This window comes from Panicum virgatum, chromosome 9K (assembly GCF_016808335.1).
Source record: "Panicum virgatum strain AP13 chromosome 9K, P.virgatum_v5, whole genome shotgun sequence".
Taxonomy (NCBI): domain Eukaryota; kingdom Viridiplantae; phylum Streptophyta; class Magnoliopsida; order Poales; family Poaceae; genus Panicum; species Panicum virgatum.
Genome location: NC_053144.1, coordinates 28,341,583 through 28,413,671, shown reverse-complemented (window position 1 = coordinate 28,413,671; position 72,089 = coordinate 28,341,583). Strand labels below are relative to the sequence as shown.

General features: G+C 47.8%; 2 protein-coding genes and 1 pseudogene across 2 annotated transcripts; all 3 read left to right on the top strand.

The window, feature by feature from the left end:
• The first annotated feature begins 40,209 nt into the window (after positions 1-40,209).
• On the top strand, positions 40,210-41,260 carry LOC120647918 (annotated as a pseudogene).
• Positions 41,261-43,251: 1,991 nt separating this feature from the next.
• On the top strand, positions 43,252-45,909 carry LOC120651117. The gene is made up of 3 exons (XM_039928491.1): positions 43,252-43,401; positions 44,757-45,653; positions 45,761-45,909. The coding sequence occupies exons 1-3, from the start codon at positions 43,356-43,358 to the stop codon at positions 45,805-45,807; spliced, it is 990 nt and encodes a 329-aa protein (XP_039784425.1). The 5' UTR covers positions 43,252-43,355; the 3' UTR covers positions 45,808-45,909.
• An 11,505-nt stretch (positions 45,910-57,414) lies between these two features.
• Positions 57,415-58,862, top strand: LOC120648658. The gene is made up of 2 exons (XM_039925368.1): positions 57,415-57,556; positions 58,151-58,862. Exons 1-2 carry the CDS (start codon positions 57,458-57,460, stop codon positions 58,526-58,528), a joined length of 477 nt encoding a protein of 158 aa, XP_039781302.1. The 5' UTR covers positions 57,415-57,457; the 3' UTR covers positions 58,529-58,862.
• Positions 58,863-72,089: the final 13,227 nt, after the last annotated feature.

Sequence of the window (72,089 nt, the reverse complement as noted above, 5' to 3'; positions counted from 1 at the left end):
ATTGAGCCCTATGATAGAAAGCGATTAGCGACCCTATTCACCCCCTCCCCCTCTAGGGTCGGACACCCCGGTGATCCTTACACTCGCTTTAATGTTATCCATCACCTATATGAAATTTATAGGAGACATACCATAAATATGGCATGTCACCTATAACAAAGGTGACGTGCTTTGATGTTGCACGTCACCTATGTCATATGAAAGGTGATGGGCAATGTTTTAGGGAGGTCTCGAAGGTTTCAAAAGTGGCGGGCATCATCTTTGCATGTCACCCATATTGCAAAGGTGACGCGCAACAATAACGCATCACTCTGTCCGCGTCACCTTAGGGCGTTTATTTCAGAGTGCTAGTTGCAGCTCATGCCCTTTAGGGCGTAGGTGAGGGTGAGGGCATGATCCGTCTTTAGAAATGAATTGTCATGGGCGAGTCAGGTCACCCACATAAAAAAACAAAAAAGGCCAGCGGCTGCTGCTCCCAGATGCCGTGCTCACACTATGCCGTGCCGCCGCAGGGCTCACGATGCGCGCGGCGCTACCGGCCTCGCTTCATGCTGCCACCCTGCTCGCGCCGCTGTTGCTCCCCTGTGGTACCGTCATGCTCGCACGGCATGGCCGTGGTCATCGGTCCAAGGCCCCGCGCCACGCTGCTGAGGCCCCGCGCTGGCCGCCGATCCTTCCCTACTGCTACCGTGCTCGTGTCGTGACCCCAAGTCCTCCTCTTGAAGCTGCTAATGGAAGAGATAAGGAGAGAAAGGGGGGGGGGGCTGCTGGCCACCCATGCGACCCGAGGGAAAAGATAATGAGAAAGAGGGAAGAGATAAGGAGAGAGAGGGCCTGCCCATGTGAAGGGCTTTGAGGGAAAAGCCTGCCGCTGGTTTTTAATTTTTTTAGGACCACCCTTAAAAATGAGTACCATTTTCATGGTCAGGTGATTGCATCACACACCCTTGAAAATGGTGGTTATTTTTAGGGATGGGTGACGCCACTTTCCTCCCCCTAAAAGTGCATTTTTAGGGGCGGGTCGTTTGCTACAGTAACCCTCTCCCTTTTTTGTAGCAACAGGTTACATTTTCTCCAGTGAAGTAAAAGGACGCTGCTATAAATCATTTTTGTAGTAGTAATTGTTGGATGACCGGGGGCAAAATTGTAGCTTTGGATGCGTGGAAGGGTTCGCTGTGAGGACGAGAGAAGCCCCTGTAGTTTTATTTAATTTTGTCTGTAGTTCAGTTTCTAATAGTTTATCTTTTCCTTTTAGCTGGTCTTTGAACTTGTTTACACTACGTGGTTTTTCCCCTATAGCCACGAAACGTTTAGGCATCACCACTAATTTGGGTGCAATAGGGGGGTTCTATGGCACTGAAACAGTGATTCGGTTGTAATATGCATGCCTATTACTACACATAAATTGTGTTGCGATATTTATTTTTTGTGTTGCAATAGGGTGACGCTAATGCAGCCATTTTTAGGTTTTGTGTTGCAATTGGTTGGAAATTCTGCTACACCATTTCTGAGTTGCATTAGCATGTCGTGTGTTGCAATAGAAATGTGCTATGGCGACCATACTAGCGTTGGTTGCTTCTGAACGGCAATATAGCAACGTCTGATTTGGGTTGCAAATTTCTTGGTGCGTTGTTGCAATACATAGGGAGCTATTGCTTCCTTTCTTGCCTCAAGATGCAATAGCATGTACGTATTGCTACGATATTTTGTGGTTGCACTAGTTGTCATAGTCGTTGCAACTGTATCAGACATATTGCAACGAGGTCTTCCTTGCTTGCAATTAATTTTGTCTATTGCCACGCTTTTTGTTCCTACCGGAGAGAAACGATCAGATCAAGACTCATCCTTGATCGGGACCCGATCTAATTTCAAGTCTTCGATCTCCATTGGGGGCGCAGCGCAGGTCCTCCACGGCGTCGGATCTCCATCTGGATCGGAAGGTATACTCACGACATCTAGATCTCCACCTGCGGTGCCACCGGTACGGTTGTCTTGATCTCGTATATATCTCTGAACCCTGCATATATATGCATATTGCTAGATCATGATCTCTAGCCCATTTCAAACATGCATTCAGATTAATGGCATCACATGAAGATAGGAGTTGGATGCGCTTGCCTCGACATTCAGAGGTCTGGAAGAGGAATTTCCGATCTTTTATTCAAACCTTTGGGACATCATCGCGAGGTCTTGCATCTGTTGCGTGCCCATGTACTTCATGTCAATGCATGATCAGACATCATAATGTGTTTGAGATTCAACTTCATTTAGTTAATAGAGGGTTTGCTGATTGTTTCATCAATAATGAAATCGAAGGCCAAACTAGTTCATCAGCTGAGGGTCATGTGAATCATGATGTTAGTCCTGATCTCAATAATACTGGTATAAGAGAACCTGAAGATGCTCAACCTACAGCTGACACAACACCTTATTTTGAAGAAGACGATGAAGAAGACGCATGTGATGACCGTGCTGCCACCAATACTCTGATTAGAAACATTATCAGTAGCTCTATACATGGACAAATCATAGATGCTGAGGAGCCAAATAAGAATGCAGAGATATTTTTGAAACTATTAGTGCAGGTAAAGAAGGAATTGTATTCAGAATGCAAAAATGCAACTAAGGTCTCTTTTATCGAGAAACTTTTTCAGATGAAGTGCTTGTATGGAATTAGTAACGCAGCGTTGGAGGCCATACTTAATCTGTTTTGAAAGGTTCTCCCGGAAGGCCATTGTCTTCCTGACTCCTTGGATAAAGTGCAAAGGGTGGTTTGAGACCTAGGCTTGGACTATGTCAAGATACACGCATGTAAGAATGATTGTGTGTTATTTTTTAAGGAATACGCAAGTCTGGAGACATGTCCCATTTGTAAGGAGTCAATGTGGAGAGTTGTAGAGAAAACCTATGATAATGACAGTGCAAATGGTGCTACTACTGTTAAGAAGCGGTTACCAGTTAAGATACTACGCTACTTTCCTCTTATTCCTCGGCTGCAAAGAATGTATATGCCGAAGCGCACATCAGGGAAATGCAGTGGCACAAGAAAGAATTGGTCAATGATAGAAAAATGCGTCACCCTGCTGACTCATTGGCATGGAAGCACGTGGATAAAGAATATAGCTAGTTTGCAGAGGAAGGTCGTAATATTAGGCTGGGTCTTGCTTTTGATGGCTTCAATCCCTTTGGGATGCAAAATGTTACATACTCCATGTGGCCTGTTATCCTAATACCTTACAATTTGCCTCCATGGTTGTGTCAGAAACAATCTAACTGGTAGTTGTCAATGTTGATACCTGGTCCAAAATCTCCTGAAATGGATATTGATGTATATTTGAGGCCCCTTATATTGGAGCTCAAGGAGCTTTGGGAAAAGGGTGTTACAACATGGGATGCAGGGACTAGGAAGAATTTTAAATTGCATGCTCTTCTTCTTTGGACAATTAATGACTTCCTAGCTTATGCTATGCTTTCTGGTTGGAGCACGAAAGGAAAGTTTGCATGTCCATACTGCCACAAAGATACTGAGTATTTATGGTTGAAACATGGGAGGAAGCACTGATACATGGGACATCGATGTTTCTTGCCCCCGGACGATCCATGGTGCAACAACAAAGTCAGCTTCAACAACAAGGTCGAAACCAGGGAGGCACCAATACCACTGATTGGTGCACATGTACTTGAGCAGTTTGAAAGTTTTGAACAAGTGAAATTTGGAAAGACGACAACATAAAAAAAGGAAGCACGACGAAGACAAAAGATGGCACAACTGGAGGAAGAAGATATTTTTTTTGAGCTCCCTTACTGGTCTTCTTTGCTCATCAGGCACAATTTGGACGTCATGCACATTGAGAAAAATATATGCGAGATCATATTAGGCACTCTGCTTGAATTGGAAGGTGAATGTAAGGACGGGGAAAAGGCCCGGCTTGACATGGAGCATCTACGGATACGACCAGATCAGCATTCTGTGATTAATAATGATGAGTATACCTTGCCACCATCCTTGTACAAGTTAGATAAGGAGGACAAGGAAAGTTTGTGTGCATTTCTATATGGAGTGAAGATGCCTAATGGGGTTTCCTCCAATATAAGAAGATGTGTTGACGTAAAGTCATGTAAGGTGTCTGACTTGAAAACTCATGATTATCATCTAATCCTACATAAACTGTTACCCTTAGTGGTGCATAGGATTTTGCCAAAAGCTATTGTCATCGCATTGATTCAGTTTAGTAATTTCTTCGATGCACTATGTTTCAAGGAGCTGGTGGAAGCAGACTTGAACAGACTTAGCAGTTCAATTAGGGAGGCTGTTTGTCGACTTGAGATGCTATTCCCACCTTCATTTTTTGATATCATGATGCATTTGCCTGTTCATCTAGCTGAAGAAGCTAAACTTGGCAGGGCCGTGTGTTACAGATGGATGTATCCAGTGGAGCCGTACCTATGTACTGCGAAAGGATATGTGAGGAACAAGGCATACCCTGAAGGTTCAATTGCCGAGGGATACATACTCGAGGAGTTCCTTACATTCTGCTCACAATTCTTGGACATGGACACCAAACTGAATCGTGTTGATCGACATGAAAGAATTGCTGTGATTGAGCCACCATCTGGTCTGAGCATATTTGCTAAAATGGATTACAAGAGGAGAGGACAGACTATCGAGATCATTGAAGCAAATGAGATGCTGAAGATGAGGCACTACATAATTTCAAATTGTGATGAAGCTAGACAATGGATCAAGTAAGATACGTTACTCAACATCATAACTTTTAAATTTTATATTTTAAACTAACAGTAATATTTATTTCTATGTAGTGCGTATTTGGAAGAACTGAAGAAATATGGATCACGAAATCTTAATAAGCGACACGAGGATCAATTTGTAAGATGGTTCGAAGGCAAGATCAGAGATCTATATGCGAAAGGGGAAGTAAGTTCAGAGATGTTTGCACTTGCTCAAGGACTGGATATTCGAGCTCGTACATTGCATAGATGTCATATCAATAATTGGCTGTTTCAAACCGTTGACATTGAGAAAAGCCTCGTAACACAAAACAGTGGTGTGCTTGTCAAGGGCGACGGTACTACTGGCAACATGAACTGGTATGGGGTGATTTAAAGAATGATCTCACTAGAATTTCCTGGACAACAAGAAGTTATTTTGTTCCAGTGTGGCTGGTTTGATGTGCCTGCTGCCACTACCAACAGAGGCAGAGGATACAATAAGGATCAATTTGGGGTTATTGATATCGATACTACTCGATATAGGTATAAGAATGAACTCTATATTCTGGCGGCATAGGCAGAATTGGTGTTTTATGTGAATCTGGTAAACAAACCTGGTTGGAGCAGTGTTATTGCGTTGAAACCAAGGGACTTGTTTGCCATGCCTGAATTTGAACTTGAGGACTCAATTGATGTGAGTATCGAAGGCATTAATTTACTCGGTGGACAGCAGGATTTGACAAATTGGACAAGATCGGACAAGGAAGGCACAACCGGGGATGTCTCAGTTATTACTCAGGTGCAGGTCCAAGCAGTTGATGAACCAGACGATGCGGTATTTGATGTTGATGATGAAGATGACACGTACATTAATGATGGAGTTGTTGCACCAGTTTCTTCTGTGGTATAAGGCCAAGATGATGACTTTTTATTTGATACTTGCACGATTTTGTTTGGCGTCTCAAGAGACAATGAGCCATTTAATTTGTTTGGCGTCCTCAAATTCGGATTAAGTATGACAAAGAAATACCATTTACAAATTTTAATTCTAGATTAAAAGGATAAATACCAACTCTATCTGCATCCCATAGAATTGGGCCAATCGCGTGCTGACACCCATAGATTAAAAGGATAAATACCAAATCTATCAGCTTCCATGATCAAACGCTGAAGTTGTGCAGTCGTAGTGCTTGCACTAGAGGAGCAGCAGGTTTCAGGTTCAAATCCCATTTTGCACTCTTTTTTTTTTGGCACAAATCTGTTTGCCAAAAAAGGGTAACGCCCCAAGCCAAAGCAGGACTCGAACCGCGGTCGCGGCGTTCGAAAGAATATAGCCATACCATTGCACTACTGATGTACGTCCAGTCAGTATCAATATATCTATTTACTCATCCAAATAGATTACAGCTCAATGAAAACAAACTTAGTAGCGTCGCGGCGTCTGATCCCCTGGATTCGTACAACAATTGCGTCCGTTGATGAGTCCCTATTTCCCCTATTTTTTTGTTAGGCTTTATTTTTTTAATGAAAAAACAGCTACTACCTCAATGGTTGTGTGGAGTTCTAAACTCATATAAGTTGGTTTCACATTGTTCATTTTGACATCCAATGTTTACAAATTTTTTAAATTTTGTTCATGAATGTGGTTGTAGGGTGACCACACATGGAAGTTGTCTTATGGTACTTGAAGTGAAGTTTTAGGCGAGTGTGACATGTCAAATTGTTTGTGCATCTAAACCTTATACAAGACCCACATGTTAATGACCCATGAAATTTGTATTGATTTGTCAAACTTGAAATCATTTGACAGGCACAAGCGTATGATTTTGAAGAGAGTTTCCATGATTTGTTTCTGAATTTGCAAACCTTTCAGGATATAAGATTGGCTTGTGGGGTCACTCAGAGTCATTGACATGTGGGTCCGGCTGTCAAATTTCTGCTAAGGCTTGACCATTGCCCGACGTATGTATACTGATTTGTGGGCCATGTGTGATCCAATATGTGGCTGGGTCCACGCGTCAGGGACATAAGGGGATTCAATTCTCAGGAGGACTGTCCCAACCCAATCCAAACATAAAGAACAGCCACCACTCCTTCGTCTCACACTCCCTCATTCGCCTTTCTACAGTGCAGACTCCGATCACTTTGCAAACCACCCCACCGCCGGTCCCCCACGCGATCCCATCTAGCGGAGGCCAGCAGAGCGAAGATGGCCGACTCATCCTCGACGGCGGAGTCCAGGGTTTCGGCGCGCCGTCATGCAAGGAGTCAGGCGCCAAAGCCCGCATTGGCGGAAGCATTGAGGCGCCCGGAGATGGTGGCGGTGGCGGTTGCGAGGGGTCCGGTGGCGGTGGAGTGGGAGCGCTTCCCCGATGTTCCGCCGGGATTTAAGAAAGCGGACGCTGACCCTGCCCGGATGGCTCTGAAGCGCAAGGCCGACGAGGGTTTTCTGCACCCCAACAACAAGAAGGCCAAGAACGAGGATGCTTCGTCAGACGAGGAGGAGGAGTAGCCACCAAAATTTCCGGATTTCGACTGGGTACGTTCGGTAAGTTTTGTTCCTCCTACCAAATTGCCCCCTTTACAAATTGAGAACTCAATTTTTAATTCTCCTGATTATTCAGTGTATTTAAGTGATTTTTTCGATGAGTGCGAAATGGTTTCCGAGTTGTAATTAATTTCTGCAATTATTCAATGTAGAACTATGTAGCATAGATAAATTTCTGCATTTATTCAGTGTAGAACTATGTAGCATCAATTGAGATCACATGTTAACTTCATTAGACACCTAATGATGAGGTAATGCAAGTCAAGCTGCTAATGGTCTGGTGTCGATGTCTTGACCCGGGGGCCCGGATCCCAACTAGTAAATGCCGTGTGTTTCCTCATCCCAGATGATGATGCAAGAGACAACACAGTAACGCACGGTTTATCCTGGTTCCGACCGCGGGGTCATACGTACAGCAAAGGGGTGTGCTAGGGCACTGTATTGTCTTGCACCCGGAGTGCTTGTAGTAGGGGGCACAAGCGAGGCGAGAGAGTGAGGGAAGCTCCCAGGTCTCTGCTAGAAAAGGAGTCGGGTGTGGCGATGATCGTGAATGTAGGTGACCGCAGTAGCTGATGTCCAGCAGCATTCAGAGAGTCTAAAGGAAGCCCGCCTCCTCCTTTTATAGTCACAAGGAGGGGCGGCGCACATGAGTGGGGCGTGGAAGTCGTCATTTTCCCCTGAATCGCCGGGTACTATGGCCGAATACTGTAGGAAGTACACTGTGGGGCATGGCGTCAGGCGTGGCAGTCGTCCTAGATATCGTCCTTGGTCTTGCGAAGATCACGCCAGCGTTCTTCCAGCCCCTGCAAGTGGCGTGATGGCGTTTCGTGGGCCCTGTAGGTCAGGGTCCGGCGTACTCCAGCGGTGGCATTCTGCGGGCCCCGCAGGTCAAAGTCTTGCGTGCACCAGCGGTGGCGGGGCACGCGGCGGTCCCGGACCCCCTGGTCGGAGTACTGGCGTGCACAATAAGAGGTCCGGGAGGCACGTGGAGGTCCCGGACCACTCGAGGGGGATCCGGGCCTCCGGCTGCGAACGATGGGCATCCCTCTTCGAGGGGCCCATGGCGACACCGGACCCCCTCCCAAGCAGGAGGTGGGCCCGGGGCCATACGTATGATGAGGTAGAGTCCGGACGGCCGGAGTTGGCAGAATAGTGACGGGAATAGTGCCGAGCCTATCTTGTCTCGCGTCGCAGGTTCCACAGTGCCGCCACAGCGTCCGGGATGGCGGAGCAGTGACCAGAGGTGATGGATGGGACTCCTGTCACAACTACTGAATGGCGGCCTGACGCCGCATGTCCTGAGCACTGTGGAAGAGCGATGGGCATTCAATGCCTCCGTACGGCGAGCGGTTGGGCGGCGGATCGTTCGTCCCTTGTGCCGAGGGGTGGCCTCGAGCGAGGCGGAGATGAGTTACCCGCTCGAGGGAAGTTCGCTGCCCTCGAGCGAGGCGGAGATGACTTACCCGCTCGAGGGTAGATTCGCTACCCTCGAGCGAGGCGGAGATGTGTTGCGCGGTCGAGGGTCCCAAGGGGAGCCCTCGAGCGAGGCGGAGATGAGTTACCTGCTCGAGGGTAGATTCGCTACCCTCGAGCGAGGCGGAGATTGTCCGGCGGGCCTGAGAGGGGTGCGAGTGGGCCACATGCGGGGCTTCTTTAAGTCCTTTCCTTTCTTCCAGATTGGAAGGAGGCCGTGGGTCTTCGTGGGCCCGGTTACCTTAACATGTGTTTGCGTTTTTTTAGAGCGATCTTAGTTCACCGATTAGGGTGTCCCTAATCGTGGTACCCGACAGTAGCCCCCGAGGCTTTGGTCGAGTCATGGGATTCGGCCAAAGGGTAATTCGGCGATTTCTCGTTTGACGTGATTGGTCAATGTCGTGCACCCGCCAGGCGCGCCTGAGCGCGGGCCCGGCGGATGTGACAACTCGTCGGTCGGAGTAGTGTGCCTGCGGGGAGGGTACTTCGAGGCGCGTGCCTTTTTGTTTGTTTGTTCTAGGGACAAGGCATGCCCGCGTGCTGAGGGGCCAGGGCGACGATGGCGCCTGCTGCTCGGCAGCTGGTGCTTTCATCGCGCTGTCCCGTGCTCAGGGCCTTGGCCCCACCTTCCCTGGTTGCCTTGCGGCGCGCCGTTCGAGGGCGGTCGGCCTGAGCCGATGCTGTGCCGCCTAGCGTCCAGGGGCTCAGCTTCGCTTTATTTTGTTCAGTCACGTCTCGGCGCGGTGACCGAGGGTATCCTTTGCTCGTGGAGTGCCGTGCCATCACGGGCGATCCAAACCTCCGCTCTTCGACAGGCTTGAAGCTTGGTGCCCGGCGCAGCTATAAATAGGGGTCGTGGGGTTCCCTTTCCTCTCCAACCTCCCAGCTCTTTCTTCTAGCATCGCCTAAATCTTGTAATGTTTTCCTTTGCCTTTCGTGACCGGCCCCCAGATGGGGTGGCCTGGCTTTTTTAGGCTTTGGCGCTAGAAGAATGCTTGCGAGTGGCGGGGGAAGACCGGAGAGGGCGTGCGCACCATCCCTCAGCTTAAGTGGGTTCACCAGAAGAGCATTGGGCCCGTGGGGTCCTGCTCCTGCGATGTCCCCTAGATTGAAGGGGGATGGAGACACCTGACCATGGCACTGGTGCCAGGTCTGGTGGCTGTTCTTCGCATCATCTCCCTTGGCAACAAGGTTGCTCTCGGGGAGACGGTGCGGAGGGTGCTGTCTGCCAGCTCGACCCCCCGCGTAGTCTTCGGTGGAGGAGATGTGGTGCGGAGGGTGCTGTCTGCCAGCTCGACCCCCCGCGTAGTCTTCGGTGGAGGAGATGCTAGAAGAAAACTTGCGAGGAAAGCATCCCGCTAGACCCGTGCGGCCTGGGGGCTGTTCCTAGCATCCCTTGCAGTCTGGCCATTGCGTCAGCCAGGGGCTCGGTGCCTTTCTTCGTCACTCGCTCCTCCCCAAGACAGGGAAAATTGCCATGTAGGTGGCAATGTGTTTGTATCTTTTGACGGCTTTGCGCTGGTAACCCTTTGTAATCTTTATTTGCATTGAGCAATAAAGTCCCCTTTCTCCTTCGCGGGGAGGATGACCGAGGGTATAGGGATGTACAGAGAGTTACGATCCTCGAATATGTGTGAAGTTTCCTTCATGGGGGCGCGTCAGCGCACCCGCGGGTGTAGCCCCCGAGGCCTTGGAGGAGTGTTTGTACTCGTCCATGGGCTATAAACGTCGCCTTGCTGGGTTGCCTCACGGGGGTGTCCGCCCAGCGTCTTTTTCAGCCGGCAACGGCATTCTTTCAGCCACCCTCGGCATTCTTGGTGTTGGAACAGCGACCCGGTGTTCAGCTTAACCATCAGGGGAGCGTATGTTGACAGCGGGGGATTTGGTTATACACGTGGAGCTTCACAATTGACGGTCGTCGACTTATTCAAGGGTGCGGTTTGAACCGTGGTGTGCGAGGAGCCCCCGAGCCTAGGCCCGTGTGAAGGCGTTCAGGGGAACCCTCGACTTTGATTACGACCCTCGTCGCCCTTCCGCAGGGAGGAGGGGTGAAGCGCACCATGCTACCCATGCCCGGGCCGCGAGCTATGGCTGCTTCGGTGAGCTGTTAGCGAGTTGTTCAAGCGGACGTCCGTGCCCCGTTCGATAAGGGTCGGCTCGTGGTCCATGGACACGTCACATAAAGCGCTTGCGAAGGTTCGCTAGGCGGGGCTCGGACCCGTTCGATAGGGTCCGAGGGCTCGATGCTCTCCCTCGATGGGATCCCCCTTCTAGGCACCCTCGACTGGCCTTGAACACTGCGTAGGATGTCTCGAACTCCGCGTTCGAGGGTGGCTAGTACGGCACATCCCTGCAGTCCCTGACTCTGGTGATCTGGGGCGCCTGTCGAACCCCCGAAGGGCCAGGCTTCGAACCCCTGATCGGTAAGGCCTCGGAATGCGATTCCTTCGAGGGTAAAGGGACTCCCGAAGGAATATTCCGTCTTGATTCGAAAACGACGCAGAGTCGCGAGTCACGCGCGTGGGTCTCCCGCTGGTGGTGGGCGACGTGGCCCGATTCGTGTAGTGCAGTGGGGGCGCGCCTTTTCAGGCGGCAGCCTCGGGCAGACGAAGCGGTGTGGGCGGCGGCTGACGGTTGGGATAGTGCAACAGTCGCGCTGTGCCCGCCGGTTACCGTGCCGTAGTTATTGCTGCGTGCACGCGTGGGAGACTCCACGGTCGTGGGGCCCAGCCATTAGCGACAGCAAAATCTATCGCATTCAATGTGGCAGATTCGGGCTGTGGCTGCGGATCCGCCCGTCGCGGTGAATAAAAACAAAGAGAAGGGGGTTGTTTGGGCTCACCTGGCTATTTGCCTTCATCTCGCTTTGCCTTCTCTGCCTCCCCTGCATCCTGAGCCCGCAGCCAAGAGCGCACCTTAGCCATCCCGAAACCTTCACTCCCGCGCCCCCCTTGACTTGAAGAGATGTCTGACATCCAGGATCCTTTGCCGTGGGGCAAGTCCTCCGCCACCGTGGCGGTCCTGGAGCAGTTGGTCGCCGACCGGCTGCTGCCGCGGAACCCCGACTCGGGAGCGCCGGCGTGGATTTCCCCGCATCCGGACGAGACCGAGCCGAAGCCCCCGCAGGGCTACGTCGTGAGCTTCGTGCGCCTTCACGAGTGAGGCTTCAGCGTCCCCGCCTGCAGGTTTATGCGGGCGTTGTGCGATTATTATGGAGCGGAGCTGCACAACTTCAGCCCCAACTCCATCTCGCAGGCGGCGGTCTTCGTCGCCGTCTGCGAGGGGTACCTTGGGATAGAAGTGCACTGGGATCTCTGGATCCACCTGTTCTGCGGCGAAATCTTCATCGAGAGCGTGCGGGGCCAACCGAGGTGGTTCGCGCGTGCTGGTGGCCTGACGTTCCACGTGCGTCACTCCCGGAAGAACTTCTACATCCTGAGCAAGATGACAACGAACAACGCCGGGTGGAGTCGATGGTGGTTCTACCTTCGGAACTACAACGGCGCGCTCCCGGCATTCACTAACAGGGTGTTCCGGGAGCGACCACCGAAGTGGGACTGGGGGGTGTCGCCCCAAGCGCAACAAGCGAAGCTCGAAGTCCTCACCGACGCGCTGGTGCATCTGGCGAGGAAGGGGTTGACGGCAGCGGCCGTCATCGCAAACTTCCACCGGCGGAGGGTGATCCCTCTTGTGGAAAGGGCCCTGCCGATCTTCCAGCTCACCCCCGGGAGCCAGGCTGAGGGCTTGAGGACGTCGTTCAAGCTACTTTCCCACACCACCGCCGCCCGGAGGGCAAAGTATGCGATGGCGTAGTTCCCCCACGATCCCGAGGATCTTTGGAGAATCAAGATGCGCCCCGAGACGGGGTACATTTCTTTGGTAAGTTTTGATTCCGAATCCGCCGTGTCTTGGGTAGCCCCTTTTCCTGACTCCAACTCGGGCATGCTTTGCAGGGGTTGAGGTGCGGCACCTCGAAGCCCCCGGTCCCGAAAGTACGCCAAATCAACCGCCTCCACGCGGAGAAGATGAAAAGGCGGAAGGACGCAGCGGAGGCAAAGGTCGAGAGGAAGAGGAAGAGGAAGGCGAAGCACGACAAGGCATGCAAGCTTGCTCGCACGGAGGGGAAGCCGCGGCCCGCCACGCCCGAGTCCATGAAGGAGGAAGAGGAGGAGGCCTCAGATGCCGAGGACCATGCTCTGGGGGGCAACGGGGCGGCAGCGGGTGCGAGCTCCCCGCCGACCTACCAGTGGGATGATGACGAGGGGGCACCGGTGGCGCCAGAAGAGACAAGGGCCGTGGCGGAGTCATCGGCGGATCTGTCCCTCGAGGGTGCGGAGCGGGAGTCGTCCCCTCCGGCAGCCGGTGAGGAGACGCCCGCGCCCCAGGTCCTGATCCGTGGCGACGAGTCTGCAGCGGGCACAGAGTCGTCCATGCTGGCAGCCTCGAGTCACCAGGCCGACAAGAGGGGGGCGCCCTCGGGGCAGTCTTCGAGGGGCGGCGCGGTGCTGCGGGCCCAAAGAAGCGCCACGAGTAAGCGGAGCATGAGTGCTCGGTCCGGGTAAGTAAACTTGGGTTTCGTTTCTGTTGCGTGTTTGGTCAATTTGTCGATCCCGTTGTCCTAACTTTTGTTTCTCGATTTCCAGCCCCTCGGCCGTTGACAAGGACGCGGTCTAGCTTGCCCCGGCTAAGGCCCTCAAGACCGGGGTACGCAGCACGCCGCACACGGCGCCGCAGCCCCTGCCTGCCGTGGACCTCGTGGCGGAGGCCGCGAAGCTGCGGGAGGCAATGGCTCGAGGGGCTCAGGCGGCCCAGCAAGCTCGAGCCCAGGAGGATGGAGGCAGCGTCGACCAGAGCAGTGCTGAAGCGGCCGCTCCGGCTAACGTCATCGAGGAGACCAGCCGGGGCGGTGCGGACGGCGCCGCCCGGGCTGTCATTGAAGTTGGGGCCGGTCAGGGCGACGCAGCTAGCACCGCCCGATCGGACATAGGAGGACAAACTGGTGGGGGCGAGTAGGAGCGCCCTGCCGACCAAGCGGAGGAGGAGACCCTCGTCCTCGAGCCCCCGAGAGCCGAGGCCGAGGGCGTCACAGAGGAGGAGACGGTGCTGAGGACGCCGGGGGTGAAGGGAGCCCCCATCTCGGAGCCCACTGAGGCCTGGGACGAGGGTATCCTCGCGGTGGTACCGGTGCCAACAGCGCAAGGGAGCATGACGGCGGTGGTGGAGCTGCCGGATAGCAGCGAGGAATACGGGGACTCGATGGACATCGACCCTGCTGCTGCGGCAAGCGCCGCCGCGCACATTGCCGAGTTCGCATCGGCCAGCGCGGACGCGCTCGAGGCGGGGACATCCGAGGGGCGTCATCACGGGGCAATCGTCCCGTCCGGGCTCCCCTCAGAGTTTCTTCGCAAAGAGCAAGAGGAGGAGGAGGCCTGGAACGCGCAGCTCAACGTCGGCCGTGAGATCCTAGAAGCCCTCGACCGCGCCTTCCAGCTCCATCAGAGGACGGATTACCAGGTCAGCCAGGTAAATACTTTCCCCTGAAAATTGCTCGGATTCGATTTCGGTTTTTACATGCTTTTACCCACACCTTTTCTGCTTACAGCGGCTGAGGGAAATCTCGTGCGAAAAGAGCGCCGAGATGTCCCGGATGTACTCCCAGATGAGCCAGCTTGGGCAGCACAATGCCGAGCTAGTGCTCAAGAACATCGAAGCCAATACTAAAATGGCGGATCTGGGAGCGCGTCAGCAGGCGCTTGAGGAGGACTTGGCGTGGGTAACCGGTGAGCGGGACATCTAGAGGGCTGCAGCAAAGCAGAAGGCTCGAGAGGCCGACGCTCAGGCTGCCGAGTTGCAACACCTCCGGACGGCGCTCGAGGAGAGGGCTCGGGAAGCCGAGGCGCAGAGCGCCGAGCTGCAGCGCCTCGGAGCAGCACTCGAGCAGCAGAAGGCCGAGCTCCTCCACAGGGAGGTGACCGTTGTCACGCTCACCGGGACCCTCCGGGAAAAGGGTGAGGCCCTCGAGGAGAAGGAGGTGGCCCTCCAAAACGTGGGGACCGCCCTTAAGGAGAAGGAAGACTCCTTGTCCTCGCTTGCAGAGGCCGCCCGAGTCCAGAGGGAAGATGCGCAGAAGAGTATCACGGGTAAGTACCTTCGAGTTTTCGTTGTTTTGTTTCTTTTCGTAGCTCACGTTGATTTCCTTTGCTCAGAGCTGAGGCAGAAGGTGGCAGATGAGTCCGCGGCGAAGGAAGCAGTTCACACCGCGGTCACGGCGGCACAGGCGAAATTTGCTGAGCTGGAGCAAACCGTCGTGAGTGTGTGCCAAGGGCTCGAGGGAGAGTCTGCCATCTCGGGCAGTTCGGTGATCAGCCGCCTGCACGCGCTAGGCGGTCGGATTGCCGAACACGCCAAGAGCACCTTCCGCCTCGGTGTCCTGCGGGCTCTCGCTGTGGCCTCGACGCATTACCTCATGGATATCCAGAGGGTGTCGTCGGGGTACGTCGTTTCCGATGATGCTGATGCGGATGCCGCGTCGACCATCATGGACAAAGCCGACGCAGCCGCGGAGGAGTTCGCCACAATCCTTGCCGAGAAGCTCGAAGCCGACATCCCTCCCATTGCCGAATTCGACACCACTGAAGACCCGCAAGGGGGGATGGTAGCCTGTAGGAAATCTGGGCCTCGAAGCCCATGTAATAGATTAGCATTTGTTGTAATTGTACTTTATATTTATGAATAAAGCATTTTGTTATCGTTGACATTGACTGTGTGGCCCATCGAGGCCTTGTGCGTTCGAGCCTATGTTTTCTTTACTTTATTTTTGTGTTCTCGTATGCGACTTAGATGAACGTCTGCGAGGAATTTCACGTTCATAAGCAACGTAGGAGTGGGGTGGTGAGGGGGGTGCCGTATCCCGTAGGCGTAGGCGGCCCCGCGACTCGGCCGACCCCGTACCGTAGTTTCTTACGCCTCACGTCCGTTTTTTCCAAGGATATGAGAAGCTTAGGGTCGAGACGGAAGTATTTCGAAAAACATTGGCGATTTTTGGGGACGTTCGGGGGTTCCCCCCATAGTAGCCCCCGAGGGAGGCATGGCTTTGCCGGGGGTAAAGCCAGGCATACCTCAGTGTTCGTGCGCATTCGAGCCGTCGAGGGTCCGGAAGGTTCCCAAAAATAAACAAGTAAAGCATACTTCTTTATTGTTTCGAGAAATTGAAAATGCGAGTACAAGCGATGTACAAATAGCTCGAAATTCTAAGGATAGAAGTGACGTAGCTGTTGTATGTTCCAAGCGTTGGTGAGGACTTCGCCTTTGTCGTTCGCCAGCTTGTACGTGCCGGGTTTGAGCACCTCGGCGATTATGTACGATCCTTCCCATGGCGGTGAGAGCTTGTGGCGGCCCCTGTTGTCCTGTCGAAGCCTCAGCACCAAGTCCCCTTTTTCGAGGTCTCGGCGCCGGACTCTCTGCGCCTGATACCTTCGTAGAGATTGCTGGTAGCGCGCAGAGTGGAGGAGCGCCACGTCTTGAGCCTCGTCCACTTGGTCCAGCGAGTCTTCGCGAGCTTGCTGGTTTTGCTAATCTTGGTATGCCTTGAGCCTTGGCGACCCATACTCCAAGTGCGTGGGGAGTATGGCCTCGGCGCCATAGATAAGGAAGAACGGGGTAAAGCCCATGGCTCTACTTGGGGTCGTCCTCAGGCTCCAAATGACCGAGGGTAGCTCCGTGAGCCACCTCCGGCCAAATTTGTTCAACTTGTTGAAGATTCTTGGCTTCAGTCCCTGGAGGATCATGCCATTGGCACGCTCTACCTGCCCGTTCGTCTGTGGGTGTGCCACAGCCGACCAGTCCATACGTATGTGGAAACTGTCGCAAAATGCAAAGAACTTCTTGCTTGTGAACTGGGTGCCGTTGTCGGTGATGATCGAGTTCGGGACCCCGAACCTGAAGACGATGTCGGTGAAGAATAGAACTGCTTGCTCGGATTTGATTTTGCCGATAGGTTGAGCCTCGATCCACTTGGAGAATTTGTCGACCGCCACCAGCAAGTGGGTGAAGCCCCCGGGCGCCTTCTGCAGCGGACCGACGAGGTCCAGTGATGGGGATGGTTTGTAGAGCATGGGCCGGGAGGTGTATCTTTCGAGCGTAGAACTGGCAACCCTCGCAGGTCCGCACGACGTCAGTGCCGTCGGCGACCGCGGTGGGCCAGTAAAAACCTTGCCGAAACGCGTTACCCACGAGGGTGCGCGGCGCAGCGTGGTGGCCACAGATGCCAGCATGGATGTCGCGATCAGCTCCTTGCCCTCGGGGATGGGGATGCATCGTTGCAGGACACCCGAGGGACTGCGCTTGTGTAGCTCATTGTTGATTAGGACGAAGGACTTAGCCCGCCTAGTGAGGCACCGCGCCTGGGCGTGGTTCGAGGGCAGGATCCCTCGAATCATCCAGTCGAGGTACTGGATGCGCCAATCTAGCGAAGTGGGGGCCTTGTCAACTTCCATTGCCTCGGCCTCGTCCACGGAGGTGGTGCCGAAGTCAATGTCCATGGGCTCGACCTCGTCCGCCGGGGGGTTTCTGCCAGAGGGCCCAGCGGACGAGGGGCCTGGCTCCGTCGGATCCTTGAATTCGACGGAGGGCTTGGTGATGTCGCGAGCGAAGATGTTCGGGGGTACGGTGGTCCGCCCCGACGCGATCTTGGCTAGCTCGTCGGCGTCCTCGTTGTACTTGCGCAGGACATGATTGAGTTCTAGGCCGTCGAATTTATCCTCGAGGCGGCGCACTGCTTTGCAGTATGCCTCCATCTTCGGGTCGTGGCAGCTAGAATCCTTCATCACTTGGTCGATGAATAGTTGAGAATCACCGCGTAAGTCGAGGCGTTTGACGCCGATCTCGATGGCGATGCGGAGGCCGCCGAGGAGGGCCTCATACTCCGCCATATTGTTTGACGCAGGGAAGTGCAAGCGTACCACGTACCACATGTGTTCTCCAAGTGGTGAGATGAAGAGGAGGCCGGCACTGGCGCCGGTTTTCATCACCGACCCGTCGAAGAACATGGCCCAGCATTCGGCCGGGATTTGCGGCGGGGGTAGCTAAATGTCTGTCCATTCAGCCACGAAGTTAGCCAAGATTTGGGACTTGATCGCTTTGCGGGGGGCGTAGGTAAGAGTTTCTCCCATCAGCTCCACAGACCATTTGGCAATTCTACCCTCGGCTTCCCGGTTGCGGGCTATCTCTCCCAAAGGGAAAGACGAGACCACGGTGACGGGATGGGCCTCGAAGTAGTGGCGCAGCTTGCGCCGAGCCAGAACTACTGCGTAGAGCAGCTTCTGAATCTGCGGATTGCGTGTCTTAGTTTCAGATAACACTTCGCTGATGTAGTACACCAGCCGTTGGACGGGCAAAGCATGGCCCTCCTCTTGTCTTTCGACCACGTTCACCGCGCTGACCACTTGGGTCGTCGCAGCTACGTACAGATAGAGGGGCTCGCCGTCCGTGGGTGGTGTGAGAATGGGAGCGTGAGTGAGCGATGCCTTCAGCCTTTCGAGGGCTTCTTGAGCTTCGGGGGTCCACGTGATGCGCTCGGTCTTCCTCAAGAGTTGATACAGGGGCAAGCCTTTCTCGCCGAGGCGCGAGATGAACCGGCTGAGAGACACTAGGCATCACATGACCCTCTGTACCCCCTTTAGGTCTCGGATCAGTCCCATCCGAGTGATGGCCGAGACTTTGTCAGGGTTGGGTGTTGGCGCTCCTTAAGTACCCCTTTTATCCCTTGTTTATCCTTGATAATGACATGAATTCAATATCAAAATCACTAACCGTCCTAACCCCAGCATAATTATTGGTCATTTTCACATATGCACATATATTTTGGAAGAACTTCGTTTTTGCAGGTTTTTGGCCTATTTTGGAGCATGAAATGACGAGGCCCGTGATCGAGCGCTAACATGGAGAAAGACGAAGGCCAAAGCCCAAAGGAAGGACCAAAGCCCATGTTGATTCGAAGCACATTCATGCACATCCATCCTCCAAGAGAGCCCAAAGGACCAAGCCCACGAAGATGAGATCAAGATACTTCGGGATTAAGCAAAGCAAATGAAGATTTAAGGAAGGATTCCCTATCCTATCCTTTCCTCGAAGATATCTCCAAGATAACAACGTCCAAAGGGGTGCAATCGTGAAGGACAGAAACTCTAGAAGATGCGAGGAGTCTACACGCCAAAGATGAGACCGAGGCGAGCCCGAAAAGGGGTAGGCCGGCCGGCCTAGGACCATGGGGCTGGCCGGCCCAGCCCTTTTTTAGGTTGGTTCGGCATCCCCTTCGACCGGTGGCTTCCTCGTCTTATAAATAGCTCGCACCTTATTCAACTCGAAGCATCCATCCACCCAGAACTCGACGAAAACCTAGGGTCAAGACCGGAGGGAGACGACGGCCGCCGCAAGTCTTCGAAGTTGTCTAGGAGATGGCTTAGGCCGACCCTAGCTGCCGTGGCCTCCCTGCGTGGTTGTGCCATGGTGGAGTTCATGAGCTAGTTGGATTCATCGATGGTGTGCACATGGTGGTGATGATCCAAACGAATCTATTATGTGAGTAATGATAATCATGTCTTCCGAATCTATTAGCGACCATGTTCTCCTATTTCGATTTCGTTCTTCTCTTTGGGTTTGCTTCATCTTAGATCTATTATCGAGATAGATCGCTTAGCATGATCTTGTAGTCATGGTGGCTAGAGGTTCATGGCGGAACTACCAGAGGGGGGTTCGACTTGCTTCAGGGTATCCCGTTGAAAGGGGTGGCGTCGTGACAGGCCGTTGCCACTTAGTAGGTTGGGTATCGAGGGATCGGATTGGAGATTTTGAGTTTAAAGATGCTTTTGATTGAGATGCATGATTTATCCACTCGTTAGCTTGAACTACAACTAGATGACGATAGGCCTAGTCATATCTTTGGTTTTGCTATGATTAAACCTATGTTGATGGATGAGATCAACCTTTACATATCACTCATATCTATTAAAGGTTTACCCTTTATATGCAATCAATGCTTCATGTTAGGATAGATCCATTAGATTAGATGGAAAACCTTAGGTAGTTCTTTGTCGATCCATGGATTGAAAAACCTTGGGAGAATACTCTAAGGGAAAAGCTACACGAACCGTGCGCTTGCGGTATACAAATCGGGGCGCTAAGGAGCGTCAACATTGGGTTCGATGCCCCGTTGGGAGACAATGAAGCCCAAGAGCATGCCTCGAGGCACCCCGAACACGCACTTCTCGGGGTTGAGTTTTACCCCTTTGGCCTGTAGGCAATCGAATGCGATCCTGAGATCGGCAACCAGGTCGTCCGCCTTCCTGGATTTTACAACGATATCGTCAACATATGCCTCTACGCTCCGCCCGAGATGGTCTCCGAAAACATGGAGCATACAGCGCTGGTATGTAGCTCCGGCGTTTCGGAGGCCAAAGGGCATCGTAACGTAGCAGTACATGCCGAAAGGCGTGATAAAAGAAGTCGCGAGCTGGTCAGACTCTTTCATCTTGATTTGGTGGTAACCGGAGTAAGCATCAAGAAAGGACAAAAGTTTGCACCCCGCAGTAGAATCTACAATCTGATCAATTCGTGGCAAAGGAAAGGGAACCTTCAGACATGTCTTATTTAAACTAGTGTAATCTACACACATCCACCAGTTTTCACTCTTTTTCTTCACTAATACTGGATTAGCTAGCCACTCGGGATGGAATACCTCCTTGATGAATCCGGCCGCCAGAAGTTTCCGCAACTCCTCGCCGATCGCCTGGCGCTTGAGCTCGTCGAAGCGTCGCAAGCGCTGCTTCACCGGCTTGGAGTTGGGTCAGACATCAAGGGAGTGCTCGGCAACCTCCCTCGGTATGCCAGGCATGTCCGAGGGGCACCACGCGAAGATGTTGGCGTTGGCGCGGAGAAAATCGACAAGCACCACCTTCTATTTGCTGTCGAGGGTGGTGCTGATCTGCAACGCCTTGTCGTCAGGGTGGCTCGGGTCAAGGGGCACCTTTTTGATACCCTCAGCGGGTTCGAAGCTCCCTGCATGTCGGTGCGTAGAGTCCAAGGCCTCGCTTGCCATCTTGTCGAGGGTGGCTGCGAGGGCCTCGTCCTCCGCCTGAGCCTCCGCGTGCTCAACGCACTCGACGTCGCACTCGTAGGCGTGCTCGAACGAAGAGCCGATGGTGATGACGCCCTTCGGACCCGGCATCTTCAGCTTGAGGTAGGTATAGTTGGGGACGGCCATGAACTTGGCATAGCAGAGACGTCCAAGGATGGCATGATAGGATCCCCGAAACCCTACCACCTCGAAGGTGAGCACTTCCCTGCGGAAGTTGGCTGCCGTGCCGAAGTAGACGGCAGATCGATCTGGCCGAGGGGTTGGACTCGCTTCCCCGGCGCAACGCCGTGGAATGGCGACTTGCTGGGGCGAAGCTTGTTCGGTCCGATCCCCATGAGCTCCAAGGTGTGGGCATACATGATGTTGAGCCTGCTGCCTCCGTCCATGAGCACCTTAGAGAAGCGGGTGTTGCCGATGATGGGGTCGACAACGACCGGATACCGTCCCGGATGCGGGACGTAGTCGGGGTGGTCCTCGCGGCCAAAGGTGATGGTATCCTTTGACCAATCGAGGTAGGATGGCGTGGCCTTGGTGACGGAGAAAACTTCCCGGCGCTCACGCTTGCGCTGCCGAGAAGTCATGTTTGTCGTTGCTCCTCCAAAGATGAAGAAGGCATTCTCCACTGGGGGAACTCGTCATCTCCACCTTTGTCGCCAGCATCCTTCTTCTTGTCTTCGTCGCGATGTGCGACACGGTTGTAGTATTTTTTGAGCATTTCGCACTGCTCGAGGGTATGATTGACTAGGCCCTTGTGGTAAGGGCACGGCTTCTTAAGCATGTCGTCGAACTGGCCACCACCGCCTCGAGGGGGCCTCGAGGTCCTTTGCGGTCCGAGGCAGCAGCGAAGGCCTCCTCGGAGTCCTCTGCCCGCCCCGACCCGTGCTGGTTCGGTGGGACTGGCTTCTTTCCCTTCCTCCCCCGCTTCTGTTTCTTGGCGGGGGTGTTGAACTTGGGGTTGCTGCCCTCCGCGGGCGCCTCTTCCTTGCGCTTGCTCGGTTTGTCATCGAAGATGGCACCAACAGCCTCCTCGCCGGCGGCGTAGTTGGTGGCGGCGTCGAACAACTCATTGGTGTTGGCGGGTCGGCTTCTCGCAAGCTTGTGCACCAGGTTTCTGCACGTCGTACCCTCGAGGACGGCGTTGATGACCTCGACGTGGGTAACGCTGGGGAGCTCGGTGCATTGCTTGGAGAAGCACCGCACGTAGTCGCGCAGGGTCTCGTTGGGCTTCTGTCGACACCCTTTGAGGTCCCAAGAGTTCCCAGGTCGCACGTATGTGCCCTGGAAGTTGCCCACGAAGATTTGGACGAAGTCGGCCCAGTTGTGGATCTAATCCGTAGGCAAATGCTCGAGCCACGTTCGTGTGGCGTCAGCAAGGTGAAGAGGAAGGTTGCGGATGATGACCGCATCCTCTGTCACGCCGCCTAGCTGGCACGCTTAGCGGTAGTCGTTGCGCCAGACTGCAGGATCAGTCTCGCCCGAGTACTTGACGAGGGTGTTGGGTTGTCGAAAGCGCGGGGGAAAAGAAGCAGTTCGGATCTCCCGGCTGAACACCCGGGTGCCCGGAGGCTCCGGTGACTCACCCCTGTCGTGCTCGGTGTCGAAGCGTCTACCCCGTCGAGGGGTGTACCTCCTGCCGTCGATGATGTAGCGGGCGTCGCTGTCGCCGGCATGCCCGCGAGTGTCACGGATTCGCTCCCTTACGGGAACTCTCCCGATGCGCTCGTGCACCGAGGGTGCCTTCGCACCGGGCGCCATGGCTGCCTTGCCCTTCCCTGCTGGCGGTGTGTGCACAGAAACCTCGCGATCCTGGTGCGCAGTCCCACCAGGCTGCTCCGGGGCTTTCGAACGCATACGAGACGCAGAACTCTCGCCCTGCTGCACGGCAGCTTGCTCGATGAGCTCCTGTGCCTTGCGGCGCAGGTTGCGGCCCGAAGGCGTCGATGGCTCGGGCATAGCTTGGAGTAGGTAGGCCGCAGCGACGAGTTTTTCGCCGGCCGTCTTCAGTTCCGGAGGTTTGTCGACGTTGTCGCCGGCTAGGATTAGCTCCCGAGTGATGCGTCCCGCTGCCTGGACATGTGCACCTCGCGCGGTACGCTGCTGCTCGAGTGCGGTTCGCAGCTCCTGGGTTTGCTGATACTGCTCGTCGAGCTTGGCCTGAAGCTCCTTGAGCTGTGCCAGCTGAGCCTGCCGCGCCACCGAGCTTGACGAAGAAGAAGGGGCTGCAGGCTGCACCAACAGTTGGTTCGCCCGCACGTCTGCCCCGCCATTCCCGTCGTCACCCGGGGCGTTGTCGTCTTGCCCGTCCCCGAGCTGGACCATGAAGCACTCCCGGGCAGGATCGTCAGGAGTCTTCGGAGCAGGTGAGGCAGTAAGCCGTTGCCAGCTGGAACGAGCAGAGAGCGTCGGGGTCGCGGACCCCGGAGTAGTCCTCGGCCTCCTCGGCCGTGAAGTTGTTCATGAAGAAGTTGATGTCGTCGGCGATTGAGCTCACCGTCTCGGGGTAAGATTCGTCAGGAGACGATGCGATGAGGCTGCAGATCGACAGAAGATGATGACCCGGCAGATCCTCATACTTGGTGAAGTTAGCGATGGTTGACGAGGTGTGGGCGGCAGCGTTGCGCATCCCGAAGGGGAAGGGCGACGGCGAGGTCGAGCCCCCCCTGGGAGGCACTGGTGCTGTAGCAGGTGATGTTGCCGGCGCAGATGACGCCGAGGCACGTGATGACGAAGCAGTGGCCCCGTTGGCCGTGATGCTAAGTTGCGACATGCCAGCCTCAACCCACGTGGGGGAGCCGTGGCATGCCGCACGACGCCGTTCCGCGCGTGCTTGACGCGAATGCTGACCCGAGCGCCTGTTGTGTCGGGCTGGTGAAGTCGGAGTGACGGGGTTGCGTCTGGGCGAGAGGAGCTGCATGAGGTAACCGTTGCCGGTTGCTCTAAACTCGAGACTCCTGAACCAGATCACATGTCCTGCTGGAAGCGGATCCGAAGCACCCATGGGGTATGGGTTGGATCTGCCCGCCATCCCTGGAGATCAAATGGGAAAAAGAGAGAAAATGTCACGCAGCAGGCCCCTACCTGGCGCGCCAACTGTCGATGTCCCGACCCGGGGGCCCGGATCCCAACTAGTAAATGCCGTGTGTTTCCTCGTCCCAGATGATGATGCAAGAGACAACACAGTAACGCACGGTTTATCCTGGTTCCGGCCGCGGGGCCGTACGTCCAGCAAAGGGGGTGTGCGAGGGCACTGTATTATCTTGCACCCGGAGTGCTTGTAGTAGGGGTACAAGCGAGGCGAGAGAGGGAGGGAAGCTCCCAGGTCTATGCTAGAAAAGGAGTCGGGTGTGGCGATGATCGTGAATGTAGGTGACCGCAGTAGCTAATGTCCAGCAGCATTCAGAGAGTCTAAAGGAAGCCCGCCTCCTCCTTTTATAGTCACAAGGAGGGGCGACACACATGAGTGGGGGCGTGGAAGTCGTCGTTTTCCCCCGAATCGCGGGGTACTGTGGCCGAATACTGTAGGAAGTACATTGTGGGGCATGGCGTCAGGCGTGGCAGTCGTCCTAGATATCGTCCTTGGTCTTGCGGATATCGCGCCGGCGTTCTTCCAGCCCCTGCAAGTGGCGTGATGGCGTTTCATGGGCCCTGCAGGTCAGGGTCCGGCGTACTCCAGCGGTGGCATTCTGCGGGCCCCGCAGGTCAAAGTCTTGTGTGCACCAGCGGTGGCGGGGCACGCGGCGGTCCCGGACCCCCTAGTCGGAGTACTGGCTTGCACATTAGGAGGTCTGGGAGGCACGTGGAGGTCCCGGACCCCTCGATGGGGGATCCGGGACTCCGGCTGCGAACGATGGGCATCCCTCTTCGAGGGGCCCGTGGCGACACCGGACTCCCTCCCAAGCAGGAGGTGGGCCCGGGGCCATACGTCTGATGAGGTAGAGTCCGGACGGCCGGAGTTGGCAGAATAGTGACGGGAATAGTGCCGAGCCTATCTTGTCCCGCGTCGCAGGTTCCACAGTGCCGCCACAGCGTCCGGGATGGCGGAGCAGTGACCGGAGGTGATGGATGGGACTCCTGTGACAGCTACTGTGGGAATGGCGGTCTGACGCCACATGTCCTGAGCACTGTGGAAGAGCGATGGGCATTCAATACCTCCGTACGGCGAGCGGTTGGGTGGCGGATCGTTCGTCCCTTGTGCCGAGGGGTGGCCTCGAGCGAGGTGGAGATGAGTTACCCGCTCGAGGGAAGTTCGCTGCCCTCGAGCAAGGCGGAGATGACTTACCCGCTCAAGGGTAGATTCGCTACCCTCGAGCGAGGCGGAGATGTGTTGCGCGGTCGAGGGTCCCGAGGGGAGCCCTCGAGCGAGGCTAAGATGAGTTACCCGCTGGTGGGTAGATTCGCTACCCTCGAGCGAGGCGGAGATTGTCCGGCGGGCCTGAGAGGGGTGCGAGTGGGCCACATGCGGGGCTTCTTTGAGTCCTTTCCTTTCTTCCAGATTGGAAGGAGGCCGTGAGTCTTCGTGGACCCGGTTGCCTTAACATGTGTTTGCGTTTTTTAGAGCGATCTTAGTACACCGATTAGGGTGTCCCTAATCGTGGTACCCGACATCTGGTTTGCAACCGGTTATATCAGATTGGGTTTCAACTGGTTGAGCTTTGGTCTGGTGGGAATTGAATGGGACTAGAAAATAGTTTGGTTCGGTTTGGTTTGTAGGCAAAAGTAGTTTGAATCGGTTTGGACTGGGCTTGAATGGTTCTTGCAAATGTCCCAGATGCCGCTCTTCGCGGCTCCGACGCTCCGCACGCCACCACTGATGAGAAGCAGTGGTCTGTTCGGTTAGCTTTCTAGACCATTAGCAGCTTGAAATGCAAGCTGACAACGTACCATGTGTTAGGAGACACATTGCTTGAATTAATTGAACTTGCACTTCGTTTAATCAACACTATAATCCAGTTTTCCAATTTATGTGCATATTGTCCTTTGTTTTTTGGAAAAGCATATCATGCAAATGTCAACGGACAACTAATTTTACTAGGAATTTCATATACCATGTTAGGCACTCAGTGCTAGCTAGTATGCAAACTATAATATATCTGTTATTGGAAAGTTTGTTGCATCCATAAATATTAATGTATGTTACATTTTCTGCAAATATATATCCCTGCTGTTCATTCATTTTAATTATTACATAATTCAGTATTAATTCATGACTCAATTTCTTAATTCAGGGATGTGGGCCGAAGGTGACGTATGAGCTGAACTTTCCGCGAGTGAGGATTTTCGTGGAATGCACTGATGACAGCGATGATGAGCTCTGTCGGCCCCTCACGCGTAGGGCCCCTCCTAACGCCAAGGTATTTGCTTCATTCCCTATGTTCCATATGCCAATATTGATGTACTTATCTCTGATAATGCATACTTAAAACATGTCAGATCGAGGCTATGGTGGAGGACCTTCGCGTGGCGATCAAGCGTTGGACTTATTTCTGCCCATAGGATAGGAGTCAGCCTGAAGTAGTAGCTAGGAGCCACGTTTTAGCTTTTGTGTAATCACCAAATAGGAATCATGGCTGGCTTTTGTGTAATGAACTAATGAACAAGTAGGTTTGATGAATTGGGAAGTCCTTTTGTGTAATGACCCTTGTGAAGTGGCATTACTTCAGTGTAAATATATGGTCGCTCACCTTTACTGAATTAACTGAATTTGAAATTACTGAATTTTTATGCTCTTCTTTGAAATTACTGAATTTGTATAGTGTTGTATTACTGTATTCATATGTTTAGAAGTTTTGCAGTTTGATGCTATTCTAAAATTGGATGTGGGGACAGGGGGATTAGTGAATTTATTACTGAATTTATGTTTGATGCTATTCTGAAATTGGATGTGGGGACAAGGGGACATGTTTTTGATCCATCCAAAGTAGTAGTTCATACATATACATAGCAAGAAAATTGGATGCTATTCTGAAACATAAACAGCCACTGGAATACAACATAAACCAAAGTAGTAGTTCGTAAACCAAACCCTTTCTTGTTGCCCGGTGTGGCATAGGAAAGGGTAGCAAAAGATTCAAATGTTTCCAAAAGAAGAAGAAACGACCCCAAACAACATCAGTCGTCGCCCTCCTCGCTGGTATCATCAGAGAAATCATCGTACTCAGCTTCAGTAGCCTCCTCCTCGTCACCATGAAGGTGTTCGCGAGCAAGCCTACGATGCTGCTCGGCGAGGGGGTCATCCGGGTTGAAGTTGAGGGCGTGCTCGATCAGGCGATACATGTTGTCCGTCTCATGGCGTCAGGGCAGAACGGGCGTTGGAACCACACCTTGCCGCTGGCTGTGGTCCTTTCAGAGAACCGCAGGGGCTCCTTGGCATGTCCCTACGGTGGCGGCGGTGGCGAGGGAGCCCGATGGCTAGGACCATCGCCACCGGAACCCTGCGGTGGCGGTGGCGGCGGCGGCGGAACCGCCGAGGCCGCTGGGTCGATGCTAGGGCAATGCCGCTTTGCCGGCGGCGAGGGAGTACCCGCTGCGCCAGACGAACGATGCTGGCGGTGCGTCGGAACTGCCACTTGACTGCAACATGCAATGGACAGTAATCAAGAACACAAAATCCAAATCGATCTCACCAATCAAGATTAACAGCAGGTTTTTTTTGCCAAAAACTTATCGACAACGAGGAGCGAGGAGGGGAGCTTGCCAATGGGATGCTTGTCTTTCGCTTCCCCTTGGGGTCCATGGCGTCAGTCGACGGCGGTGGAGCGTGGACAGGAAGCGAGGAGAAGGCGGAGAAGTTGTCGAGGAAGATGAATCGTGGCTTGGGCAATGTGAATTAATGGAAGTGATGGGACGGTTTGGGGGAGAAAGGGGAGTAAGAGATAGAAAGAGGCAAGGCCCCCCCGGCAGTGAATTGTTTCCATCCAAAAGAGAAACCCCTTTTGTCCCCGACATGCGGGACCCACCGACCCAGGCCAGGCCCACCTGTCGGTGCAAGGTTCATGGCGTAATCCTCTTGTGTGCTTTCGTATGTGTGACTGAAACGCAGGCCCCACCTGTCGGCGCCGGGTTCATGGCCAAGTCTTCATCAATTCTTCATGGATCTATGCATTTTGTGTTTTGATTCATAACAAAAACTTAAAACGTGGTTAGATTTCTCATTTCTTGTCCGACTCAGTTTGTTCTTTTTTCTAACTTCGTATATAATCAATATCTATGTCGTGGGTTCCACTGTGCACAGAGACTCTAGTTTGATTTTGTACCTTACTAGCATTGCAGACACTGAGTCCTAATAACTCTCCAATGTAGGTGTATTTGTCAATGAAAATTGGTGTATAGGCCAATATGTCACACATGTACATATAGAATTATATGATTGACTGTTTAAATGCACCATTTAAACTACATGGTCTATAAGGACCATATAGCATAGGTCGCACCTTATGGAATAGGCACCACGAGTAGTGGTCCATGTAGGTCTATTCAAAGTGTAGGTGTATTCATAAATTTTAATACAACGAGAATACAAATAAGTTGAAGGTGTGCATGAGGCTCATTACCAAATACATATTCATATGAGAGTGAGGAATAGGGTTTTTTGGGTCATATTTGGCCACAAGTGTTTGCACACTCATTAATTTGCGGCCTTTGCCCCCACAGTATGCAATAGAGATCAGAGAACCTAGGAAAAAGAATAACGTTATTTGGTCAAAAAATGTGCATTTTAAACATGATCAAAGTTTTTGTTAAGAATCAAATTACAAATATAACAACTTCGCCAAGAATTGACATGAATTGGAGATGAACACACGCATACGCACAAGTGGGACTCATGAGTCAGTCAAACAGCCAGTAGGCACTGGTCAACCCTGCATGCAGTTTGCCCCCCTCCTCTTTGGGTTACACAACATACCCAATTCTGTCTCTATGACGCGTGGGTCCAATGATGATGGGACCCAGGAGTCAGTGATTGATCACTAGACACGGCCCTTTACATGCACTACCGAAGCGGTGCCTGCGGATTCTACCAATCCACCCCCATGTCTCGCCCCTTCACCGTGCCTTTCTCCCCAATCTGTCCCATCAAGTCCTGCTTGCCGCCACGCTTCCTCCATCGGCGACATGGTTCGCGCAACCCATTCCCGCAGCTTCGCCCCCGACTCCACGACGGGTGTAGAGGCCAGCAGGCGCTAGGGTCGCCCTCTCGTGCCCGCTTCCCCTCCTACGGCCACCATTATTGTTGTGCCGCCTGTAGTGGAGCACCACTCCACCCACCAGAGCTGCAACCGGTGAGGAAGGTTCGTAAGGACCAGCAATGCGCGCCCGAGGAGGACGACGACGAAGAACCGGAGCCGCCGCCAGGCGGCAGAGGAACCGGTGGTGCCGCTCGTCCCCAGACCCGAGGAGGACGAGTACGACGACGTCGAAATCCTCGATGTGCCTCCTGGCTTCGCGCCACACGATGCCCACGCGCAGCCTTCACTTCTTCCGGTTAGGACTCGATTTGGGGTTTTTTATTGGTTAGGGTCGAATTGGGGTTTTTTAGCATCTACTGTAGCTATGGATTTATGTTTTTTTCTATTGAATCAGATTACTAGAAGTAGTTTAGAATTGAGGTTTTTTAGCATCAAGTGGAAATTATTAGCATTTGTATTACAATCTAGTTGAATGTGTTGATATAATCATTCATGTCCAATTATATCAGTACTGACTTATATAGCATCATATGGTTTTTTCTATTGAATCAGATTACTAGAAGTAGTTTAGATCTATATCTATTATGCTATTGTTTGTAGCAATTTTAGCGAATTTAGTGTTGATGGTACTTAGTAGAGTGGATTTCTTTATTTTCATGTGGAAATTATTAGCATTTGTATTATAATCTAGTTGAATGTGTGGATATAAGCATTCATGTTCAATTATATCAGTACTGACTTATATAGCATCAAATGGATTCAAAATCTATTTTGATTTGTTCGAGTTTGATTTAGCTCTTGCATTCATTTTCATGTTAAATTATTTGAATATTGACTATATGTACTGACTTATGAAATAGATTCTAAATCTATTTTGAACTGTTTGAGATTAATCAAGCACTTGCATTAATCCTATGTTTGAGATTCTAATACTGACTTAGATTTTGTTAATGAAGATTCCTGACCACGAACATGTCTTCCTGTTCAATGAAAAGATCACTGTCCATTGCTCATTTTCTCATGACAGCGATGAGGAGACTGTGGAAAGGCCGAAGCCGTCGAACAGGGAGGTGAGATATGGCGCCCCTACCTTAAGATTCCTTCATTCCAATTATATATATGCTAACTTGCCCTTTGTGAATTTACAGCTCAAGTGAGAGGCCGAGAGGCTTCGCGTCCTCCTCAAGAGTAAATATTTTGGGTCACCGCCATCCTCCTGCTCCTTTTGAAGCGAGATGGTGCATGGATTGTCCATAATTATGTTCTATACCTAGGAGAACTATGTAGTTTTAGAAATGTGCATGTGCCTGATAGACAACTATTGTATTGGCACTATTGTTGCACCTTATGAAATTTACATTCCTTTTGTTGTTATAATATATATCTTTTAACTATTTGTCGCTGGTGAATGGTTGTGTTCTTGAGTGTCATAATTCTATCAGTATTGCTGTCAATAGTTTTTGAGTGAAAATGGAATTATACAAGAGTGGTCCAGTGTCTTTCTCCATTTGTGAATTTTCATTGTGATGGGTCCCACATGTGAAAATGAGTCAGGAGAAGGCAACTTCTGTTGCAAAAACTTGTTCTTGTTTTTTGCATATCACCTTAGTTCGACAAGAATTGCGGAATATAGACATGTTTTTTTTAAGTACGAATCAGCAAAGCAACAAATAAAAAGATAAAAACAGGACCTTGTTATCAAAACACCGAGTGGCACAATGGTTTGCGCAATACATTCTCGTTTTCGAGATATAGGTTCGAACCCTGTCTCCACCAAGTTTTTAAATTTATTTTTAATTTAATGTGCTATTAAAAATACACATTCTGCACACAAATGTGGGTCCTACCTAAAATTGACACAATGGCGCGGGGTTCTTGGCGTAATCCTCCTGTGCGCGTTCGTGTTTGTGACTGAAATGCGGGTCCCACCTGTCGGCGCCAGCTCTTCACCTATTCTTTATCGATTCTTAACGGCGCTTATTATATTTTGGATTGAATCCAAAGCAAAAACTTTAAACAAGTATAGATTTCCCATACATAAATCATGTGTTTTTTTAACTTCGTAGAATTATATTTTCCACCAGGTGCACTAGATTTTATAGTAGAATATGAGTTTGATTTCTAACATTCTTTGACAAATATGATCTTTGCTCACCATAGTCTCCAATAGAGATGAAAATTGACAAGTACCTTTTGGGAGTATGAACATCTTATACCCCACTACTCATTTTAGTTGTCATTAACCTTGTCAAAGAAGTAAGACTTGGATACATGGTCAAGTATCCTACCACAATAGCACAAGAGCCATAAGGATGTACTCATCCTTCCTAACACATTCATGGAAAATATGGACTTAACAATTGTTTTAAGTTGTATAAGGTTGGATTTGTTAAGGAGCACGATGCAAACAATATAATTAATTTATAACTACACTTGTTCAAAATTAAAGCTGTGGCAAATATTTGAAATTGATAATAATGGCTGCTTTACGTGTTCTCAATATGGAAGCGTAATTTTGTTTGTCCCCGACAGGTGGGACCCACGATAGTGTGATAACGTGTCCGCCCTATAAAAGCGCAATCTTGTTAAAGCCAATACCGTGCGACCACCTAAATCTAATTTTCCGTGGATCCAATATTTTGCCTCCATCTTCCTCCAATAATTTCATTTCAAGTCTAAAATTCCCACCCCTAATCCCGCGCATATTAGCCATCCGATCCCGCACATGGCCCGGCGGCGGTTCTTCTCCTTCTCTCCTGGCTTCTCGCCTTCATCTGCTACCTGATCTTCGTAGGGGTGCACCACCCCGCATATCCACTCCGCTCGCGCGTGTGACGAACTACAATCACTCCACATCATAAGGTCGCCGCGACACGCTACGAGGCGTCGAGGCTGGTGCAACTCCCGACGGAGCTGATGATTGAGATCGCCTCCCGTGTCGCTGCTCAGTCAGAGGACACCATGGCGGATCTCGACAATCTGCGCACAACCTGTAAGGCAATGTGCGTGGTGTGCGGCGCCGCTAAGGTCGGCCAACGCCTAGCCCTGCGTCGTGTGCTGCGGCGTCGATTCTACCTGGGATCGGAATATCGCGCGACGCTCATCACCAGACTGGCCACCGTCGGCAACCTGGAGGCCTGCTTTCGCAGCGCGGCGCAATCATGATGTGCCTCGACCCACTTAGGCAGGCCGTGGAGGCGGGCCACAAGGTAGTGATTTATGCCCTTGCGCTCTTGCTCTACAGGCCCAATAGCGGCGATGGTGACGACGACGAGGCCCAGCGGCTCTTGCTCATGGTCGAGGGACCCGAACCGGGCGCGCCGATGCTTCCTTGGAGCAACAAGACTTGTACGAAACGCCGCTGCTGGATCATTTCGGCACTGTGGGACTTGGCGCCGTCGGCGGTTGGTGTGCCGACACCTGTGCATCGCCAGGACGAACATCAGTGTGCGGGAGGTGGCTGTGGCGAGCACACAGGATGGTATGCTTGGTACTCGTGGTGCAGGCTCTGCAGTGAGGAGTGTCGGATCCGCAACGAGTGTGATTGGTTCTTCTTCACAGTCATGGAAATGTTGAATGAAAAAAGCTTTGCCAGGTAAAAATCCCCATGACTCTACCAAATGCAAAAGACCAATTTCAGTGCGACCTGCAAGAAAATACGGCAGGTTTGCCGCATGCCAGAGGTCGGGCGGTGCCTTGCAGTGCATCCCCTGCTGCCGATTGGGTCGTGTGATCTGTACTACGACAACGGCTTCCGCCAGAGCCAAATCATCAATCTGTCCAAGGTCGGCAACCCGGTGGCATGCTTCTTCGCGGGGATGCGCGTGGTCTTGGTGGAGGCGCACGGTGATCTCCGGCCTAGCCTCGACATGCTCGAGTGCACCGCCAAGGCCGGGCATCAAGTCGCCATGTACGTCCTCGCCGTGTACAAGTACAGGCCCAACAGCGGCGCCGAAGAAGATGCCAGTGCCGTGGAGCTATTCAGGAAGATCGAGGGCGACAACGCAAGGGCGGGAGCACCGGCGACATGGGCGAACACGGCTTGTGTGCAGTTACACCAGCAAGCCCTGCTGGTGTCGGCGAACGTGGTGCCCCTAACTCCTCGTAGGGTTCCCGTGCAGAAGCCGGTGTCTCGCGTTCACAGTGACCATCGGTGCGCCAGCTGGCCCATGTGTGGTTCGAACGCCGCCTGGAAGGACACCAACTCTTTTGCAGCGAGGAGTGTAGGATTAGATCAGAGAACGCAACTTACTTCAATTCAGTGTGGCCTTGATTATTGTAGCTAAGGTAGCAATGCAGGTTGATTATCTTCTGTGTGTGGTGATATATTTTGCTGAAGATCTTGCAGACTAGATGCACCAGAAAAGGCATTCAGGAATTTAGTTAACATGTTTGCTTTATAAAGTAGCAAATGGCATTGCGGACAACACTTTAGTTGGATTGGTACAATCTTGGTTTATGCAACTTTGTGATTGGTTATATATTTTACTAAATATCTTGCGGACTAGATGCACCGGAAAGACATTCAGGATTATATTTCAATTAACATGTTTGCTTTCTTTCTTAACTGCTACTCATCAGAAATTCAGTTAACATCAGGAATTCAATTGTTCTGACAGTTCAGTTGACTGCTTTCTTTCTTTCAGTTAACAGGATTTTAGTTAATATTAAGAATTCAGTGAGGAGAGCGATGATGAAGACAAGAGGTTCTTAGATCCTATCAGATGATGGTCCTTCACTTGAAGCGGTTGGGCGTGCTCTCAGGCAGAACTTCAAGAAGTTCAGCAAATAAACTCGAAGCATGTCTCTGAAGTTGTGTCTTTGGTCGATGTGCCTCTGAACTTGTGTTGATGTGGATCATGTTTGTGATCCTTAATTAGTGTGGTGTCCTCACGGCTCGGGAAGCCTATGTGTAAACTCAGTCCTCATATATCGTATGCACTGGTTGCCTATCCTTAGTTGGTTACTTAATTTGTGTGATGCATGTTACTCTGGTACTAAATTTTTGTGATGCATGTTATTCTGGTACTGTCTGTCTGGATGATCTTGTGTGATCTAGAAGAATGTTATTCTGGATGATCTTGTTATTCTGGATGATCTTGTGTGATCTGGATTTAGTTAAATAGTTAACTAGTTTAATTTATATAGAAACATTATTAATAAAATTCGATTAAGTTCAATCAATCATCTTTACAAATATAAATTAAACTGAGTGGGACCCGCACGTCAGCGGGACACACGAAAACGCACTCCTCAAATACACCAAGCGTTCTGAAAATTTTATAGCCAGCGATTTGGAAAGTGGCGCCAGTTTTTCCATTCGAATTTTTTAAGAAATCGCCAAACTACCGTGCTACCATCACTGGGCCCACGTTGTCGCGAAACGCCGCGTTATTTGACTACTACTCGTGCGTCTTTCCCTCCCTAATCCCCTTGCAAAACCAATCTAGATCGGTCAGTTAGGGATAGTCGACGACAGGCACCGCCAAGTTGGTTCTCGCCTTCCACCACGCAGGCGAAGAGGATGCCGACGTCCAGCGAGGCAGCAAGGGGGACCCCTTCCTCGTCGGAAACACTGCACACACCTGCGTCGGCGTTGGCGATGCTACCTACCTCTGGTACGGCGACTGATGAACCTTCCATCTCCACCAGGCCTAGGGCGACGACTTCGCTCTTTCGGTCAACTTCGTCCCAAAGAGCATCACAACGTTCGGCCGACGAAGATGCACGCGATGACGGCCAAGATCCAGAAAATTTGCTACCTTCGTCTCAGGACGAGACCGAGACCAGGTACGCTGTTTCCCCGTTCGATCATACCCTGCTACTGCCACCCTAGATTTCATGCATTTGTGCAGGCACTGCTACCCTAGATTTCATGCATTTGTGCATGTGATTTACTGCAAATTACTGCAAATAATTGAAATGCCATCGATGAATACGCAGAACAGATGATAGATGGATCATGCATGTCATTTGCAAGGGGAGTGAGGAGGGACAAGAACGTGTTAAGACCTATAGAGCTTACTTGGGTCAAATCACGATTGGTAACTTAACAACAATGAAATCAAAATTGGGGTATCGGTCCAGGGACTACATGTACTACAAGAAGAGAAGTGCTAGAGCTCCTGTGGAAGCAACACTTAATGAGATCGAGTTCGATTTTGATGTAGAAACAATGATAAAGAGTAACGAGGAAGAGAGGAAGGTCAGAATAGTTTTGTCGAAGAATCCAATAGTAGACCCATCTGTGGCCATAACACCAATAAAATCCAATAGAGTTTCCTCAGATCATGATGAAGAAGAAGTGCAAGAATCTAAATTAGATGCATACAAAGATTGGCTAGCTTATATGCATACAAGGAACCAAGCCATGGGTGAGTTATGGTAAAGACTATATATATATATATATATATATATATATATATATATATATATATATATATATATATATATATATATATATATATATATATATATATATATATATAGACACACACACACACACATGGATTTTGCAATTCACTCATGACTGATATTATGGATCCTTTTTCAGAGTTTCAAGACATATACAGGGAGGACACAATCAAGACATACCAAGAATAGTTGGGGGTTGAAGAAAAACTTGATGACATCAGTAATATCCCTCTCCTAATTGTCAAACAAATTACCATTCTTTGTCAGACTTCAAATTATGCTAGCTCATCATGTGACAAAATTGTCTGCAGATGCGTTTTTGAATCCTACCATTCATATACAATCCAGTCAAGACAGCAACCCAACACCTCCAGTGCAGCCACCATCTCATGCTCGGCGTTGGACACAGGGGCAAGGAAATGGTAACTTGTGTTTATTAGGAATTAATTGTGTATGCATATTATGCCATTTAGTGTCTATTATTACATTTTGTTCCCATGGAATAAGCTCAGAAAATGGGCAGAAAAGGGGACGTGGTCCCCTAAAAGGCTTGAAGGCAATCTCCAAGAGAATCAAGGCGGGCAATCAGAAGATGAAAGGTGACTTCTCCAGACTTGGAGGACCGGTAGGTGATAACTACCGCTCATTCGTTGATGAAATAGTAATGTTTACAAGGAGAAGGGCGCCACTCATTCTAATGTCCCGCCTCCCCGAGGCCGAGGCCGCTTACATCTGGCAGCTTTCTAGGACACAGACTATCCTCACAGACCAACACATGTCCTTTCTGGACACTTTGTCCTCAGTCGTGCGCACCCGGGAATAACTTCCCGGTCGGTCACCCATCCCCAAATTACTCCGGGCCAAGCACGCTTAACCTCAGAGTTCTTTGGAGACCGGCTTCCAAAAAAGAAGTTGCAACTTGTTGGTATAAGTATCCTATTAATCCTATTATGTCCTGGGTCGGGATGTCACACTCATTGGAGTGAAAACATGGAAACATGTCCATGAAGATGTAAAAGAGTCAATAGCATATGATATATTGGTAATCAAAATCTTTGCTTCTGTATACATTTCAATTTTAAACTAATATAACAACTCACATAGTATTTGCATGTTCTTGTAATTATATAACAGGCCAGGTGGGACATTGAGGATAATGATCATTCATGGAGAATCATATGGGACATTGCTAAGGAGCGTTACAAAGGATGGCATCCAACTTTCAGTGCTACGGCCAAGACATACAACAGCTACCACCAGAGAACGCTACATAAGCCTAAAGAATTAGATATTGTTGAATGGCACTATCTGTTGAAGTATTTTAGGACTGCAAAATTCTAGGCTTGTTCCACATTGTTACTGTTACTGAACAATACCAATTTCAAACAAATGGCTATGTCTGAGTCATTAAGATTATTGTTGAAATATTGACATTCTATAGGCAAAGAGCATACAAAATTCTGGGATTCGTGCCCAACAATGGACCAGACATTTGTCAGGCTCTAAGCCTTATGCTCAGCGCAACTATGAGAAGGTAATAACTGGAGAAGCACATGTACAAGCTTTCTTGCAGGATGAATTACTAATTTATTATGTTCTTGTCATATCCGAGAGACCCAGAAACTGGTGATGAGCCCAATGATATGGAACTTGGGTTTATAGCTCACACAAAGGAGGGCCACTAGAAAGACCAAGAATCTAGGGATGTCTACGTGAGTTCTCAATGAATTTGTACATACATTACTATATATAGTCCATGCAATTTCTTATTCAACTAACTCCTCCATCTGTGCCTTGTAAATGTTAGGACAAAGCAAGCAGCCTTATTACTGAGGCGGAATCAAATGCAGAGGATAACTTCATTACCCAAAAGGAAAAGAACGAAATTTTCCAGAAGGCATACAAGGCAGTCACAGAGTGCAAATCAACCAAGTTGCATGGTAATGGGTACCTGGCAAAAAAACCCATCTGGAAGGCAGCTGCTAAATGCGGATCGCCAGGAACAAATTCGTAGGGAGGAACAACAACATCAGGAACACGTCGAGCTCATGGAATCATTTGGGCAGCTACAACAACAAATCAACATGGGAAGCTGACAGGGAAGCTGAAAGGAGAGGACATGCATGACAAATTGAAGAAATTAACAAGGCAAGGGAGGCTGATAAAGAAGAGCTTGGGCGAGAGTTCCTATGAATGATGCAAGCAGCAAATGTACAGGCACCATTTCAGCAGGTACTAGTCAAGCTAGTTATTGAATGACTTTCTTTCCTTAGGTTCTATATCTAAATGTCTGTATCCTTTCATAGATTGTCCTACCAACATCTGTCCAGCCAAACAACAATGTCACTGCATCTGCAGAGGTGGCGGCGGCTGCATCAAACATGAGTACTGAAGAAGTACAAATAAACTCACCGAATGTGCTCTCTTCTAGTCAGGTTGTTCGTGAATTGACAACTTTTTACTTCTATCATCAGATACAGAACAAAATCGAGCCTAATTTTTTCCTTCCAAATTTTTTGTTCCAGGAGAAGCCTCAAAGCCACCCAGAGCAATCTGAAGTCGGTGCTAAACCAAGGGCAGCTAGCATTCGCACTACAAGAAGTAGTAAAGCTGGTGAAGCACATTCCGTTCTGCCCGCGGCATACGTTTCATCACAATAGCTACAGGAAAAAGCTGCAAATAAGAAACGACAAAACGCCAAAAAGACATGAGGTGAAATTTTTTGTAACTCCTCTACCTGCTGTGAATGTTTCTGTTTCAACTGTCAAAGTTTTTATAGTTGTGTTAATTATTTGCTGTCATTCTGATAATTTTATGATTCACAATGAAACTTTGGTTTGCTACATGATGTTGTTGCACCCTTTCCATTATTACAGATTATTTGATGCTTACAAATGTTATTCATTTTTTTAGGAAACTAAGCCATTTGGAGTGGAGCAAACAGGTGATGGGACCTTCTTGAAGTCACTCTTTGCTGATCAAGTGATGGGATCGTCTTGAAGTCATCCCAATAATGTGTTGAAACAATGTCCTGTTGAAAACTTATTAGTATTATCAGTGAATGGTTGAATGGTTGAATGTTGCTATGTGTTGCTACATGCTGTTGTTGAACGGAATTTAGCAGTGAATGTTTGAATGTTGTTTCATGAATTATAAATGCATAATTATTATTGATCATGTATTTTAATGTTTTAAATTATTGCTACTATAAATAAATGAGTGTGGCGGAATAGACATATGGCGAGCTACAAAACTATGGCAGCAACACCTTTCGTTGCAAAAGAGAATTCATCCTATCGCAACCCATATTTTTCGGTGTCACAAAGACTCGTGGCAATAGTAAATTCCACTTGTAGCAACCCTGTATTATGGTGGTAATAGAGACATGAACTTTTGGCAACCAAAACATTTTTGAAGCAACAACGGAGGAAACATCTTACAACCAATCAAACTAGGTGGCATTAGCGTGCTCCACCTATTGCCTCCAACCTATATATTTTGGTGATAATAGAATGTTCCACCTATAACAACCATCTCTGCTGCGTGGCAATAGAGGACACCACCTATAGCACCATAATCAACTTCGTGGTAATAGAGAGAACCACATATAGCAACCAAACAATTTTCATGGAAATAGAGAACACCACCTATAGCACCGAAATCAACTTCGTGGTAATAGAGGGAACCACATATAGCACCCAAAACACTTTCGTGGCAATAGAGGTGCTTCCCCTATAGCAACCACAACTAGAGTGTAGCAATACAATACTTTGCAACGCAGGATTTTACGAATTGCAACGCGTTGGGTACGATGCAATTGCACCTCTGGCAACAGCAAATGCGTCGTACTATGATAATTTGCAACCTACACGAGCGAGCCCGTAGATGTTAGTTGCAACGCCTCATTGTGTTGTAATAGAAAAACTAATGCAACATAAAAAAAAGACATGCGTCGCTACAGGCTAATGCAGCGAGACATATAGCTGCATTTTCTTACGAAACAAATTGGGTGCAATTGCAGCTATTGCAATCAAATATGGCATATTGCAACACATTTCGTGTGTTGTATTAGGGGGGAAATCTAGTAGTGTTAGTTGGTCGTTAATGCGAGCTGGTATATAGGTGGTGTGGATGGGGTGTGGCTCTCATGGAGTCTGTATCACAAACTACAGACTTTCCTATAAGTAGGGGTAATCTTTTTTAAAAAGAGCACATATCAGGTGCAAACAAACCCCTTCATGCAAACCGTGCAAACTTCAATCTAGGCCATCGAATCAACATCTAAGGGAGTAGGGGGAGGGGAGATTCGCAAAAGTGTGATTAGAGACGGGCGATTTATTGTAAAAGTATTCAATCCTCCATGCCCCTTAAATGTTGATTCAGTAGTCCAAATTGAAGTTTGCACGGTTTGCATGAAGGGATTAGTTTGCACGTGATATGTTCCATTTTAAAAAAATCCCTAATTATATCTCCAATAATACTTCCTTTCAGTTTTGAATGAATTCGACACTCGGCTCTTACGTAAGGTAGCGCAGAAGAATAAGACACAGCAACCATATGTCGCAACCCAAGTACCCAACCCAACAGTGTCCGCATTTGACAAAACAGCCTCCTCTCCTTGCGCGCTGGCCAAGAAACAATGCACCCAATTATATAGATAGATTCCATCCACCGCATGCATTTAACCAAACCATCCATCGATCCGAAAAAACTTTCGTGTCGAGATGTCGCGCATCCACGCCATGTCCCTCCTCCTCCTCCTCCTCCTCGTCCTTCTCCTATCGTCATTGTGCTTCACCCACGCCAAGCAGATCAAGGCCAAGTCGACGCCCTGGAGCATCCACATCTCCAAGCCCGGCGGCGGCACCAGGAGCCTCGCCTTTGAGCACATCTGGCTGCCCCATGGCGTCACCGGCGCGGAGAGTCTAGCCTTCGACAGCCGGGGCCGGGGCCCCTACGCTGGCGTCTCTGATGGCCGCATCCTCAAGTGGGATTCTGCCAGCCCCAAGGCTGGACGACCTTCGCGTACAACCCATGCTACAAGAACACCCCCATGTGCACGACGTCCGCGGATCGGCCAGACGGCGCGGAGAGCGCGGGCGCCCACTCAGCCTGAAATTCCACCCCAAGACCGGTGATCTGTACATCGCCGATGCGTACCTGGGCCTGATGAAGGTTGGGCCGGGCGGCAGCGAGGCCGAGGTGCTGGCGATGGAGGCCGACGGTGCGCCATTCAACTTCTTCAACGGCGTCGACGTCGACCAGGGCATGGGCGACGTCTACTTCACTGACTCCAGCACCGTGTACACGCACGCGTACAACACGGGGATCATGATCCACCGTGACGCGGCCGGGCGGTTGCTCAGGTACAACGCGTGGGCCTGGCACGCCACCGTGCTCAAGGCCGGCCTGCCGTACCCCAAAGACATCGCCCTGAGTGCCGACCGGACGCACATCGTGGTGGCGCACACAGGGCCGTGCCAGGCGTTCAGGTACTGGCTCAGGGGGGCCAAGGCCGGGCACTACGGGCTGCTCGCTGACCTGACGGGCTACCCAGACAACGTCAGAAGCGACGCCAGGGGAGGCTACTAGTTTGCGCTCAACCGGGAAAAGATCAACACGACGGATCCAAAGCACCTCGTCGGCGTCTGGATCAACGCCAAGGGAGCCGAGCACGAGGTGATGACGGCGCCCAAGGGCGTCACGCTTAGCGACATCGCGACATCGCGGAGAAGGACATCCGTGGAACTCAACTACGTCGGCCTAGCTAGCTAGTTGATTATTATAAATAAATATGCAATCAGTTTTTTAGGTAAATATTAGATAATTAGTTGTGAATAACTTGTTTGCATTATTAGGCAAGGTTTATTTAGGTTTGCAAAATATTAGTAGCGAATTTGTGTCTTGCATATTTGAATGGATTTTATTTATTTAAACTTGTTACGTGTGTGATTCTTAATTACTTGCATCGTTTCGTTGAACGTGTTCTTGGTGTGCGATGAGTTGGTGGAATTGTATCTTACAAACGAGGAGAGGGCCCACTTTTGCAATCAGTGGCGAATCCAACAGCCAAATCAAGAGGGGGCTCATCTCTCGTCTTCTTCTTTCTCCTCTTCTCTTCTTTTTCTTCCTCCCCCTCTTCTTCATTCTTTGGTCTCAGAAATGGAGGGGAACTTAGGGAGGCATCCATTGATATTGGCAAGGTAGGGGGCTTGATCTCCCCTAGCCCTCCTTTAGATCCGACTCTCTTTGCAATGTTAGCAGTGTGAAGAAAATCCTGTTTGTATGGGTAATATTCCTTGGAGTTCGACCGGCTCTTATTATTTTCATGTGTCCCTTCATCAAAAGAAAAACACCCAAAACGGATTTCCCTCGTGATGCAAACATTATATTGGCACTCTGTAGTCATTAATGCTTGGACTCTGACCCGACTAAAAAATATCAGACACCCTTCAAATTCATCCCCTTCCGTTCTTATCCGGTGAACTGCGAAGTAGTAATATAATTGTCTTCTCTGTCCTGCTATGTCTAGTCATATCTCTCCTCACCGCAGCTCCATAGCCAAGCAAAATATCAGTTTTAGGGCCCCTTTGGAAGGGCTCCAGCTCCGGCTCCTTCAGCAGCTTCTGTTGTAGCCCTACCAAACAGGGGAAGGAGGTGGAGTGGGTCCACGAGCTAGTTTTGCAATTTTGCCTACAGGATGGTGGAGCAGGCGCCCAATAGACCTAACACAACACAAGATCCTTTAGCGAAAAAAAAGAGAAACAACTTAAACAAGTTTTACATGGCTAAGGCAACGAGTAATGCAATAGTGTTTTCCTATAAACTTGAAGATAAGGTCTCAAAAGAACAAGCATGGAGCTGTCAGTTTTGTTATAGTCTTTTCACAAAACAAAACATGTTAACATTGAAGGGAGAAAATTTGCATAAAAAACTATTTAAGAGAAACGTCCATATGGTGGACAGATCACCTGCTGCATATCCACCATGGAAGAATTAGCAACTGATGCCTCACCACTTTGCATAGAACATGGGGCTCGCATATGCCTTCTCTTTTGTTAGATTTCACGGGCTAAATTCTCAGGATATCATGAGCAAGGACACAACAGATTTTAAAATTGATTGCACCGGCTACGTACAATGTTATTCTCCCAGCCATGCTAGTGAACAGAACAGGCTAATTATCATGCTATATTTTGCCAGCCATGCAAGTGAACAGAAGAGGCTAATTATTATGCATATACCAGCTTGCTGCTTTCAATTTTTGCAGCCTTTGCTATTTGTAAGATACTAATTTCTCTAAAAAATTAACTCATATTGCACCATTGAACACTGCTGCATCTTTCATTTAAACAAAATTGATACTGAGCAAAAAGGCAAAAAGAAAAAATTGCTACAGTCAAGGGAATACTTGGTCCTTTGTGCTGCCTCAGGGTCATTGATGCATTGCTCAATTAGCTTTTTCAGTGAATTTGTGTCAAATGTGTGTTGGAATTGATCTCCAACGGCCAGATCCAAAGATCTGGCCAATCCCTTAATTTGCGCCCTGGTCGGGGGCGTTCAGCCAAACATGGCTGGTGGGCCCCCGTCGCCCGCGCTATAAAGAATAGGGAGAGGGCCCGGGGCACGGTACCCCAAGTTCACCGCCGCCATAACCCTCTTCCACAGTCCCTACCGATCTAGGGTTAGTGCGAGGCCGACGGGAAGCTCCGCCACCGCAACCACGACGTCCTCCTCCGCCAACCCCATCATCGGTCAGTGCCGGTGGAGGCCTGAAGGACGCCGGGACTTGCGCCGTCCACTGCCGCCGCCGGATCAGCGCCTCGAAGAGCCGGACTTCCTCGCCTCCATCCTCGGCTCCATCGACGCGATGGCGCCCACCGGCAACGGCTCCTCTGCATCCACTCCCGCGGATGGTCTGTGTCTCTCATCCACCTATCTCTCTTTCTCTGTCTCTCTCTTGTACTAGGTCTAGAATGAATCACTTGATATTATACCTAGAACTTGTACCCCAGTACTCGATTCGTACACTAGATGTGATCCTAGTCCAGAAACAGAGAAGATTAGAATCCATCATTGGTATCATTCGCCGATCTAGTTGTAGATCGAGGTTTTTGGGTTTCGTTTTACTCAGATCTATGCTCAGAAAGTAGAAGGAGATGAAAGAAATCGAGTTTCGATCTCGAATCGAACAAGAACAGTAGAACCCTAACCCTACACCCAAGAAAAACCCACCTGCAGAATCAAGAACCCGACCGGGGAAAGGGGGGGACTTACCTCCTCGGCCGCCGTCGGCTCGCCCGCGTAAGGTGCAGAACCGGCCGCCGCCGCTCGACGTCGCGCATCCGCGCGCAGGGCCGCGTCCGCCAAGCAGAACCGGCACACGGCCCGTGCACCACAACCAGTCCGCTCGACGGCGGCGCGCTCCCACTCGGTTGAGCGCACGCGCCGGCGAGGGGACCGGCGGGGGGCGCCGCCGTGCTGCCGACTTCCCTGGGCCGCCATGGCCGCTGCTCGCTCGCTCGGGCGTGAGAAACGGGGGGGAGAATAGAATGGCGCTAGGGTTTCCGGGAGATCCGGCCGGCCGTGGCCTTTTGTTCCGCTGAGGGCGTTTCCCAGCCGTCGGATTTGATCCGACGGTCTGGGGGCGGTCGCCGGCCAAGTAGGCCAGAAGAAGCCCAAGAGGGCGCACCGCGCGGGCCGTTTCGGCGGCCCGGCTGTCGGCTGCTGGGTTGCGGGCCCAGGCGCGGGGGAGCGGCCGCGCGGAAACGGGCCGTGGGCCGTTTTTCCGTCTCGGGCCGCATGAACAGTTCGAGAATTCGCTTTTTCTTTTATTTCATAAGCATTTTGAATTTGAATTTGAATGAATTTGCTTAGAATTTGATCTCTGTAAATAAATGCACCAATGTGTATTAATTTTAGAGCAGAAATTTACAAGAATTATGCTTCTGAATATTTAGAATTTTACATGTTTCCGCTGCAAAGAATTTATTTTGTCTCTATGTTAATTTGAACCAACGAGATAATTGATATAGAGGCCTATAGAATTTATTTCTTAGAATTTTCAGTATATTATAATGTTGTAATTTCTGACCAAAGTTGATATTGCAATATTATAATTTTGTTCAGAATTTTGTATACATTATATCTTTTTCTTCCCAACGGTGATTTAGATTTAATGTACAAATTATTGCATGTTTTAATTTTGACCAACGTTAAATTGATACATGCATTTATTGTTGTCCTCACAAATTTTGAATTCAAATTTCAGGCTCCAATGCTATGACTTATGTGAATGCCATTCCTGAACTGGATGGCAACAACTATGGGAAATGGTACCAGAAATTGGAGATAGCTCTGGCGATGGCCAATATAGATTTGGCCATCACAACACCAGCTCCTCAAGAACCAGAAAAGCCCGTAAGGGCACGGAATGAAGAAGCTGCTGCTTGGGCTATCCGAGAGAAGAATTATGACTCTGCTATGACCAGATATGATGCTGACAAGACACGTTGGAATGATTCCAACCGCAAGTGTCTTATGGTCATGAAGGGTTCCACTTCAGATGCCATCAAGATGGCGATCCCAGATTGTGACACCGCTTCAGAATATTTAGCAAAGGTGAAGAGTCAGTTTACTGGTTCTTCCAAGGCTTATGCTGCCATTCTTGCTGAGCAGCTTATCACCAAGAAATACACTGGCGGTGGCATCAGAGAACATATCTTAGAAATGAGCCACATGGCCAACAAGCTTAAGACAATGGACATGCCTTTGCCAGAAAAGTTCATTGTTCAGCTAGTCTTCAAGTCCCTACCAAAGGCGTTTGAGGCATTTCATGTCAACTATAACGCTTTTCCAGAAGATTGGGGTATTGACAAGCTGATTGGCATGTGTGTTCAAGAAGAGGATCGCCTTAAGAACTCCAATGGTGGTGAGCTTGCTTTTCAAGTTCAACACAAGAAAAAGAATTTCCAGAATAAGAACTTCCAGCATAACAAGAGACCTTTCCCACCAGGCAAGAATCAGCATGAGAGTGGCCCTTCCAGACCACCTCCACAGAAAGACTGGGAAAATTTTCCAGTTGAACAAGACCAGTGCCTGAAGTGCAAAAAGAGAGGGCACTACAAGAGGGACTGCCCAGAATTCCTGAAAGAGTTGTTAAGAAAGGGTGAGGACACCATTACTTTTGTAGATGAATCCCTGTATTTAAGTTATGACCAATCCACTTGGTGGATTGATTCTGGTGCAACTACTCATGTTGCTAATTATTTACAGGGATCAAGTATGAGGAGGACCCTGCCAAGAGGCGCAAGAAGAATTAAAGTTGCAAACGGTGTAGAAGCTGAAGTCGAAGCCATTGCAGAATTTCATTTAGAATTACATAGTGGCTTTGTACTTTGTTTGAGAGATGTTCTTTATGTACCGTCTTTATGGATCAGATGTAGATGGTTGGGTCCGAAAGGCAGAAAAGTACTTTGAGTTGGTTAGGATTCCAAATGAGGATAGAGTCCAAATTGTTGTTTTGTACATCAAGGGAAAAGCAGAGTTTTGGTGGAGAGGCACTTGATGTAGTGCTACACAGTTACCATGGCATCAATTCGGTGCTATGCTGGGTGACAGATTCAATGAGACATCCATATGTGATGCTATTGGATAGTTCCATAATTTGAAACCGACTTCTTCATAAACAACATATGTGGAAAAAATTGAAGAATTGATGGGTTTAGTGAAAAGAAACAACCCTTCCTTAACTGAAGCCTATTTTGTCGGTAGTTTTGTGTCTGGTCTCAAAGATTACATACAGCATCATTTCCAGTGCTACAAACCACCAACTTTGAGTCAAACTTTTTGGTATGCTAAAAGACTTGAGCAAGCTAGCCCTATTCCCAAGAAAACAACTTATGTGGTTCCCACACAGAGACCACATCAACCCTGGGTGAAGGACAGTAAAGAAAAAGACCAACAAACCAACAATATAGCAGAATCGAGGGCTGCTGGCAAATGCTTTAAGTGTAGAGAGCCATGGGCTCCTGGTCATGCTAAAGTTTGTAAAGGGAAACAGATCTATTCAGTACTAGTGGTGGAGAATGCAAATGGGCAGGAGGAAATCTCGGTGGTGGAAAACAGTACCCTCTCTGAAAATTAAGAATTCCATGATGCAGAAGCAGTACCAGTGCATAATTTATCACTGCATGCTTTGACTGGAACATCTACAACTGCTACTACTTTTACACTGAAGATTCATATAGGCAAACAAATTGCTACTACTTTGGTGGATACTGGAAGTGACTTATCTTTTATCCAAGCAAAATTTGCAATCAAGTCCAACTGTAAGATATCTGCAGTTGAAAAGATTAAAGTGGCTGCTGCTAATGGAGAAACCATGTTTAGTGAATCTGCATGCTTACATTGCCCTTACACTATTCAAGGTCATACGTTCTCTTCAAACTCTAGAATTTTGGAAGTACAAGGATATGATATTATCCTAAGCAATGACTGGATATTTGCACACAGTCCTGTTGGCCTCAACTTGAAAACTACATAATTTTCTGTCACCAAGAATGGGAATCAACTGATTACATTCAGTGATGAAACTGTTATTGATAGTAGACTCAATCAGTCACAGGAAGCTGTCACAGATCATGAAGAAGAAAGCATTCAGATCTCTACTACTACTCCATACCAATTCTACAATGCCTAATGATACTTCAACCACTCCAACAATACCTCAGGACATTAAGCAAATCTTACATGAGTTTGCTAATGTCTTCAAAGAGCCAGACAAATTACCACCAAAGAGAAAAGTTGATCATGCCATTGCTTTGATGGATGAGAAACAAATAGTGTCTTAGAGACCATACATGTTACCATATCACCAAAAAAATGCAATGGAGGAACTCATAAAGCATATGCTACATTCTCAACAGATCAGGCCCAACATTAGTCTTTTCTCTTCTCCAGTTATCTTGGTTAAGAAAAAGGATGGCACTTGGAGGATGTGTGTGAACTATAGGCAATTGAACTCCAATACGGTCAAAAATAAATACCCCATCCCAATAACAGAAGATCTGTTGGGTGAATTATTTGGAGCTCAATTTTTTTCAGAAATTGATTTAAGATCGGGTTATCACTAGAGAAGAATGAGGGATGAGGATATACCTAAGATAGCATTTACAACTCATCTGGGCCATTTGAGTATGTTGTCATGCCCTTTGGGTTGACAAATGATCCTTGATGAACAATGTCCTATCTGAAATCTTGAGAAAATTTGCCCTAGTATTTTTTGATGACATACTGATCTATAGCACTAGCCTGTCTGAACATGTGCAACACCTCAAAGCAGTTCTAGTAGTTCTGAGGCAACACAAATTATTTGCAAAAATGAGTAAATGTACTTTTGTCCAAACTGAGATTGAATTTTTTGGACATGTCATCAGTAAAGATGGAGTTGCTACTGATCTAGCAAAATTGCAGATCATTCAGAAATGGCCTTCTCCACAAACTATCACTTAGTTAAGAGCCTGTTTGGGATTAACAGGTTATTATAGTAGGTTTATCAAAGGTTATGGAGTTATTTGAAGACCCCTATTTGATGCCCTCAAGAAAAATTCTTTTGAGTAGACTGCCAAACAAGAAAATGCTTTTCAACAACTCAAGAAGATCATGTCTGAACCACATGTGTTGGTATTACCAATTTTCAATGAGCCTTTTGTTCTAGAAGCAGATGCTAGTGGGCATGGTATTGGCGATGTCATTATGCAACAAGGAAAACCAATAGCTTTCTCCAGTAAATCCTTGGGACCAAAGGCAACTGCTACATCTACATATGAAAAGTGTAACACCCAAAATTTAAATTTGTTTTAAGTTCAAAATAATTTTATTTCAAATGATGTTTGTGTTAAAAAAAACGTTTACTCTCTTTCTTTTTCTCGCCCAGCCCACCTTTCCCTTCTTTCTCTCCTTTTATTTTTTCTACACTCGGCCCATCTCCTTCCTGGCCCGGCCCAGCAACCCGGCCCGTCTCACCCTCCCTCCTCTCACCCTCACCGCTAGGTGGGCCCCGCAAGTCAGGGTCATCCCCTACCTCTGGCGCATCGCCTCGACGTGCAGCGCGCTCCGCCTCCCCACCCAACCGTGTAGCACTGCCGGTCGTTCCCCCTCCCCTGCACCCACTCTCCTTCCCCTTCTTCATTGACCGCCATCAAGGCTCGATGATGAGCCCGAGCACCCGCACTCCCTCGTCTACCCACTCGCACCGCAAACGGCTGCCGCCTTCACGGCCATTACGACCATCATGGCCACCCGAGTTCCGCCGCCTCCCCTGCCTCTGGCCTTCCTTCTTCCTCCCTTGTTCTATAAAAGGAGCACCCAAGCCCAACCGCACCCCTTTCCCCGCTCTCGCCTCGCTCACACCTGCTTGCATAGCGTTGCCACCACCCGAACTCGGAGCTGCCGTTGATCCGCCATTTCACCGCCCTTTCTCGATGACAAACCACAACCGGAGCTCCGTCTTGAGGTGAGCAAGGTACCCTCTCATTTCCTCTTTCTCTTTCACCCCCTCGCGGATAGAATTGCTCGCTAGAGCGCCTTGCCCGCACCTCACCAGCGACAGACATGCTCCAGTCACCTTCTCGCCATTCCAACCCCGCCATCGCCTTTATTGTGTTCCCCTCTCCCTCCTCGACCTTTTCCCCACACGAAATCGAAGCCGGGCGTTCGGTTTCGTCTTGCTCCGACGAGGCCCGCCGCCTAACGCCGCCGTCTGCTGCCACCGAGCCACCGGTGCAACACCGAGGCGAGCCGCTGAGCTGTTCGCCCGCAGCCGAGCCACATGAGCTGAGTCGTCCCGAGCCGCTTCAGCCCATCCACGTCGTCGAATCAAGATTCGACGGATCAGGACTCATCTAGCTGGAGTCAGCACCAGTCAACCAGATCCGTCCCCGGAGTTTTTGCAACAGAGACATTGGGTTTTACCAGAATCAACCCGCAGTCCGCTTTAGTTCAAAAGTAATTCCAGAAAGGCTCATCTTCTTCCATTTTAACCCTTGAGTTCTTATAAAATAGATACCATCATCCATGTACCTCTCTTTTACACTCTGGACCCTCTGTATATATGTTTGTTTATGTTCTAGCCCACGGTTTCTTCATGTTTGGCCCCTTAAACTTCTGTATCTCTCACAAATAAGCCCACGGTTTCTTTCTCGTTCTAACTCCGTTTTCAGCGATTCTTGCGCTCATGCGATCCTTGCAACGCGCACAACATCTTTAGCATCGTATCTTTCTCTGTTTTTACTGTTGTTGTGTTTTTTCTTATTTGTTGTTGTGTTTTGCTTGTGTGATCGTGTAGACAACACGTCGTTCGAGGGAAATCAAGAGCAACAATTCGAGGAAGGGACTCAGCAGTTTGGCAAGGAAGGCAAGTGGACTTCTCCCCTGCATATTCTATTTGATCCCAATAATATCATGATAATTCACTTTACTTTATTGTTGAATTGCATAAACTTGAAGGGGACAACTATTAAGGATTTAACTAGTCTTTTACTCTGAAACCTTGAACACTGGGTTTAATTTAATATGTTGAGTAGAAATGCTTAGATTCTTTATCTTGGGATGGCGATATAATGAACTTTTGAGAAAGGTTAAACATGCTTTATGTTGTTATCTTGGTTAATTTGCAAGATCATGATGTTTAATTGGAAAATGGCGAACCACCCAAAAAAACAATACAACTACAATGTCACATGGCTCTGACCTTAGCCGATTAATTAGGGATGTGTTTAACTGGTGGCCTTACCGAAAGGGCAAGGAGGGGGCCGGTGCAGGGGTTATAGTTCGGTCCTCTTGGGGTAGCAGCATTTGCTAAGGTGCTGACCATTAGGGAGGGTTATGGACCACACCGCTACTAAAACTCTAGCGGGCCATTAGTTATCTGCATGTCTTTGTAAAGGCTTCATAGTGGATCCCTTGCCACTCACCTAAGGAAGTGTTTAAGTGGCTACCTACCTCGGGCAAATCGGGAGACACAAGTTGTGGTGAAAGTCTACAACTTCTGTAGAGTGTAAAACTGATATATCAGTCGTGCTCGCGGTCAAGAGCGGCTCGGAGACCCTCACATGATAATCAAACTTGAAGAATAATTTAACCTAAGGTTTCTATGGTTTTGATATGAAGATATATCTTTTATGCTTAAGTGGGTTGGTATAAACTTACTGTTGACGCTCACTAACGATCATTTCCAGGCGTCAACTTGATCAGAAAATCATGAGGGTTTGCATTTCTTACACGCATCCTTATCCAATAAAGTCCCTAAACCACACTTTACCTTTTAGAAAATGCAAGTTGTGTTTTTGAGCTAATATGCAGGTTACAAGCACACTTTGGCCCGACATAAAATCACAGAAATTATCAGAGCACCGATTTAGGCACAAATTGACCAAAAGTGATGCAAGAACACAATTCAGACAAGCCAAAATAGGCCAAGACCACCATGGACCAAACTAGGAGGCCCTGGACAGCCTGCTCGAAGAAGATCGGGGCGGTTGGCCCCACGGGCAGGCCGACCGACCTGGCCCATGGGCCCCACCGCCTTAGTCAAGCTACGTGTCGCCTCCTGGTTGATCCTTTAGGTCGGTTTGGAGAGTCTTACCCCGTGGCTCCCTGCTATAAATATAAAGGGGGGGTAGAGATTAGAACACACACACACACACCTCACACCTCTCCTCCCTTGCTCATCTTGCATAGTCTTTAGGCTTAGTGGAGTTTAGGAGAAGTCTAGGAGTCATCGAGTTGCCGGAGTTGCTCGAGAGTCTGGTATGGGTTCATCACTAGCTCTCTCTTGTAATATTCGGTCGTTTGAAATAGAATTAGACTATGATTACCGATATCTGCTTAAAGTATGTTCTAAGTTATTGGGTATATGCTTCTTGTCATGGTTGCGTTATTATTCAATGCTTGCATTGCATGATCGCCCTCTGCTGGAGATGGTTAGTCTTTTGTTCTTAGAACTCTATCAACTGCTCCAGTATTCGTATGATTGCTCTAGTGTGATGTCTGTCCATCCGGAGGGTGGGGGCTCCGCGCGGGACGCTAGAGTATCCCTTACTAGTGTAGACATGATGTCTAGATTAGCTAAGAGTTGCTGGATGTCAATTATACCCATGGTTTGTAGAGGTAGCCGGCAGGTAGTGACAACCCTGTCCGAGCCCGAGTAATCCTCCACGTTCGATATGGGGGGTAGGAGGTACATAAAGTCGCCGGGGTGTATGGGCTCCTCCCGTTGCTTCGATAGCGATCTCCCTGTTGTGTAGTTTAATCTCTGACGAGCTAACCAATGAGAAAGTGTAGATACAGCTAGCCTAGCATAGTTGACTCGAGCTCTAACTTCTGCCTTGCTCCCGGCCTAGAGCATCTTTTATCTTTCTTTTATTTATTTATCCAAGAGGTTAGTTTGTGTGTGTATCACACTCTCTCCTACCATGTTATTATCTTACCCCTGTTTATGCATGAGAATATCCAATCTAGATAAAGTTTATCAACTGGTCTATATATCTCTTCACTCATCGCATTCCCTGCGGAAATATAAATGACACCCCGGTATACTCCCGGGGAAAATGCTACAGCGGTATTCTGTGCGCTTGCGGATTTATTCGTGGTTCATGAAATACTGCCCCCCCCCAAATTGGCGTCTGCAGGCGTCATCGCTGTTTCCCGGTGGTGACATTGGTAGGCGCCAACAAGCAATTTTGGTGCCGTTGCCGGGGAAGGCACATATTGAAGAATATAGACAAAGTGATGAACGAAATCGAAATTGGTATTCGCTTGCTAAACAGGCTAACTTGGCTTTCTTTTCTTGTCTTTGATGATATGAAAACAGGGTAGTGTATGATCGGTTTCGACTTGCCGCAAAACTTTCACTCCGATCCAGAGTCACTCTGATCCATCAATTTTCCCTACCACTATGTGTGTTCAGCTGGCGGACTCCACGATAAGATATCCAAAAGGAGTTGTGGAAAAGTTAATGGTAAAGGTTAAGAATACCTACATATTAGTGGACTTTGTGGTCCTTGATATAGAAGAAAATCTTGGAATCCCGCTCATACTTGGGCGACCATTCCTCAAGAATACAAACGCCAAAATTGATGTAGGGACAGGAAGAATCAGCCTCCGTATCATGGGGAAGACCATGGAATTCAAGTTTCAAAACAAGAGGGAGGTATTCCTTATTCATGAGGATAGTAAGAAACAAGAGTTATGGGCAGAGCCCAGTTGGAATGATCAAGACTATCATCCCCCTTCCAAGCCAGCTTGGGAGGATTGGGAAATTCATACTCCACCGAGTCATTGGAAGACAACCAGAAGATCCCTGATTTCATCACCAATACAGTATGGGAAAATCTGGAAATCGTCTATCCAACATCCGAGGATCCTGTTTCTGCGCCGACTACGCCATCAAAGAAGACCAAAAAGAAATGGCACAAGAAGAACAAGACATCATCGACCGCTACTACTTCTCCAGGTATGGACGAAATGACCTCAACCTGATCAGGTATGGAGAAAGGTCCTGCTTTTCAGACCCTAAACTAAGAGCTAGCTTGGGGGAGGTTCCCTCCCCTAAGTCAACTGTATCCCTTTACTTGCTTTCAATAAAATACAATAAAAACTTTCAAAAACAAAATAAAAATTTATTGCTTTATTTCCCTTTTTCATCATGCGCGGTAAGAATGTTTTAACTCTTTATGATAAGTTGAAAGGATGAGTTTTGCTTTGCTCTATCATATCTGTTGTGCCTAGTTTGAAAATGAGAGTTCTCTTGAGTTTAAATCTGTTTGTTATGCAAATATCTTGCTAATGAACCTGAAAGTTCCGTGGGTTGCGTATGTTTGATCCAAGTCTAAGTTGTTGTGAGTTCAGATATGGTAAATAAGGTTATGCAAGTTTGTTCTAGTGATGCTTGAAGTCTGGAGTTGTTTTCGAAAAAAAAACTTAAAAAGCACTACAAGAAATGTGACCTTCTATGACGAATATCTCATGACACTCGATCAAAATGTCACTAGGTCATTCCCTTTTATGACATTTTATATAGGGTGGTACAATTTAGCGACGAAAACTAGGTGTTCGTCACTAAGACAAGATGAAAATTGTCATAAACTAGTTTTACTTCATGTTGTGACGAATGCATTTTTGTCACTTGAGTCCAACTACAAACGTCATAATTTTATGACAATGCTAAATTGTCACTAGGTTAGGTGTTCGTCACTAATGTCTTCGTTAGGCAACGACGGTGACCTACGTGCAAACTTATTAGGTCCCGCACCCATTGTTCATGTAAAAATAAGTGAAAGGAAAAAAAATAGAAATTGTGATTTTAAGATGGAAATGGTACGATATGAGCCATGGCTAAATATAATATTTTACCTGTAGTGTATTGAACTCATTGAACATAATAGCCCATCCTAACGCCCTCAAAAAGAAAAATAACAGCCCACCATAACCTGGAGCTATTTGGCGGTCCATGTAAATAAAAAAGCAAAACAGGAAAGAAGAGAATGGTGCCACGGATCGAACCAGAGACCTCCAGATTCCAAACTCTCACCATTTCCACTGAGCTAGAGAATGTTTCCTACTTTTATTTGTAAACAAAGCATATTTCTACAATTATTAGTTACTCTCACCAGCACAAAATCACCGCTCCTGGGAACTGGGCGCAGACGAGATCCAATCGGGGGCGCCTGGGCTCCCTCGACGGCCGCACGGCTCCGCCCGTCGCCCGCACGCCCGCTACCGCCCTGCGCGCCGCTCCCTCCCGCCGCCCGCCGCCCTGCCGCCCCTTAGCGCAGCGCGCAGCGCGCCTGTGCCTTGTGCGGCCGGTGGCTCCACCCGCCGCCCTGCGGCTTGCGGCCTGCGGCCTGCGGGCGCATCTGTTCGCTTGGTCCAGCCTGCGCCGTGCTGTGGCCACCCGTCACATCCCGCTGTCAGTCACCCACTGCATCTCTCCGCCCATCGCTACTGATTGGTATTGCTACTCTTTCTCTTTGCTCCAATTGCAATCAGCAGACTAGGGAATTAGAAATTACTAGTGCATTGCGCGCCCCCTGCGCGCATTCTGTTGTCTGAGATTTTATTTGGGAATCTTAAGTGGATACAATATATGTACACAGGGAGCTGCTCTACTACATAGCAGATGTATGTACATGGATGGTAGGAATACATAAATAAGGCTAGTTATTGGAACATAATTTTTGCTTTACTATGCTATTATTCCCTGGTTTTGGTTCCCAACCTTTGAATGGTAATAAATTGATTATTTAAATGCTGGTGAATAGCATTCAAATGTTGAGGGTATTTGTTCCTTTGTTTTTTGCTCAATCTTTTCCCTGCTATTGTTCACGGGGAGACAAATAATCATCACAGAAAGTAGTACGCATTACAATGAATTCACCCATGGTCAGCTTTTCATTTCTAATCATACACTGAAATACGAATATCCTACACAAATGGTGAGCATAGAGGATAAGGTCCTCAAATGTACATATTGTATTTCCATTTTGCGGAACTCCATGCACAGTCCCTGTTCATAAACCAAAATCTTGCAAATGGAAAAGGTAGAATATTGATGCATAAATGAAAAGCATACATAAATTTGACAGATTTTCTTTATTAAATTAAGTCTGCAACAAAATTTATATTCATTTACCTAGTTATTTAACTATAAATTTTATCTAGTTTCTTGGAGATGCTCTTAGGTAAGTAACGAAGGACTAACAACATTAACCTATATATACACACACACACACATACGACCGGATGAGCACGTTCACTACTGCATAAAACACCCTTTCACTGCTATCACTGCCGGTTATGGGCAGAGCGAGGAGGGCCCATGTTCGAATCCTGGATACCACGTGCTTGATTAAGAATGCATCATACTACAAAGTAGTACTGCAGCTTGATACGGATTTATGTGATTAAGAATATATCATACTACTCTCGCAAAAAATATATCATACTACAAAATATTAGTTGAAGCGTGATGATGAATAGTACCAAATGGAATAAAGATTTGATCACTACATCAAATTCTTTAACTAACATAGTCTCTTTTGGTTTGAAATAATTAAGCATGATCGACTATGTATGTCTGTGTGTGTGTGTGTGTGTGTGTGTGTGTGTGTATAACGTGTACATATACATCAGAATCCAATTTAAGAGAGGGACACAACATAGAAATATGTCATTTCTTCCTTAATGTTTAAATTTAAATTTTAAAGAACTTTTGAACACCTATTTGTTTTATCTTAGATGAAGAAAAATAATAACTTTCAAAAAAAAGATGAGGAAAAATAATAAAAAGAATGGAAGCCAACAATTAGAGGTGGCTGTAGGCGCCATCTCCCCCAAAAAGCCACATGCGCGTCAAAACCCGCCAACGCCAAAAATTTGGAGGGCGAAATTATTTCCTCCGAAACCATGGGCGCGTCCAGACCCCGCCACTCAAAAAAAATTCGGGCAGAAATTACAATTCTGTCCAAGACATATGGAACTTGTAGGGGCACACCAAGGGTAAAATGGTAAAAATTCGGACCCCATATAACCTACCCGTGTGCTTCTTGAACCCTAACCGAGCCCATTTCGCAAGTCCCAGGTCATTTGTCGCTGCCGGTCCATCCCTCTCCTCCACCCACCCCCACAGCTTCTAGCCAGGTCCGGTGTCGCCGGCCCGGCCCTCGGACGCCACGCCTCCTCCACTCCTTCCTTCCCCTTGCCGGCGTCTCAGGCGCTCCGCTTCCTCCTCGCACCAGGGAGGGGGACAAGAACAATCCTTCAGCAGTCTTCTCGGTAAGGAAACTCTGTGCCAATGCCTATGCTTCTTCCTCCTCTTCCCTGTGCTTGTGCGCGCGACGCCGCCGGCTTGCTCTACTCTCCTCCCGTGGCTGCCTCCCGCCTCATCGCTCCCCACCGTGTCGCGCTCCTCCTGACCCCTCTGCGTCGCCTCTGCATCTCGCGTTGCCTCTGCTGTGCTGCTGGGCAGCGCATAGCAGCTGGCTACTCACACTGCCACCAGCAGCAAGCTGCTCGTGACCATCAATTAATTGGATTGTGTAGAGTAGATCTGCAAATCGTGTTTGTAGGATGGCTGATTTTGAAGTCCGGATCACACATTTTCTGAGCTCATTTGATTTAGGCCACAATTGATTGCTTAGGCCTACTACATATGGTTCACGACAGTGTTTTAGGAGTTTGTCACTTTCCTTTTGGTGCTGGATAAAATCTCATGATTTGATGACAGTGATAACCACTAGATGGTTGCTGGCAATTTTTTTCGCCTTCTACGAATTTTAGGATCTCACAAATTTTCTTGGCTTCCAGGTTCTAACGCCTCCCTTCTCTACCGACCAATATAGTACAAGATGGCTCCCGGCCGGAAGGTAGGATCAGGCAAACGGCAACCAGCAGGTAAAATCATTTTGATTGTCATCGGCTTGCTAATTTACAAGTGTATTGTCATCTAGCTAGCTAATGTAGATTGTCATCAGGACTTGTGGCATGTTGATAGAACTGCTAGCTAGTCTAATAGTTTAATCCATAATGTTTACAAATCATCAATGCCTTATTTCACACTTTGGAAATTTGAATACGTTAAACTATTGTTGTCATGCCCCTAGATAAAATGAGGATTGCCTGAATAAAGTTAGGACTACCAATGCATTGAATCTGAATCTGATTACCTGTTTCTAATATTTGGACATGCATCTGAATTGTTTGTGAGAACGGAGTAACTTGTAAGATGATGTTGAACTTTATTTATTCATCAATGTACAGAACAAGAACTAACAGATTATGAGAAAGAAAGAACATTAAATATGTGGTAAGGAATACTAAACACTTCGCATCTGTGTTCACTACTTTCACTTACACTTATCCTATGTGGAGCTAACAAGTTCTAAATTGTATTGCATATAATTTTAGACCGAAATGCTATATCCCGATGCACCACCCAATGCAATTGAACTTTTCAAGGAGTGCCATCTTAGCAAAAAGAAAGGCCTTGCTGAGCCAGTCCAGAAGGCTATTGTAAGTAATTGTTTCCTTCTAAATTTTGTGCACTGGTGTGAATAAATATATGCTACTTGAGGGCTTTTCCCTAGTTTCCAATCCTATGCTGTTATTTTTTTTATGATCAGTCTGCAAAAAGATGAATAAATTCATATGTAGTGTGACCACACATGACATATTTCTTTCACATGCATGAAAATTATCATGGCAATCAGATTCTAATTAAGATTGTTATAAGGAACCTTTGTGTGTGTGTGTGTGTAAATTTTCAACAGAAGTACAGAACTACATTCTAACATTACATCATACAATATTTGATTAGTTATTCACTGAACAAATCTCTAATTTCTGTTATTTAATATTCTTTACCTGCTCCTTTGGCTTTACCATGAGCCACATCACCTGTTATTTAATATTCGTTATATGAATGATGTAGAGATTTAAATTTTTATTGATTCTGAACATTCATGTTGGAGCTATGCATTGCTAAACTAGCACTTCTAATACCAAATTTTTAATGATGATTTCCATGTCAGTTTACTATGATCAAATTTGATGTATAGCTTTCGCTTGAAACTTATATCTAATATTTTGTTATCCTTTCATCGCTAGGATGACATGAACGCTATTATGGCAGCTCCAGTTGAAGATGAACAGCAACCCAATACTGCAATTGAAGCAGTTTCTCAAGTTCTACCATCAAGTAAATTCCTTCAAAATGTAGGCCTTCAGCCAGCCTTGAAGAAAAGATCTAGCCGAGCTGAAACTTTGCGTGTGCAAGAGCTTGAAGCGCAACTTGAGAAGGAGAAACAAGACAAAGAGGAACTTCGACAAAAGCTTGATGGTCAGCAACAAGAGATAGACAACCTAAAGAAACAGTCAGAAGAAGCAAAACAAAAGCATCTAGAAGATGTTGGAGATCTCAAGAAGCAATTAGAAGAAAACAATGCTCTCCTTTGTGGTTTGATCAGCTTCAATCAGAGTCAGTGATAGGTGAATACTTATCCCTAACGTGGTTTATGCTTTCATGGGACTATGGTATTTTGGGAATATTATAGCTAACTTTGGATCTAGGAGTTGATGTGTCCAGATGTGAACACTAGGTCCTTTTTGGCTTGAAGTGCCATACTGCTCTGCTGTTTTGTGAACTTGTTGGCTGCCAAATGTGCAAAATGTGAAGATCCTGTTATGTGTGTGGATCTAGATGGTGGTTGTCATATTTTGTGAGATGGTTCTGTTGGTGGAATATATGGATTATTGCTATGTCAATGAACTATTGAACTGTGATAATATTATGTGAATGAAGTATGGTTATGTTATTCTATACTACAAATACCATTTTGTGAGCTGGATGTGGATGTGTTGGGTTACAAATGAGATTAAATTAGCATTATACGATTCATGTTTGGACGGCCACAATAGTTGGGCAGCACTATAGTGGGCTGGTCTCATGTTGGCCCAATTGCGGGCCTTGATATGAGCTGGGCCAACATGGATTGGGTCCAGCTACAAATGGACTTCGCATGGGCTGGGTCAAGCATAGTTGGGCCTCAACATGAGCTGAGTTACCTAAATATGTCTGGGTTAGGCTGAAGTGGGCCTAAACATGGGCTGAGCCAGGCTACTAGTGGGTCTAAACATGGGCTGGGCCAGGCTGTAAATGGGTCTAAACATGGGCTGGACCAGGCTGCAAGTGGGCCTAAAAATAATGTGGGCCAGATAAATTATGATGAAATAAAAACGTCACAAGGTAGAGCCACGTCAGAACCACATCACCCAGCTTGATCCTATGTGGCGAAATCACATTCTACAGCTTATGACAATTTTCTCTCCAATAATAACGATTCTAAGGCGTCATAAAAATCTGTGACGATAAATGTATCGTCATAAAATCTATGACAATTTTAATATATTTCGTCACTGATTGTCATTAGTGACGCACATTCAATGACGAACTTTTTTTTTGTCACAAAGTCGTCATAGATTAGATACAATGACAAATATTTAGTCTTCTGTGACACAATCTAATCGTCATGGAAGGCCAAATTTCTTGTAGTGAAGGCAAGTTCCCCAGTGATATGCAATGTCCTACCAGAGTCATATGTCATATTCCATGAAAAACCTTACACATATGCTGCTTGTTGTTCTGTTGAGTTTTGTCAAATTGTGTGACCCTAGCGAGATGCTTTTTATGCTTTCTCGATCATAAGTACGTATACGTCCCATCCATTTGCTACATTCCTACACTACATTCCTACACTGGGAATTGGCACCACCATCCATCCATTCCACATTAATAAATGATCCATGTCTTGGTGATATCTCTCGTAGAACATCCCTGAAATAAAATAAAGTCAGACTATGGTTGCCCCAAAAAAGAAAAGATGGCATGCCAAGGAAGCATGACCCAAAAAAAAGGGGTAACCATGTCTCAAAAAAAAAGAGATACAGGGATGACTCGAGAGAGAAAGCCATTACGTCAAGGAGTAAGCCACATCTATCCATCCATCCACTCATATACTTGCACTTTTTGATCGAGATTGCATGACTTGTTTCTCCATGGATCATCTCTTTGACTTTACAACATATAGAACACAAGTGTGCCCGTTCTTATCCTACCTTAAGCTCCACAAAAGCTTGTAGTAGTAGGAAAGATCAAAGGCAGATATTGCCCTGGTAAGGAAATACAAGTTGAGTGCCTCGAGAGAGTTATCCTGGGAACTTTGCCATATTTTCAAAAATCTTTCAAAAAAGTATCTCCAGATGGATTGCGGATCTATGAGCAAGTACTACTCTATGCACCGTTCTAACTCTCAACAGCCCAAGACAAGGAGACAGTTAAAAAGCACCATGAAGGAGTAAAATAATTGTGCAAAGGTATGGTAGCAAACTGTAGCGAAAATGGCCTCTCATGCCATATTTCAATATAATGTTTTGGTGATTGATATAGACAACACAACACTTGGACTAATATGATTGTCAAGATGACCATTCTCAGGCTTTTAGGTTCAAGTGATGACAAAGAGAAGATAGGTGTAGCTAGGCCCGAAGGGCCGCCCCTACGGTGGTTCCGCTGTCAAAGAGACGGGCACTTTAGTATCACCGGTTGAACCGATGCTGAGAAAATTACATATGTCGGTGCATTGACTTGGAGCACACCAGGAATTCTGGTTTCACTGGTTGAACCGACGTTAGGGAAGTTGAATACGTCGGTGCAATGGACTCAGAAGCTGAGGCAAAGTCTACACACCGGATGAACCGACGATTGGGTCTTGGTGAACGTCGGTGCAGTTGTCTAGAGAGTTTGTTTTCAGAGTTTAAAGGACAGCTACACTCACCGGTTAAACCGACGCAGCATCGGTTGATTGCCCGTACACGTAACGGCTAGTTTTTGAGACGGGCAGTTTAGTATCACCGGTTGAACCGACGATGACTATTGGAGGTGCGTCGGATTAACCGGCGTCAAGTGTTTTTCTGGCAGCTTTTCTCCAACGGCTATATTTGCTTGTGTTGCCCATATATACCCCCAAGGCCGGGTCATTTGAGTGTGCTGGAGTTGCTGAAAGCTTACTACACTTAAAGAACACCTCCAACCACCATAGAGCTTCATTGTACATCATATAGGCTTAAGCACACTTGTGAAAGTGCTTAGTGCTTGATTAGGCATAGTTCTTGAGAGACCTAGCTTGAGTGAAAGTCTTGCTGTGGCAAGCATCTTGTGTACTCGTCGTGTGACCCTCCGACTTGGTTTTGAGCGGTAACGACACTTTGTGCGGGGAAGGAGACCCCTCTTGGTGAGAAGCTCCGATAGTGAAGACGGTGCCGTTGGTGATGCTTCGAGAGAGACGGTGGCGGTGGCCTTGTCTTGGTGACTTGGGGTCACTTAGCCTTTGCTTGCCGGGAGCCTTGGTGGCAAACGCAAGACGGTGATCAAGCGAAGAGACTTGGCATCACACTTGTTTGTGTTGGTCAAGTGACCGTGGACGTAGGGAGGGACTTGGTGTCCTAACCGAACCACGTTAAATCGTGTGTCTTGGCGTCTTCATGGGAGTTTACATATTCTCTCCCTTACCTCTTTACTTACTGTATTACGTTTCCGCATTTACTCTATCTTGCGTACCTTTACTTTCCTAGTTAGTTTGATTAGGATAGGCTATAGGTTGCAAGTCTTTTAGGGGTAAGTAGAGGGTAACATAGATAAACCTTAGTCATAACTAGCATGTGTAGGACGTGTTAGGTTTATCTCATGAAAATAGATTGAGCCCTATGATAGAAAGCGATTAGCAACCCTATTCACCCCTTCCCCTCTAGGTCGGACACCCCGGTGATCCTTATACCAACTCATTTAAGCTTATAGATGTCTCTTTGCTTCAGACTATGACATTACAGCTAAGGTACGAGTCAAAGTGATTTTCTGATCAACAACCTGATTTGTCCTACTTTGCTTGGGACAAGCAAAGGACAGCTTGGGGGATCTTGTTGACGCACACTAACGATCATTTCCAGGCGCCAACTTGATCAGAAAATCATGAGGGTTTGCATTTCTTACACGCATCCTTATCCAATAAAGTCCCTAAACCACACTTTACCTTTTAGAAAATGCAAGTTGTGTTTTTGAGCTAATATGCAGGTTACAAGCACACTTTGGCCCAACATAAAATCACAGAAGTTATCAGAGCACCGATTTAGACTCAGATGGACCAAAAGTGATGCAAGAACCCAATTCAGACAAGCCAAAACAGGCCAAGACCACCGTGGACCAGACAAGGAGGCCCAGGACAGCCTGCTCGAAGAAGATGGGGGCGGTTGGCCCCACGGGCAGGCCGACCGACCTACAGGTTGGCAGACCTGGCCCATGGGCCCCACCGCCTTAGTCAAGCCACGTGCCACCTCCTGGTTGATCCTTTAGGTCGGTTTGGAGAGTCTCACCCTGTGGCTCCCTGCTATAAATACAAAGGGGGGTAGAGATTAGAACACACACACACACCTCACACCTCACACCTCTCCTCTCTTGCTCATCTTGCATAGTCTTTAGGCTTAATGGAGTTTAGGAGAAGTCTAGGAGTCATCGAGTCGCAGGAGTTGCTCAAGAGTCTGGTATGAGTTCATCTCTACCTCTCTCTTGTAATATTCGGTTGTTTGTAATAGAATTAGACTATGATTACCGATATCTGCTTGAAGGATGTTCTGAGTTATCGGGTATATGCTTCTTGTCATGGTTGCGTTATTATTCAATGCTTGCATTGCATGATCGCCTAGTGCTGGAGATGGTTAGTCTTTTGTTCTTAGAACTCTATCAACTGCTCCAGTATTCGTATGATTGCTCTAGTGTGATGTCTGTCCATCCGGAGGGTGGGGGCTCCGCGCGGGACGCAAGAGTATCCTTTTCTAGTGTAGACATGGTGTCTAAATTAGCTAAGAGTTGCTGGATGTCAACTATACCCACGGTTTGTAGAGGTGGCTGGTGTGGCAGAACCGCCCGACATAAAAAGGCTTAAGTGCGCTAACCATCGTTGCAAAGGCAATTAGGTTTAACTCGCACAGCAGACGGAGCACATCGGAGGTCTGTCGGGTAAATTCCCGATAAAACCACTTAAACCTAGATCGAACAAAGCAGCATAACTCACGTGAAGGCGAGTCCAGAGATTACGACACCTCACAATATATTATACATAGAGTTTAACATAAAAGTAGCATTACAAACCAAGCTCCAAATTTACAAAGTACTTTTTAAAGACAACATATAAGAAGTTCACCAGAGTCCTTTATTTTAGCGGAAAGTAAACACGAGAACTAACGACGAAAGGGGTGTAACGAAGAAGCCCATTTCATGACATCACTCGTTCTTGTCATCGGTGGCCGGGGATGGATCCCACTCCACGGACCAACCAGGCGGGAGAGTGCAAGGCCAGGTCAGACTGGCAAACATGTCCTCCAAAGTATCTCCTGAAACAAAATTGAGCCACAAGCAAGGCTGAGTATACTAATACTCAGCAAGACTTACCCGACTGAGGGTATACTTTAGCCTTTTATCTAGACATGCAAGGCTTTTGGCTTGAGGGGTTGTTTTGCCGAAAAGCAGTAAAGAGTAAATCCTTAATTGCAGGTTATAGTTTTCAGGTTATAGTTCAATTATCCATTCTAGGTGAGCATCTATCCTATAGCATACATGGTGAAAACAATTATCTTTTATCATCCAATCAATCATATTCCTCATCTTCATCTTTCACTTCTTACTCTATGTGACAGAAGGGTTAAGCAGTCTCAATAACCGGTGAGAAACGGACGATTCGAATCGAATTTGTTAACCTGGCAAGGCAGACCTAAACACACGCATGGGAACAGAGTCACCCACGCAATAGTTCCCTTCAATTCCCGCTTCACGGAACAGGCCCACCGCCCTCAAGTACAGCAGTACGACGACTTTGTACTCGCCATTAGCTAGATGTGAACGAGTTCAAGACGGTGGAGAGTATATTCCGGCTGCGGTTCAATCCAGTACTTAAGCTTACCGATTACCATATTCTCGGCATGTGATTAGTACGTTCAAACGCTTAACCACCACTACCGCACACTGCGGCCTTATCACTTTTCACTAGACAGACGGGGCATCCCGAGTATCACGACCCCGCCCGTCGACCTTATAGTTGTAACAAGTAATAGACAACCAACTCCTACAATTTCTCGCGAGTGACAGGAAATCACTCGACTTCTACCGAACCATTAGCATAGCTAACTAGCGACCCATACATACTAGTGTTCAAACATAGGTACCTAGGATCATGCAACTAAGGTTCCAGTCAACTCCTGTAACTTAAATGCACAAGTAGATAGGAACAATAATAAGTTGCATCTTTTAAAATAGAAGGACGTGCTCCGGGGCTTGCCTTCCTGGGCGTAACTGGATCTGGGCTCTTCCGAAATCGGGTTCGGGTCTTCAGTAACTTCAATTAGATTCACCTGAGCTTCACGCTGCTCACTCTCGGACTCGGGCACCAGCTCGTATGTTCCGTCAGCAAGAGTAGTCGAATCTATATGAAATGCACATGTATGAGTTGTGTGACGATAACAACTTATAACTTGCTTCACTATAAAGTTGTAATTCGAACAAAACCCGAAGTTAAAGAGTGAAACACTTTCATTCATATTTTACTGGGCAATCATTTATAGAGTAGAAAATAACATTAGTTAGTTCACAAAGTCAAAATGGGGTTTTCATCATAAACCAAAACATATAAAGGTTGTTTTCCTTTAACAAAACTAATGATAACATGCTAGGATCAAAATGAATTTACACAGATTAAACCACCACACTTTTGAATCTCAAATTTTTACAAAGAAGTCTACACATAAAGCTAAACACATTTTAAATTTATCAGAATTTTTCTAGACATAAAACAGGAGTAATAAAATTGACAAATTTAAATCACATATAACAAGACTATTTAATATAGAGAGTTACAATGTGTTTTTGTCTCTCAAATTTTGTATGCTAGCTTATCTTCTGAAGACTAAGTCATGGTAAAAGTTTCAGATTTTTCCAGATGCAACAACTATTTATCACAATATATCACCACTTTTAAGGATTAAATCACAGAGCTAGCTACACACGTCTAAAAATAATGAAACGTTGACAGTGGTGTTAATTTAGTATTGTAAGTACACAGAAAATGTTTCATATACATATCTATATCATAACATCCAGAAATAAAAAGTAAGTTATTCTACTAGATCTAGCCAAGACTAGGGTTTCATCTAGTTATCTGTGTCAACTTGTGCTCAAATTTTTACACAACACTAAGCATGGCATGGATTAGCTACCAACTAAAAATCACCTATAGATGCTAAGTAGAACTCCTAGAATAATTGTAGTCTATGAAATCTAATCTTTTTCCTAGATTAAAATACAGACAAAAAATAAACATGTGCATGTAATGAAAGTTGTAGATATTGTTGCAGGGATTCCAGAGCATCTAGATTTGCATTTTTCTGATTTTTCTACGAATTTCTAGGCATTTTCAAAGTTTGCTGTTTTTTAAAACAAAAGAAAAAAGAAAGGAAATCTTGCAGCTAGACCCCTGGACTTCTATTTACTTCTCAACTTGGGTCCCTGGCCGGTTTGGGAAACAGAGGAGGCGGCGGGCGGCGCAATCTGGCGCCTGCGGTCACCGGCGGCGAGGGGGAGCAGGGGGAGGAGAAAGAGAGCGGCGAGAGGAACCTAGGGGTGGCCTTGGTTGGGCGCGGGGCGACCTGAGGAAGCTCCTCCGCGGAGCAGAGACTCCGGCGGCAGCAGTTGGAGGCGGCCGCGGCGGTCCGGTGGCTGGGGACGGCGGTGAGCGGGTCGAGGAGCACCAGTGAGAGGCAAGGAAGCTAGCTGTGGGTGATATTGGGCACGAGGAAAGGTGGAGGAGGGGGTTCCGCGGCGGCTTAGGAGGGGGCGGCGGCCATGGTGGCGGCGGCGGCCGTTCCCGGGCAACAGGGGCAACGGAGCTCGGCGCTCTCGCTCAGGAAGGAAGGAGAGAAGGATGAGGACGGCTCGGAGCTCGAGGGAATGCTCTAGGCGAGTCAAGGGCGAGACGGGGGCGAGGCGCGGTCGGTCGGGTCGTCACGGCATCGCCGTGGCACCTCGGCGGCCATCCTCGGCGTGCACGCGGGGGATCGGCGACGCGTGGCGGAGTCGAGATGCTTCAGGAGGGACCGGGGCAGAGCGGGCTGGTGGCACGGCGAGGGCGCGGCCCGTGGCCATCGGCCTCGGCGTCCGGCGCAGACAGGGGAGGGAGAGAGAGGAAAAGAGAGAGAGTAGAGAGAGAGATTAAATTGATTCAAAATTTGAATTTTTCTCAAAGATTCCTTTTGAAACATGAGAAACTTTGAATACAGAAGTTGTAGAGAATTTAAAAACCTACAACTTTTATTTCAGGTAAAAGTTTATTCGAGCAAAGGTTTAAAAGTTATTTTAAATTTCCGAAAACTATAATTCAAACAACTTATAATTTCATGTGATTTTTATCATTTGTACCCCTAGAGTTCAACTGGACATTTACAATTCTTTTCATGGTGAACATGTCTATTCATTTTCATATGCCTATTTGCATTGGGGTGAAAGTTATTTGAGGTTCCTGACCTATGCACATATACACACATACACATACACACATATGTTATTTTCCAAAAAGAAATGCATAAATTGACTTTCTCTTGTTTATTAAACATGAAATCACATTTAACATTTCTTGCTTATCATTTTAAAACTCTGAGATGTCACAGCCTACCCCCTTAAAAAGAATCTCATCCCGAGATTCGAGTAACTAGGCTAAGTGTGGAAGGTGTGTGTACCTTGGAGAGAAGCTAGAAAACCACGGTAATGTTCATTTAGATAGGTTTCAGTTTCCCAAGTGGATTCTTCTTCCGTGTGATGAGTCCACTGGATTTTGTACACTTTAACTACTTTTCTTCTTGTTACCCTTTCTTTCCGATCCAGAACTTTGATAGGATATTCCACATAGGAAAGGTCTGGTTCTACCCGTATATCCTCTTGTTCGACAATCTCCGTGGGAACTCGGACACATTTCTTAAGCTGAGAAACATGGAAGATGTCGTGTATGGTGGATAGTTGCAGAGGAAGTCTCACTCTATAGGCCACGGGTCCACAAATTTCGATGATTTCATAGGGACCAACATACCGGGGAGCTAGTTTTCCTTTCACTCCAAATCTTTGTACACCCCTGGTTGGGGAAACCCGAAGGTATACATGATTTCCAACTTCGAATTGCAAGGGATCTCTTCTTTTGTCGAAATAGCTCTTTTGCCTAGATTGTGCCGCTTTAAGATTTGCTTGGATTACCCTAACTTTTTATTCTGCCTCGTTTACAAGATCAGGTCCGAATACCACTCGTTCTCCGACTTGCGACCAACTCAAAGGAGTACGACACCTTCGACCATACAAGGCCTCAAAGGGTACCATTTTCAGACTCTCTTGATAGCTATTGTTGTACGAGAATTCTGCTAGAGATAGGCACTTATCCCAACTCTTGTCAAAGTGAATGACACAAGCCCTCAACATGTCTTCTAGGATTTAGTTTATTCTCTCTGTTTGTCCATTAGTTTGAGGATGATAAGCTGAGCTTCGAATCAGTTTGGTACCAAGAGAAGCTTGCAATTGTTCCCAAAAACGTGCTGTGAATTGGATACCACGATCAGAAATGATCGTTTTAGGTACGCCATGTAGGCAAACAATGCGATCGAGATAAATCTCGGCATATCTCTTGGCATTATAGGTGGTGTGCACTGGGATGAAATGGGCCGTCTTTGTAAGTCTATCCACGATAACCCAAATAGAGTCGTGCTTCTGGGATGTGTTTGGCAATCCAACAATGAAATCCATACTTATGTCTTCCCATTTCCATGATGGGATAGACAAAGGTTGAAGAGGGCCGGCTACCTTCAAGTGGCTGGCTTTTACTCTCCGATAGGTATCACATTCAGAAACATATTTAGCAATTTCCCTTTTCATCCTAGTCCACCAGAAGTTTTGTTTAAGATCTTGATACATTTTGTTACTGCCTGGATGAATGGAGAACTTGGAAAGGTGTGCCTCATCGAGGATTTGCTTTCGGAGCTCATGATTCTTTGGAACGACTATGCGGCTTTCGAACCATAGAATTCCATTGTGGTCTTGGCGGAAACATTTATATTTTTCTTCCCCTTGGGAGAGCTTCTGCTTGATGATCTTAACACCTTCATCATGTAGTTGCGCCATGATAATTTGATCGTGAAGGGTTGGTTCAATGGAAATGTGGTTTAAAGTGCCTTGGGGAATCATTTCCAAATTTAGTCTTCTCATTTCAGAGCACAGTGTCTGGTCATATGATTCCACAGCTAGGCAATTACAATGAGTTTTGCGGCTTAGTGCATCCGCAACTACATTGGCCTTGCCCGGATGGTAGTGCACCTCGAGATCGTAGTCTTTGATTAATTCCAACCATCTTCTTTGTCTCATATTTAGATCGGCTTGGGTAAAGATATATTTGAGACTCTTATGGTCTGTGTAGATATTGCAATGAGTGCCCATAAGATAGTGTCTCCAAATCTTTAGAGCATGAATGACAGCTGCTAACTCGAGGTCATGAGTAGGATAGTTCTGCTCATGAGGCCGAAGAGATCGTGAAGCATAGGCAATGACTCTATTGTCTTGCATGAGCACACAACCAAGACCCGTACCCGACGCGTCACAATACACGTCAAAGGGCTTGGCATTATCAGGTTGAGCTAGGACAGGGGCCTTAGTCAGCAACTCCCTTAGAGTGTGGAAAGCTTTCTCACATCTTTCATCCCAGACAAATTTTATTCCTTTCTTCAACAGTTCGGTCATAGCTTAGCAATTTTTGAGAAGTCCGGAATGAATCGACGATAATATCCAGCTAGACCAAGAAAACTGTGAATTTGATGAACGGAAGCAGGAGGTTTCCAGTCCATCACTTCTTGCACCTTACTAGGATCAACAGCTATGCCTTCACTGGATATAGTATGACCCAAAAATTTCACCCTGTCTAACCAAAATTCACACTTGGAAAACTTAGCATATAACTGATGATCTCTAAGACGTTGAAGAACGATGCGCAAGTGTTTGGCATGGTCCTCCTCATTCTTGGAATAAACAAGGATGTCGTCAATGAAAACCACGACAAACTTGTCAAGCTCAGGCATGAACACCGAATTCATAAGGTACATGAAATAAGCAGGTGCATTTGTGAGGCCAAAGGACATGACTAAGTATTCATATAATCCATATCTTATAGAGAAGGCAGTTTTAGGAATATCACAGGGTCAGATTTTGATCTGATGATATCCAGAGCGAAGATCCAACTTTGAAAACACCCTAGCTCCAGCCAACTGATCAAATAAAACATCAATGCGGGGAAGGGGATATTTATTTTTGATTGTCACCGCATTGAGAGGCCGGTAGTCCACACACAACCTTAAACTATCATCCTTTTTCTTCACAAATAGGGCCGGACAACCCCAAGGTGATGCACTAGGGCGAATGAAACCTTTGTCAAGAAGTTCTTGAAGTTGAATCTTTAATTCGGCCAATTCCTTAGGTGGCATTCTATAGGTCCTCTTTGAAATAGGTGCAGTACCAGGCTGCAATTCAATAACAAACTCTATGTCCCTATCCGGTGGCATTCCTGGCAAGTCATCCGGAAAAACATCGGCAAACTCGCATACCACTGGGATTTCTTCTAATCTGGATCCGCTCATGGCATATGCACAAGAATTGGTGCACTCTGGGGAGGGTAAATAAAGAGTAGTGGCTCCTTGGGTTGGAGAGTTTATTTCAACGGCTCGGGAAGGAATGTCTAGGGTTACTCCATGTCGAGTCATCCAATCCATTCCTAAAATAACATCCAGGCCTTCCAGTCCTAAGATGACAAGATCGTTGTTGATGATTTTACTACCCAGCTTGATTGGCACAAGCCGTATCATTTGATTAGATGCAACTTTACCATCGGGTGTTGATATCATGTATGACCCCTTCGTATGACAGAAATCAAATCCCATTTTTGCACCAAATTTTGCACAAATGAAACTATGTGATGCACCGGAATCAAATAATATCACTGCAGGCTTGTGATGGATAGAAAATGTACCCGTCATTACTGGCGCTCCTTCCGGCAGTTCTGCAAGAGTGGTGAAGTTGACCCGACCTTGCTTGACCTGAATAGTCTGCCTTCTTCCCTTGTTCTGGTTGCTTTGAGTAGAGCCTTGACCTTGGTTTTGTTTCTTAGGCTGCGGACACTCTCGGGCAAAATGAGTTGAACTCCCACAGTTGAAGCAACGATTTTTATCGCCTAGACGGGTTGGTGGTGGGGCAAATGGTCTGGGACCAGTTAGCTGAGGAATAGGAGGTCGCATCACACCCTATTGCTGTGGCGGCCTAAAAACCCAACGCCCTGGCGGAGGGGCCTTCTGAGGAATTGTAGGAGAAACATTCTGCACGAAACGATACCTCGGTGACTGAGCACTCGAGGGTCTAGGTGGAGCCTTCCGCTTCTTCTCAGCACGATGAGCCACAATGCAATCCTCTTGGGTAATTGCCAGATTAACCAACTCATTGTATGTATCGACTTTAATGGGGTTCAAACGTTCTTTGAGTTTGGTATTGAGTCCTCTGCGGAAGCAGTCATGCTTCTTAGCATCTGTATCAGCATGATAGCCCGCGTACTGACAAAGACCATTGAAAGCTTGGGCATATTGGATAACCGTACGAGTCCCTTGAGTAAGAGCCAGGAACTCATTCAGTTTCCTTTCCATAAGACCCTCTGGAATATGGTGACCCCTAAATGCATCCTTGAATTCATTCCAAGTGACAATTTGATCGGCCGGGAGCATGCCATGGTAGTTATCCCACCAAAGACGCGCAGAACCGCGAAGCTATTGCGCGGCAAAGCGAACTTTATTTTCCTCCGAACATGGCACCAGAAGTAGTGCAAACTTGGACTCGATTGTGCGAATCCAAGCATCCGCATCCAGTGGTTCTTCTGTCCTGTTGAACAGAGGAGGCTGGGTTGCAAAGAAATCCTGATAACCAGCAGCTTGAGGTTGATGGGCGTGGTGTCCATCTCGCTGCTGCCCTTGGACAATTTGGCGAAGCAACTCAGTCTGGGCGGCCAGGACTTCCGCAATGCCTGGTGGTGGGGGTGGCGGCTGCTGCGATCCGCTACCACTCGCGTTCACGAAACCCTTCGGATTGCCACGCGTAGATCCCACCATCTGTAACATGCAAAAACTCTTTTGTGAGCAAGTGATATACCATGCCCCAAAGTACAAAAGAGTAAGTGCAGATAAATGAAACTTGCAGGAATTATATAACAACATGGACAAAAGGTTGTTCGTTTCGAGAACTCTTGACAGCAGAGGGGTATTTTAACATTCTACCTCTTTGTATTCTACTCAAGCACTTCGGCAAATAAAGTCCTTTGCTGAGTTCGGTAACTTCCTATATCCAGACACGGCAGACAGAACAGAGTCTAGATAGACCTTAATCGTGAAAAATAACACGTGCTCAGGTGCAAACCTCAGTATTCCCCATTACCCCGTGTACTTTGATTGATTTTCAATTTAAGATCATGATGCATGCACAACCTATTCGTCCTCACAAAACAAACAACTGCCAAATAGTTTTGGACTTACGGGGTTAGCGCCGGTATCATAGCACAAAATTACATCTCTCCCTATATATGTCTAGCCGAATTCTAACCGTTCTTAACTTAACGTAATCGCGGTTAGTGTACCTACAAAATATGCATAGCATGTATATATATATGAATATTCACAACTGGACCCTTCGTGCCAGCACTCACGAACGGCCCCATGTGTCCTACGCCACATGGGTAACGCATATGCAGTTGCCCACATATTCACCCATACATTGCCATTTACTATAGAAACGGCAGCCATACAATTTTCCGCCGTATGGCCAACGTTAACATACACTACTCAGTGGCGTATTCACAAGTTCCTTTACTCCCAATATAATCGACCGAGATCG

Bases quoted from the DNA above. Each gene is read 5' to 3' on its own strand.
- LOC120651117 (XM_039928491.1), top strand. From the start codon at position 43,356: ATGGCGCCCACCGGCAACGGCTCCTCTGCATCCACTCCCGCGGATG. The intron at 43,402-44,756 runs GTCTGTGTCTCT...TTCAAATTTCAG, and splicing joins TGCATCCACTCCCGCGGATG to GCTCCAATGCTATGACTTAT. The intron at 45,654-45,760 runs GTGAGGACACCA...AATTATTTACAG, and splicing joins GAAAGAGTTGTTAAGAAAGG to GGATCAAGTATGAGGAGGAC.
- LOC120648658 (XM_039925368.1), top strand. From the start codon at position 57,458: ATGCTATATCCCGATGCACCACCCAATGCAATTGAACTTTTCAAGGAG. The intron at 57,557-58,150 runs GTAAGTAATTGT...TTTCATCGCTAG, and splicing joins AGCCAGTCCAGAAGGCTATT to GATGACATGAACGCTATTAT.